At 45.2% G+C, this 71,160-nt stretch overlaps 3 protein-coding genes across 11 annotated transcripts in view; all 3 read left to right on the top strand.

The window, feature by feature from the left end:
* Positions 1-19,717: 19,717 nt before the first annotated feature.
* Positions 19,718-30,839, top strand: LOC119143458 (gap junction beta-6 protein). Of its 4 annotated transcripts, none has more exons than XM_037377750.1 (3): positions 19,718-19,895; positions 20,379-20,453; positions 29,016-30,839. In XM_037377750.1, the coding sequence occupies exon 3, from the start codon at positions 29,038-29,040 to the stop codon at positions 29,827-29,829; it is 792 nt and encodes a 263-aa protein (XP_037233647.1). In that variant the 5' UTR covers positions 19,718-19,895; positions 20,379-20,453; positions 29,016-29,037; the 3' UTR covers positions 29,830-30,839. The 4 variants fall into 4 exon arrangements, with proteins under 4 accessions (XP_037233647.1, XP_037233645.1, XP_037233646.1 ...); XM_037377748.1 differs by having other exon boundaries at positions 19,718-19,899; XM_037377749.1 differs by having other exon boundaries at positions 19,718-19,899; positions 20,376-20,453.
* Positions 30,840-53,716: 22,877 nt separating this feature from the next.
* LOC119143819 (gap junction beta-6 protein-like) lies at positions 53,717-59,660 on the top strand. Its single transcript, XM_037378456.1, has 2 exons — positions 53,717-53,859; positions 56,278-59,660. The coding sequence occupies exon 2, from the start codon at positions 56,300-56,302 to the stop codon at positions 56,975-56,977; it is 678 nt and encodes a 225-aa protein (XP_037234353.1). The 5' UTR covers positions 53,717-53,859; positions 56,278-56,299; the 3' UTR covers positions 56,978-59,660.
* Positions 59,661-69,592: 9,932 nt separating this feature from the next.
* The window catches only part of GJA3 (gap junction protein alpha 3), a 14,341-nt gene continuing 12,773 nt past the window's right edge, over positions 69,593-71,160 (top strand). For 3 of the 6 annotated variants that reach the window (XM_037377551.1, XM_037377548.1, XM_037377550.1), the window contains exon 1: positions 69,989-71,160. This exon is cut by the window's right edge. The gene's annotated coding sequence lies outside the window, so the exon portion shown is untranslated. Of the gene's footprint in view, positions 69,676-69,716; positions 69,870-69,955 lie in introns of those variants that run through there. The other 3 variants (XM_037377549.1, XM_037377547.1, XR_005102681.1) reach the window with 3 other exon arrangements.

Genomic DNA, 71,160 nt, shown 5'->3' with positions numbered 1-71,160 from the left:
TTAGGCTGCTGTTTGAGGTCAAGTGCTAATGGCAGCCAAGGAGTTTTGGAGTTCCTGTGCTTGTCATTTTCATGAGCAAAGATTTAGCATTTTGGGTCTGGGAGAGGTATTCCCGTGGAAGATCTGAATGCTGTTCCTTGGTCAGTGCAGGTAACACAGTATAAAAAGCAGTCATATTTAAATTAGTGACAATACCCTCCATTACCCTGCAAACACTGGTTTTGCCAGCTTGGATTTACAGCCTCTTACCTCCAATGTTTTCATCTAAGGCAAAGGGCAAAATGTTGCCATGCAGCAGCAGGAGTTACTGAAGAACAGGTAGATGCCACGTTCGCAGGAGCTGGCCTCTGCACCACTGACTCCTCCATGGATGATGGCAAATGGAGATGTGGCTCAGCCACCTCTGCTGAACAGACACTGGTACATGGAACCATTCTTTGAGCCTTTCTTTGCTCCCAAAGTGCAAATGGGTGTGTGACAGGCTCATGGGTGTCATTCCGCAGAGCGAGGATGGCTGCAGCAGGCAGCAGGCTGGGTAAGTTAGAACTGTACATTTGAAGAAGCCCTGCAGGTTAAAAGGATTGGTTGTAACACAAATAAAGAGAGCATGCTGGGAGATAAAGGTACACGGTGGGCTACAGCTGAAAAGGTTATAGAGGTGATACGTAAAGAATGTCTTGAATTAATCACTTCCCTTGTGCATGTATTTATGTTTTGCGAATCATTATCCCTTAGCAACCTATGTTGTCCTTTTTATTTTTTATAGATTTAGACTGTTTCCTGGGGTGGTTATCTCAGTCTGGCTCAGCAAATGTAAAACAGTATCTCATTTAACATTGTCTGTAAGTAGATGGAAATAGTTGGCTCCAGATGCGTTATTAATTGCATTTAGAGAATTAACATGGTTTAGATCATAGAAAGTGGGGCATACTTGGTGTTCAACACTTTCTTATAGAGCCGTAATCCATGTTTAGCTTTATGGATTTTATCAAATGCTTGTTCAAGCCAAGTTACGACTCTTGCCAAGAATACTTAATGCCGCATTTCAGGCAATGAAATGTAAACCAGGGAGGGAGCTGGCAGGATTGCTGGGGCCCCGCTCTGCACCGAGGCACTCCTCGCTGCCAGGGAGCCCTGCAGGACCCCTGCCCACAGGCACCCTCGGCACAGGGAAACATCACGGGGAGTTTTGTCTAAGGACTTTTGAAAAATCTCTCTGGAAAGGGATTTTCCAGCCTCTCCCCACGCTCCACACCTTGTTCATCTTGGAAATGTTCCCTAGTAGCCAGTCAAAACACTCTTCGTTGCAGAAGGAAAACTGATTTCTTCATGTCGTTGTCTCCACAGATAATAAAAAATCATCATCTCCTCAAAGAGGTTTTGTGTGTTAGAGAATTGTTTCCATCTTTATTCCTCGTACTCTTTTCTTCAGCTAAACGAGCCAAGTTCCCTGGTTTTTCCTCTTGAATCCCTTGGTCTGTATTTCTCCTAACTCTTGTGCTACTTGAATGCTTCTCACTTTGTCCAGATCTGCAAGCCCTGTATCCAGACCAGGACCCAGCACTCCAGATAATTCATTCAAAGATCTGAGCATACATTAAATCACACCAAATCAATGCTTTGCTTCTGTGTTAGAGGAGTGAAGATAACACTTGTCTTCTCCCAGTCCTTCTCAGACCAATTTGCTGCCATGCCAGGGTGACCCACACTGGGCTCGGTGGTGACCCCAGCCGACCTCCAGCACATGTAGACCTGCCTGCACCTATTGCCCTTGCTCTTGCATGCTGGTATTTTCACCCCTGTCCAGATGAGGAGAGCAGGAATGGGTGGGCAGTGGATGATAGGTGGTTTTGTCCTTCTTCCCCTGAAATCTGCTGCCTGGCACTTGTGGCTGGCATGGAGGGAAGCCTTGGCTGGGCTGTGGGTCACCCTCCGCTCCTGCTCCCTCCCCGAGGTGAGGTGGGAGCTGCGTGTTCCCTGCCAGCTGCAAGCTGCAGCCAAGGGCTTGGCCCCACGCTTGTGGGGAAAAACATCATCCCTTGCTGTGCATATCCACAAACATGGCCCCACTTGGAGCAATGCTGCCTTCACATTTTTCTGGCAGATGAGCCCTGCACTCCTCTGTGTCACCACTGGCAGTGGACACCTTCTGACGCCTCACTGCACAGGCTAACAAACAGCCTCGCCGTGAAGGATTTCATCATTAAAGATGGGTCAGAAAGTCTGAAGAAAAATAGCGATTGTCTCATGACACTGTAATACCCGATGGAGAGCTGAGATAATACAGGTCTGCAGTGTGGGCATTTACTGCAGAAAGCTACAGTTCCTGTCCTGATTAATAGCGAAGACATCTTAAACACACTATGTCATTTTGCTGACAGCTGCATTAATGCCAGAGATACAGAGCCAAAGGTAGAAGTGAACTGAGGAATTAAGCATTTGATAGCTTTTAAGTGTTAAAAACAACATGAGTATGGTCATAGCATTTCACTGGGTGTTCCCTTTAATGCCTGAGCCTCTCAAACCCACAAGCTATCCACGGAGAGATGCTCTCCACTGGTGTCTGTCCATGCTCCAGCTGTGTGTGGGGCAGGATGGACCCTGCTGGGGCTGTGCTGGACACACCAAGCACCACTCTGGTACTGCCAGCTCAGGGGCATCAAACAATCAGCAGCCTCGTGCAGAAATCATGTGAGTTTTTATTGTCAAGAACACTTCTTATTAGTTATTAGTTGGGTATTTTTAGTTAGTTCTTTTTATTAGAGCACCTGGCTGCTTTAAGATCACTTTTTGTTTCTTCTATCCACAATCCACAGGATTATGGATGTACTACGGGAGCTGGTTTTGATTTGACATCTTCTGATTGCTTGTGTTGTTTGAAGAGCTTTTCACATACTCCAGGCGACCCAAGCAGCCCTGGCTTTTCAAAAAGGGCACCTGTCATCAGCCAGCACTTGTAAAATCCTGCAAACCCATGAATAGCATTGCATGGCCGTGCCTTGGGCTTCGCTTGGCATTTGTAAATAATTTTGAGACGGTTCTGTATTAAGGTGCTGTGCAAGAAATGCCAGTTCTCATTCCGCAGTGGTATTTTCTGGTTGTTTCTTTTCTATGCAAAACCTAAGCCCTCCCCATGTATGAAGGGGAGGGGAGACCCCCATGCAGCATCTCTGAGGAAGAGGAGGCTTTCATCTCCCTGCCCTCTGCTCCATCAAGCAGCAGTCCTTCTCTCCTGTTCACTGGAGCTGCAGGGACCTGCCAAGGTGGCACGTAGTGAAGCCACCCTGGCGCTAACTAGGCCAGTCTGGGGCCATTAGTCATCGGCTCATCCCATGCCTCATTGCCTGCGCCCTGAACAGACGTGTTCAGCTGCCTTTATGTAACCCCCACCGAAGAGCAGGCTGGTGCCGGGGGGCGGCCGCTGCACCCACTGCACCCGCTGCCCACCATCGCCCACCACCCCGGTGCCCATCAGAGGCCTTGTGCTTTGAGTGACTTTGAAGGCTGCCAAGAGAAAGCAGAGCTGCCCGTGAGTTGGGTGCAGGAGGACCTGCCGCGGTGGTGCTGGCCCGGAGCTGAAAAGCCCACCGGGCTGGTAGGGCTGGCCCTCTCCTCCCGCTCTCCTGGCTGGGGCTGCACCACTGGGATAGAGGGTCACTGTCAGGTTTTGTGTCAGAGGAGGTTGGGGGTGGGCCTCAGCCCCCTCCTGGCCCACCAGCCTGCAGGCTCATCCCCATCTCAAACCAACAGTCCTGGTGGTTTTTTAACAACCGTGAGGGATTCAGTTTGATCTAATCCCCTGTGCAGCCAGCAAGCAAGTTCTTATCTTGACTTAACCTACAGGTAGAGCAACTCTGGTCACACTGCTGGCATATTTCAGGGGTTTATGTCCACACCCCTGTGGCGTACGCGCTCCAGTATCCCTCAGGTAGTCTTTCATCATCGGTTATGCTTCAGGACTTTGCAATCAGATACAGTTATCTGAGAAACAGAGAGAAATACTTACCAAAATGAAATTTAAAGGGGAAAATGGGGAAGAAAGAAAGGAGGAGAAAAGAACTGAAAATGGAAACTCAACGTTATTTGAAATACGCAGTGATGTTTGTTAGAAAATGAATTGTTTTCACTTTTTTTGCGCATTGGCAGTTCTATATGTGAAGATTTATCTCATGCAATATATTCTTTGCCTTCTGGTTTGCACAGTAATTTGATTTTTAATGTATTTGTTTCTTTCCTGTCCCACATGTTTAGCTCCTGCTAATGCTGAAAGAGGTTGTTGGCAAAGTCCTCAAGAGAACTTGGATTATGATGAGCTGGGGATGTTAGAAGTCCAGTTCTGAATAACATTTCTACATTTTTACTGTTTTTCAGTAAATACCCAGTAATTCTTTCCCAGAGTTTCCTCTTATGGGATGTTGCCTTGGCTATGATCCACAGGGCATGGCTGACATCTGGGTACAGGTCACTGAGCGGAGCTGTTACCACACACCGAGATACCCCTGCGTGCAGATGACCAAACCCAAATACCATCCACCTGCCAAAGCAGCCCATTAGGCCAAGGAACACTCCTTCCTGAGGACCCTTCAGTCCTTGTATGAGAAAACAAGACCTTGGCTACTCCTGTGGCCATAGATTTGGGCAGAGCACCTCAGTGACCTTGTGTTCTTCTACCAAACTCTTTGGGGATGGCTGATGACATCATCTGTCCACCTGATGTCCTAGTGGGAGGCTATGGAGAAGCTGCTAAACCCAACAGCTTATTAGACCATCACCATCTATCACCATCTCTGCGTGTCAGCAGGGGGGTTAGGTGGGATAAACCCCGCTGGGGTTTCCTGCAGCCACACAGCTCAGGGTGGGACACACAGCGACAGAATTTCTAATCGCATTTTTCTCATAACTGAGGAGCGGAGAAAAAGAAAGAGTGATAAAACCTGAGTGGTCTTGTGGAGAAGGTGCCTGAAGACACGGGTTTGTGTGTCACAGACCTGTCTCTTTGTCCTGTGCTGATGGCTGCTTGACATTAGGACACTCAGATTGGCCCCTCCATGGTCTGGAATGGAAATTTCTGCTTCCCTGATGGCAGATTCATCTGGTTAATCACCGTGAGCTTCTCTGAGCTCCAGAAATGGAAAGCTGCATCAAAACTCAAGTGTTGTTACTGTTGGTACTGTCCACAGCCCTGTGGGATTCAAATGGGATTTCTGCCCTCTGCAAAAGTTGTTCATCTGGCTCTTCTGGACACACCCTGACTTGTGACTGCCATCTCAACACTTAATGAAGGGGTTAATGGACATCACCTCCTCCTCCTTGCTCAGTGTGGTTGTAATGGCAGCCTGGACCCTTCAGGGAGGAAAAGCAGGAATGGATCTCCTTTACAACACTAAAATGTGTTCCTGAAATTCATGCAGTTGCCTTGTGAATGTCTGGTGTGGCATGGGTTATAGAAACATTTTTGTGGACATAGAAACTGTGAAAAAGTACCTACTAATTATGTTGCAAAGACCATGCATTGCAAACTTGGGAAAGTATGTTAGGCAGCATGAATTTTGCCCTTAAGCAAGAAGTAATATGTGAATTACTTCTTAAAATTAGTATCCCATGCTTGTTGGGATTTGTTTTTTCATTAAGTTCCTTTGCTACCTCCTCAGCACGTATATGTTTGACATGTATTATTATTCTTTCAATTACTGCACACTTTCTACCAGGCCTGCAGGGATCAGGGTTCTCTGTACTAGGTTTTTTGCTTTGGCAGATTGCAACCTGCAAGACAAAAGCTGTCAATGAGAACTGTGAGCACTCCAGAGCAGTCTGAAAACATGTAGGTACCTGCTCAGTGGCACCACCAGCCCCCAGCCAGCTAGTGCCGAGGTGAAAGTGTTACCCTGACTTTGCAAAGGGGGAAGAGGTCAAATCAAGGTGAGACTTCAGTAGCTCATGTAAAATTTTCCTTCTTAACTCATGTCAGAGGGTCCCCTAAGGAAAAGGCCCGGGGAACACTTGTTCTCTGGGGTTGGGCTGGGAAATGGCGCAGGGAAGCCCAGCAGATGTATTTGGGAATCCCCAAGATTTCCCCAAAGGATTTGGAAGACCTGTACATTCACAATGAGGTCGATGGGTGGGAGGCGATATGTGTCACGACAAAGCCACGGAGGCATGCAAAACACAAGCCGGTCTGATTCCCTCTCCTCCATGAGCTTTACTATATGCTGCTGAGATGGATTTGCAGGCAAAGTGCTTAGCGCAGAGAGGGCCTGAGAGCCCTCAGAGATGGGGAAAATTCTGACAGTTCAGAGTTTGGGCTTTATTTGGATAGTATCCGCTTCAGAAAGGCTGTTTTCAGGATAAATATTTATTAAAAAAACAGAAGAAAAGGAAAACAGAACAGGCTTCTTGAGGGAGTAGCAGAAGTAGAAGGGTAGCTCTTGGACACTGACAGAGGAAGACTCCAGGCAGCAAGCCAGCAAGATGAGAAAATATTTTCTATCCCTTCTCAGCCTGTTACATGGTCCAGAGGTCACACAAGCAACTGCAGTCCTGTCACTGACCTAGCAATTGCCTACGTAAGCCGTGGCTCTGCATCCCAGGAGAATGCGGGGTCTCGCCTCCAGGAGGGACCCTCAAGTGGTTGCAGCAGGCTGGGTCTCGGGCAGCTGAGTAAGGCTGGTCCTGGGAGGGTATGGGCCATGCTGGGAAACATCACAGAAGCACCTGCACAAACCAAAACTCTCTGGATGTCTGTGCCTCACATCTCTCCTTTCTGCTGGCATTCGAGATGCAGATTTCATGCACAGGACTCATCTCTCATAAAGGCAGGGAAAGAGCAGTTACTTACCTCTGCCTTGTTCTCTGCTTTTGTTAGTTACTAAATAATTTTGGTTTACAGGTAGGCAGTGACTTTTATTTTCTTATTGGTGCAGTTATTTTTGGTTGAAGAAAGGGCAGAGTTGTATATGAAGTACCAGGTAAAGGAGTCCCTGATGTTCAAGGCCCTGGTGATGGCAAACATACTGGAAGAGAGAACTCCTCTGCTCACATAAAATACAGGAGGCTTTAACAAAAAAGTCTCAGGTTTCTCTTTTGAAAATTCAGAATCCACTAGAGTCTCTTAAACCAAGAAATATGCATCCATGGGAAGGGAGTGCCAGTAATAACAGGCCTGCACTCACATTCAGAGGTAAAAGAGAAACAAGCAGCAGGTTCCCCTGAGGGAAAGGGTATTCTGGAAGCTAAACAGAAATGTTTATAGTTAAGAGTTATAGTGAGAGCTGAAAGGCTTCCTGGGCACGCTGGCTTCACTCTCATATCCTAGGTGGCACAGGGAAACAGCCCATCAAAGAACTTGCTTTCTGCAGCTGTATCTACTACAGGGAGGTGGAGGAAACACCAGAACAAGGAGGTGGGTAAATGTGGACAGGTCCTGCTCTCCAAAATTCCTGGTGGGGATTGTTTACTTGTTCTTTCTGTGCAGAAGACTTGTTTCTCAAGAGCTGAAGTCTTCGCCTGCCGTAGTTGAAAACAACTACTATTACAGCATTTTCTTTGTTATATTTAAGGCAATTCACACAAAAATGAAGCAGTCTTGAGTTTGATGTGAGTCATCCTTTACATACCAATCAGCCCTTTCGTTCTCATTTCTGAATTTGAATTGTTCTGTTAAACTTGCATTTAAGACCTTTCTGTAATGTGACTTTTGGTTTGACACCAGATATAAATAATTATCCTGCTCTGATAACATCTATGTCCTATAAGTACTGCTCCTGCAAATGTGCCGTGTAACCCACACATGCATCGATCTTAAATTAAAAGACAGCATCCAAATCTGAGTCACTTCTTCTACACGTTATTAAGTGTCCATTTTGGTTAAGCTGGCTGTGGTTGCCAATCCCATCTAATACCTGCCCTTCCCTGTTTTCTAGACTTTCTATCCTCCTGACAGAGGACTGCATAGATGACCAGAGCACAGTCTAACATACCTTTGTGTTTGCATTTCCCTTGGCTTTCATATGGATTTTGTCTTCATATCTTTTGTCAGAGATACTATGGTGTCCCCATTCAGCTGATGGTCTCCCCTCTCACCCATCCCTCCAATCCCAGACAAGACAAGTGGCTGAAAATCTTGCATGGAGAAGCTGAACTCAATAGTCCAAACCAAATGTCCTGGCTCTGCTGGGTGGAGAAAAATCTACAACAAAAACAAATCTGGTTTCATGGCTAAAAGGCAAATCTTTCCTCTCTTGCAGCCATGGGAGAACCTGAATGTGGTGGGAAGAAAACAGTTCTGCTGCATGGGGAGAGGCAAAGAAGAGCACAAGGCACTTTCCAAAGTGCAACCTTACTTCTTCACTCTACACAGCAAGGCAGGAAGACCCTGTGCTGGGAGGACACCTGGGAGGCTGGAGGTTTGGAGACTGCAGCCAGGCCCTGTTATCTCTAACCGCATGGACTGCTGAGTGCCAGAATTGCAGAGATGTTAGCCAGTTCATACTACAAAGGGGATGACTTGCAGGACAATATAAACAGGAGCCCATTCATCGCTGGGCTGAATGTTGGGATAAATGGGAAGACTCCTTCCTTGGGTGGCAAACCGGTTTGCTGGATGACAAAGAAAGATGTTCTCCTGTAACATAAACGTGTCTAGCAAAGACTCAATGGGGATCTTTAAGTGTCATGAGACAACAAGGCTTCCCATAATCTGAGTCAGCTCTGTAATCCCCACACCGTAAATTACCACACAGACGTGCACCCAAAGCAGCAGAAAAAAATTGAGATTGCATCCCTCGGAGGCCATGGGTGCTCCACAGACCTTCCTGCTGCTCCAGAAAATAACATCATCATGCCAAACCAGGAAAAGCAGAGGGTGTGACTGTCCTGCATTGCCCAACCTCTGCCCACTCAGCTGACATCTGCTTGGCCACATGGGTGGAGAAGAGAGGGGAGGGCTGGCTAGGCACTGGGATGGGGCAGCATGTTGGCATGTTAGGCCAGCTGCTAGGAGCAGCTGTAGCCTGGGGTGGTTTCTGATGGTGTGTGCTGTCCCCAGGTGTAATCCTGACTGCAGTGTCTGATGGGAGACACTGACTAAGCAGAGACCATCCTGTTCTACTGAGCAGGTGTTAGATGAGCCGCACTCACGGGCCACTGAAATTCAATATTGTTGGCTGAATGAAAACCCTTAGATAATACTAATGGGCTCAGTGGACAGGCCAGAAAGATGCGAATGGTCACTGGCTGATCTCAGCATCCTCTCTCTGAACAGTAGCCCACATGCTTCAGGGGATGGAGGACACCCCATGGAATTTCTGTAATGACCTCCTACAGTGTGAGCGGTATATTTCTTACCTCTTCAGGCAGGATTTCATAAAGGCCATGAAGTATGAATTGTATCTGACCAAGTTAAAGAGAGACTATGATTTTAACCAGGACGATTCTGACAAGACTGGGTCAACTACCCTGGTCCATCCACCTGGGGATCCTGCATCAGAGGAGAGATTATCTCAGTGGCTTTGATTGATGGGGACTGAGGATCACCACAGAGGGATGAGAGCTGGGAAGAACCCTTCCTCCTTTCTCTTCCTGCAGGGCCTGGCAGCCCAACTTAGTCATTCTTTCCTGAGAGGAAGAGGGAAGGTCTGTGAAGACCTTCAGTAGTCACTCCATCTGCACACCTTAAGTCTTTCTAAAGTTACGCAAGTGTTGGGGCTGGGGACAACAGTGCCTGAGCTGAAAAATACTGCTAGCTTTCTGCTCAGCCTATATCTACGTTGCGGAGTCCAGTTTACTCAGCTTGTGTAAGGAGTGTTTTGTTAAAGCATTTCACTTTTGAAATGCTTCTGTGAGCACGTGCTGGGAATGGGTCCTGTTCAAATCCAGTGGCTGACACAGCAAAATCTTGCACGTGATTGTTGTAAATCACTAATTCAAAGTCACTATCTATTTGGGTAACTCATGGCAACCCGTTACTCGTTTGCCACTGCTTGTTGAGCTGCTTCGATAATCAAAATACTTGTGAGAACAGGGGAAAACTCTTGTTCTTGACCTAAAAGGTGTAAAGAGCAGTTACACATCCCAAGTGAGCAGCAGCAAGGCATGTGGGAGGACAGGGAGAGGACTTGGGAGGGTAAGAGCCATGAGACCTCCTGGAGCCTCAGTCACACCAACCTCATCATGGTCAAAACCAACACTTTCTTGAAAGGCTCTTACCTGCTTTCTCATTTCATTGGTAAGGTGTAAGGGAGGTAAGGGAGGAACAGAACGTGAATTTTATTCTTTTTAATAGCTGCTAAGGCAAAAGCCCTTGCCATGTTTTGGAAGCTCAACACTCCTTAAGATAGCGACAACATAGGAGGCTTGGCCCAGCTGTCCAGGGGGAGCTGGGAAGCTCCTTTTTCATTGCAGAAGTCTGGGAATGAGAAACAACTTAATGGGGAATTTTTCCTTTAAGTCATGAGCAAAAATGTGAATTACTGCTGAGATTTCCGTTCTGCACCAGTAGGAAGCCATTTTTCTACTCTGGCCAAAGATGTTAAGGAATATTTGGCATATGAGGACAGTGGTGACTTTGTGCATTTCTATCGCATGGGCTTGAGACTGATGCCATTTGCTGATGTAGGGTTTGATTCTGCAGACATGTAAGTAGATGAATACCTGTGGGTCCAGATTGTCCCTTTGAATGATTTTGTGGACATACAAAGACACCCAGACCCTTATAGCCCCAGGGTCATGAGGGAAAATGCCCACCTGGAGCTCTGAAGATTGACATTAGTTGTGACACTTCCAATAGGAAGCTGTATAATAACATTAGATATGATCATTTACAAAGTTAAAATGCCAATGTAATTGATGATATTTGAAGCTATTTTCTTATGACTAACTGTACATCTGGAAGCTGCAGTTACCAACTGGTGGGGCAAAGTCAGAGGCCCATAAACACACTCTAACCATAATAATCTTTTTTGTCAATAGAAAGCATGGCCTTTCATGGCTGAAACATCCAGAAATGAAACATAAATGAAAGCAGTCACACTATGTAATTATGCAGTTTCTATACAAAGCCATGGAAGGAAGACAGTGAAGCATTTGAAAGAGCTAAGTTATTTGGGAGCTTTGCATCTAATTCATTGTGGCTCTTCCTTTGCATTTTGTAAGCTCCCGCATACATTGTGTCTCTAAGGATAAATTCTGCAGACCTTTATCAGCTCGCATTTAAGCATTACTTTAACAGAGCCTCTGTCCTGCAGAATATGGTTTATTGTTCTTTGCACAGCTGCATAAAACACCGTAAACATTTAACAGCAAATAATGTTGGAGTAGGGGAAAAAAAAAAAAAGGCAAATCTTCAGAGGAAGACCAGTTTTTTTGTGGTATGCCTGGATGCTGACACAGTGAAGTAGCTGAATTAGAGGGTTGTACATGTTCACTCTGCCTGACTGAGCCAGTAAGGAAATGGACAGTTGGTGTATTTATATAGCTCTGTATTTATGTATTCTTGCCCAGGTTCATGTCTCTTACTGTCTGACAAATAGGAGCAGATGCAAATGGTTAAACTCCTTTGCTCAAACCCTGTTGTTATCTATATCCAGCAGCGTTCACTCAGCTCTTCCAGATGTAGATAGCATATGGCTTCTTGGCTTTTGCTGTTGGGGTGAGGGAGGGGTGTGTGTATGTGTGTAAGGAATGTGAGATCAAGCTAATTTAATTTTCTATGACCTACACAGAACACCCTGGCCTACCCCCTGAAATGTTGCCTCTACAAGGTGCCCCCGGTAGGGCCTTTCTTGCTCCTCAGAAGTTGGCCTTCTTTCAGAAGAGTCTAATAATACTTTCCAGATTAGGGGTATTCAACCACCCCTGCCCAGAGTCAGAGAAGATAATTATCAACATGATTTAACTGGAAAATTTTCAGGTCTTGAACATACTGGGGTGACATTTGCAGATGGTATTGTTGGTATGTACGGGAGGAATGGGTTTTTTTTGTTAATACCTAAGGTAATGCGTGTAGGATTGGGCCTTTTTGGGTTGCTGTATAAGGGTTGACATGTTAGTAGGTGTCCTGTGTTTAGAAATATAATTTGGCATAGACATTACTAAGGAAAGCCAGAAGGATGCTGCAGTAGAAAAGGATGTTGCTGAAAACTGTTGTTGCTGCTGCTGCTTAGCATAAGAGGAGATCCCACAGCTCTGGAGACATGGGGTGAAACCACACACTCACCCAGTGCTCCTGATTCCCATCAGGGCAATTCAGAGAAACATCTTGTCCTTCACCACAGCTCTGTGATTTGAAAAAGGATGAAGAGAGAGGAAGCAAGAAAAGTCTTCAGATTTCCATATGCAGGGGAAAAAAAAACCTCGGCTGTCTCCCAGTGCATAACCAGTACTGCCTTTCACAACTGCATCGTGATGAGATCTCACAATGCACTGTGCAAGGAAGCAACACCCCATGACCCAGTCCATGCACCAGGTTGTGCCTGCACACTGTGGAAGGTGGCACAACCATTCCAGGTGACAGGGTGACCTCTCTGAGCTACATACCACCCACGTGAAAGGGAAGAACCATGTCACCATGCAGCAGACAACAACTCTTCCCTGCATGCAAGTGCATCAAAATGGTTACATCTGATTTTTTTGTTTGTTTCTCAGTTTGAGATAAAACCATTTCCATAAATAATCTTGTGAAACTTTTGGGGTTTTTATCTCTGTCCATGACTTTAATAGAGCACATTGACGTCATGATAATTACATCAATGCAACCAATGAAAACCTCCGATAACCCTGCAGCAAGGTGACTTGCACATTAGCTTCATTAGCAATTTCTGAAGGAAGTGCAGGGTGCTTGGTATCAGTGTTTTCCCCAAAAGAAAGTCTCTGAAGTCTTTGAAGTGCAGTATGGGTCTGGAAAAGGAACCAACTTTAGACTGTCATTAACATTTTAGAGAAGAACAAAATACTTCACACCAAATAAAGGTAAAAGGCCATAAACACTTTCTTTATGTTAACCATATATGCAGCTATTGTTCTTGCCACAGGGGTGCTTTGCAAGCACAAATGGAAAGGAAGGCAGAATGTACATTAAAGGGCAGTCCCCATTTCTCTTTCTTAACATCTACTCTACACTATAAAAAGCCTCAAGCATTCATATTTTGTATATATCAGCTCAGTGAATGGAACTATTATCAGAAAGATGCTTTACCAAATGCAGAAGATGGAAGATGTCAAGAAGAGTCTGACACCCGCTAATTCTAGAGCTAATTTTAATGTTATTTTAATTACAATCACGGAGAATGGAATTAAGAGTCTGTGGCCCAGTCCTGTTCTCGTAACATTTTATGAGAGGTTTGGCACCAGTTTTCATGAGAACAGGGCTGGGTGTCATACCTTCATCTACTAGTAATGCAAGAGGTTTTGCCAGTATCTGTATTATCTGTAAAGTCAGATGGCCTTTGTAAATCAAGCAAGTGAGCTGAAGCCAGCAATAGGAGGACCTGCAAAGATGAATTCAAAGCGAGTGCCTTATGTAGGGAAGAGATAGGATGTTAGAGGAATGGGAATATGACTGTGTTGCATTAACTAGAGTATACGGAAGCTGTGTTTCCTGCTCTGCCTACCGTGCTGGATCTTCCTTCAAGAACCATGCTCAGGTTCAGGAGCCTGTAAGAAAAAGAAACAAACTGAAATTCATTTCTAGCTGAAGGAAAAACAGGTTTTGATGAAAAGGAAACTTGTGTGGCCGATTTAAAAAAAAACCAACAAAACAAACACCAAATACTCAGCTCTCCCAAAGTATCTTCCAAGGTTTTTAGGTATTTGAAATCAGTGAAGTCTTGCATATGAAAACCAGAAGGGTCTGAACAAAAATGACCTATGAATACAATGAAACAAAGAGATCCAGAGGAAGGAGGGGCAACACACCCTGAATGTGTTCCCAGGAATACAGAACCCAGCTGTCAGTTGATCACTGAGTGATGGGGATTACACTGGAGAGACAAGCAATCCTTGCTGCACTTTCTTCCAAGGCACAACAAAAAGACAATGTGGGTGAATACTGAGAGTGAAGGTGGGCCAGAAAGGATGATGTGGCCAATGAGGCCTGGTCAATGCAAAGCCAGGAGGGATGTAGGCTCACACAAGACGTTGTGCACACTGGACTGACAGCACAGGTAGGGCTGACTTCACCTGTATGCACTGAACTGAAGTGGCTGAGGGGAAGCCTGGGCTCATGGTGTTCATTAGCACAGATGCAGACCTACAACTTGACACACCTACTTTGAAAAACAGTAATTCTCTGCTTGCAGAAGATGCCTACTCCTAGCATTGACATCAAATGGACAGTGGAGCAGAACAGCATAGAAAAGAGGACAAGATATAGCTATATCTCATGTTTCTACCGAATGAAGACAGGGAAATACAGAGGGATAAGTGAAAGAGATCTGGGGAGATTAGAGAATGAAGTGAGAGCCAGAAAGTGCAGGGTCACTGAGAAACCTGAACCATCATCAGAACATTTTAGGTGCAAACAAAAGGCTAGAGTATGAGATAAGGTGCAATCAGAGAAGATATCCTTACAGGGGACACAGAAATCTCAAAGGAAGTAAATGGATCCAGGGCAGGGAAAGAAGAAAGCAGAGCCAAGAGTCTAGATGACGCTAGGTAACACACAACAAGGGGAGAGGCTTCTGGATGATACTTTAAAGGAACAGAAAACTGGGTACAGGCAAGTAGTGAAATCAAAGACAAGTGCTGCTGCCTGTGTAGGATTGCTAGACAGAATAGGATAAAAAAATCCCATTATAGGAAGGGTACTCTGGGACACATGGAGCAAGTGAAACGCAAAGCCTTTGGGGGAGCTCAGGAGCAGATTTAGAGGAATCAGCAGGGAGGGTTACTGGGGGACACAGTGGTGAGAACTCCGGGAGGAAAGCTGGAGGCAAGCCCAGGGCTAAAGCCAGGGAAAAGCAGAGGAGAACAGAGAGGGGAGAGGAGGATGAACAAGAGAAGCTCCTTAGGTTGGGGAATAGCTACAAGAACAGTATGAAGAAGCAGGAAGGGAACAGAGGAAACAGCTAGAGGAGATCAGAGACCAGGTCTAAGGAGAAGAGCCGGTTGGTATAGGGGAAGGGGCAGAGGTAGACTGCAGGGGTTAGGAGCCATGAGCCATGCTAGCAGCTGGCAGCAGGAGCTCGCTTATTCAGCAAGTCAGGCAGCAATTAATTAAATCAAGTTAAGCAGTTATCAGTCGGTTAAATCAGGTAACAATGACTCAATTAAGTTGAACTGTGGAACAATGAATTTATTACATCAAACAAGGGAACAACAAACCAATTAAATCAGCTGGAAGCCTCCACGGGTACATCTGGAGCCTGGGCTAGGTGCCACCAGAGCAGGGGACTTGCAGCTGCCTGCTCCAGAAGAAACATCACAACAGCAACTGTGCATCACTGCCTTTCTTGTCCCCCTTTGCCCAGAGCAAAGGACACGGCAGACCATAGCTGGCCTGATTAAATATTTGTAATAAACCAAAGGGGTGGAGAGGTAGAAACTGTCAGCTTCCAAATTAGCAATAGCGTTGCAGAAATTACTGGGCTGCCTAACGATGGAGAAAGCTCTGTCTTTCAAATCAAGCAGATTCTAGAGAGCTGGAGCTGTCAGATTAAGAAATTAACTGAGAGGCTTTGATGGGTGCCTGACAATGGTTTAGTCTACCCTACCTAGCATGCAGGAGAGGTCCACATTCCAATGGTGTCCTGGAAGAGCACGGCTATGTACTAAACCAGCTGCCTATGTCCATTTTGAGGTAAAAAGTGCAAATCATATGGATTGGCATGAGTCAGGCTGGTCATGTACTAGCAGTGCTAGGAACCATTTTCATCCCCTTTGGTTGATTCTCCATATCATTTGGGATTGGGATGTTGGGGTTTTTTTGCTCCCTACTGTTCCTTCTTCTATCTTCACAGGCAGGGAACATCACTGAAATCACCAAGTTACCTTAACAGGAAAGCACCCTGTATGTTTCTTTTGGGATATTTCATGGATACTCTTAAATGAAAATAAAAAAGGGAAGGTCTAATTGATGATGACAACCTGAGGACAAAAAGATAAGGGAGAAAGCCATTTGCCCTATTATTAAAAGGAAGTGCAATCCTAATTGTTCTGCAAGAGCACCTGTAAGGCCCTTGCAGGGGGGGAAAAGTACTGCTTGTCACAGCAGTACAAATGCTTGAGGAGCTGTAATGGTTAATAAATAGCAATATTACACGGGCAATCTTTATGATAGTACACGTTGTCATTTAAGTCATTATATTGAAAAGGAAGTGACTCTTCAGCTGTAATTTCTGGCTTCATGAAATTCTAGGACTTGCCGAGAGTGTGCAAGTCAGGGCCGATACAATCCCTGTAGGAATGAATGCTGGCCAGTAAATGAAAGTGAAAATAAAAGCTGAACACAAGCAGCTTCCTGAGCAGCACAAGGATGGGGCTTGATCTGAGATTTAATATATAGTATCAGTGCCCCGTGTATGTTCCCCTAATAAACGTGCCACAGGAGAGAGTGCACTTTGAGACGCACCTGCACAACAGTTTCACGTGGAGCGACTGGACTTCCTTTTCTTTTTCCCCCTCTGAACTGCTAAATAGTCAGAAGGCAGAAAGAGTGAAGTTAGAGATGTGAATGCTTGGAAAGGAACCAGAAATTTTCAGGAAGAAAACCCTCCTGCTTCCAGTCTTCTCTACAATGTTTGAGTAGCAGTCTGCCATGGGAAAACAGAAAAGAAACTTCCTGGTGGATTTTTTTCTCCTCTTTTATCCCTTCTGATTAATAAGAAGACTGAGAGGTTGGATTTGTTTTGTAAAAATCTTTGGTCTAATGAAATGTGTAAAAATGAGGTTAAAATGTCAGACAAAAGTTCTAGTCATCTCAGACTCTGGTTTGATTAATCAGGATGAAAAACTTGACCTACATCAGTATTTTAAAAAGGGTGCTTGTGATTTAAATGCTTTTCCAGGATAGTCAGCCTTGCCTGTGACCTTATAGATGATGATATGCACCACTAAAGAGACTGGCCTTATCCTAGCGCTGGGCTTCATATCTAAAGCTACGCTTGGTCCTCAATATTATGTTGTGACAACTATATTTATTTTCCAAAAGATGTATTTACAAAGATGTTTATTTTTTATCTGCATTATCATGCAAAGCACCTATTAACAGAATTTCTGACCCCTGTAATTTTAATTTTCCCCTTTGTTTACATGCCAATGATAGATGGTTTCTATGTTTATCTGTCTCCTTTTTCTCCCTTTTTACTTTAAAATTATGTCAACAAACAAAATATACTTGTGCACAGCTGCAGCTATTACAGGAGGAGGAGCTGTCTTTCAAAAATAATCAGTTTACATGCATTTATTTCACAGGTTTATCAAACAGTATTTCTTATATGCTGGCTAAATAATACACAAAACATTCCTCATCTGTAAGGGAATAAGTACAATTTAGCTCTGATTATTAAGCAGTCAGTTACTAAACATATTCTGGTTTTTCCCTGTAATTAAAGAGAAAACCCTGTGATTAAAACTAGGAAACCCTTTCTTCTATTCCTTAAATTTCCAGCACTAACATGTCTCATTCTTTCTATCTAGTGTCCCTTGCATCATTACTTATAATCAAAGAGCATGCTGATGTTACCAAGTCAGAGAAGTAGCACTCAACAGACAAGAGAGGAAAAAATTACCCAGCAGAGGAGATGTGACCCCTTGCTCCCCACCACCCATTCACCTGGTGCTCCCCACTATGGCTCCAGCTGAAGAACGGCTAGTTTGATATTGTCTTCTGAAACAAAGAACATCACTACTTTCTTTGCTGCCAGAACTGGGTGTTTCTGCCTTGGAATAAACACCAGGTATTGGCCTCCATAACACTCTCCTGAAGGTAGTGCAGTGAAGACTTGATGCAAGGCAGCTCAGAGAGGTCCATGCTGTATCCCTGCCCACGATTCATCTCTTTTAGGTAATTTCACAGTGAGATCCATAGGGTCTTGCCTCCACTAGCTTTTCATAATACTTTTCTTACTGCCAAAATGACCTCTTTTTGGCAGCAAACACAGCCTCAAAAAACAGCATGAAACTCAAAATCCTCTGCTGCAGCTAAATATACCCAATGTTTAAAGTATTTTGACATTGAAATGACAGAGATGGGACACATTTTATTTTATCAAGGTCACTGAATCAAGCTGGAAGGTGACTGGAGAGGTAACACACGTGTTCCAGGTGCCTCTTCTAAAGCTTTTCTTACACTAGGAGATGGGCTTCCCTTTTTGCAAAGTATAGACGTGTGGCCAGGTCTGGAGTCACCTCCCTTTCTCATACATGAACCTTAAACATCATCTGAACACACAACTCCTGCAGAAGTCAGCAAATGCAGGAAGACTCAGGCCTCAGGCATTTATTGCTTGTCTAGCTCTGTGTAGCATCATATACCTTGGGCCTGGTCCTACTGTTGCTGCAATGAACTGACTACAGCTGCAGCAAGTGCTGGGTCCCCAGTGGATGGGGCATAACTATCGAATGGTCTGAGTTAGGAGCTGGCCCTGCTTTGTTCGGCAGGTTGAACTACAGGCCTCCTGAAATCCCTTCCAACATGAATTTTCTTCCAGTCCTAATGGGCAAGTTCCATGGATTTGAGTGCAAGGGTAAGAAGGAGTGGCAGAGGAAAGATGAGCACCACAGAGACAAGCTAATGTTTAAGCCACAGCTGATGGCAACTTCTTATCTTTCAAGCGTAACATTGAGTTGCCTATACTAGAGGTTTCTACCTCTTCTTCCTGAGCACAAAGATCAGTTAAGCCATTGACTTTTACAAAATATTTTAATGGGATTATTTTTATTCTAGGAAGTAGAGACTTTAAGGGCAGAAGACCTTAGCTAGAAATCGTTTATCATTTGGGACCTTATATTCTAAACAAGTGCAAACACACACATTTTTCACCCAAAGCCTGAGCAAATGTACTGTTGTTGTTGCAGTTGTGTTGTAAGTTTTCTTTGGAAATCAGGTTAAGAGAATCAGAAAACATTTATTTAGGTTGATGTGCATGTGTGCAAAACAGAGAATGCTGTTTTGGGCAGGGATTTTTGAACCCAAAGTAACTTGTTTCCTCAGCAACTGTATTCCTTGGAAACAGAAAACTTTCCAAAATAGGTCTTTCAGCTGACAAATATTTGCAGGTCCATGAAAGCCTGCGAGTTTGCAGGGCACTGCTGCAGCATTTCAATCAGAAACTACTGGCTCTTCCTTCATTTGGCCAGTAATTCCTTATTGATTACCAGGAGAAAAGGCCTGGGTTTTTTCTGTCCTAAGGCCCTTTTGAATACCTGGATTTGACAAGACGGAAATACAACCTTGTTATCTTAAGCAGATACGCATTTGCTCTGAAAAAAAACCACGCAGGTGCTGTTATCTTGATTTCCCCTCCCCTCACGCTCTCCCCCTACAACCACAAACCAGCCCCTGGGCGGCGACCGCCCCCAGGAGGGACCCAAGCCCTCCTGGCGGCCACTCTTCCAGGCTTAGCTTTTATTTTGGCTGTTTCCCCCTCACGTTCAAAGCCCCGACCTCCACACAGCCCCCTCCCCAGGGCACGGCAGCGGGAATGGGCGTCCGGCCCCGCCCCGGGTTTCCCGCCGCCCCCGCGGGCGGCCTGAGGAGCCGGGCGCGGGCAGAGGCGGGCGAGGGGCGGGTTAAAAGCGGCTGCAGGTGAACGGGGAGGGACCTTAAAGCTGCGGGGCGGCGAGGCTGGGGCTGGCCGCGCCTCAGGCACCGCCGGACCCGCGCTGAGCCCGCCACTCGGGGTGCCTAGTCCCGAGAGCTCCCGGCGGGGCTGATCTCCCCTGCAGCTGCGGGTGCTGCTGAGGCAGGTGAGGGGCGCGGTGGGGGAGGCGAACCGGCAGCTCCTCAGGTGGCGGGAGCGGCCGTTCCCGCGCGTCCTTCATGAGGAGAGGGCCCGCTGGCGGAAGGGGCGGGGGGCGCTGCGCGGCGGGGCAGGCCGAGCCCGCTGTTCCCCGCTGTAGCTGCAGCCACCGCTACACTTGTTGCACTCCATTACGGGGCCGGGGCCCACCGCGGCGGAGCCGGGAACCGTGGCGGCGCTGCCCGCCGCGGGGAGGGAGCGGGGGCCGCCCGCGAAGGCGGGCCGGGGCCGGTGGCGGGGCGCAGCGCCAGCCCCGCGCCATCTGGGAGCTCTCGGCTCTGCTTCCTGAGCTTCAGCGTGAAGGGGGTGCCTGAACACTGCGACTGGTTTTGGTTGGGAATACTCTTGTGTCTTAACTACGCGTTTAACATCTAACAGTTTCTTCTTTTTTTTTCTTTTTTTTTCTAATTCACCTTCTACTAGCAGCTCTTTGTAAGCACGTTATGTGAAGTACCTGACTGGCTAAAACACCAAGCAAAATAAGGGCTTCTGAAACTACAGGTAATTTGTGACACGCCTAGTGATGTTAAGAGAGCTGCATGACGGTAAACAGCTTGCATCAGTAAAACTGACAGGTCCTGTGAGTGTCTGATCACGCACTGGAAACATTCCTCAGAATTACAGGGGGAATAGAAAATGAGAGGTGTGAGTCAGAAATAAATGTATTTCGGAGTATCAGGGCTGGATAAGATCGCACAAGGAATGAGTACTCAAGCCCTTAAATAAAAGCAAGGGATGTGCTGGAGTATGGGCAGGAGTGCTTGCTGAGCTAGCAGCAGTAGCTGGTATCTGACACTTTCTGTGGCATGCTGGGCATGGCTGGTTTTCCCATCATTGAGTTTTTTCTAGATTGGATGTTACTCTTGCAGTCTCTTCTGTTGGGAGGATCTCTCTTTTCCCCCCAGTAGAAGAATTTCTTTTTCTTTTCTTTTGCTCCATTACTTTTTACTGTGTAGCTTGGAAATACCCTTAAGAGAACAAGCAAAGGGTTGAAAGAAGGAAGTGGCCTTTTGTCTTAAGAATGCTCTTCTAACCTAGTTTTTTGTGACTTTGATTAGTGGCTGTGGCCTGTGTGAAATAGTATGAGGGCTTGGGCCCAGATCCTGTTTGGGATTACTGTGATGTACGTGTGTGCACTGAGTCGAGAGCAGAATAAAATATATTTTCATCCTTGATTTTGTTAAAAATCTTTCACTTTTTAAAGAAGTTTTATGTGGTTTCTAGTATCTCTTGTTCTCCACTGTTCAGCCTGGATACCCTGCTTGCCACATACTTAAACTGGAAGAGCCCCAGTGGAAAAGCAGGAGGCAGAAGAATGCGCATGTGTTTGTGTTAGGTTTAGCTTAGAGGAAAAAAGGCAATGGAGGGCCAAGCCTCAGTCTGGAAGAAGGCGGTACCTCCATGTGTTGACTGTGTTGCGATGTAATTTTCTAGGTGGGATTTCTAACAGGTTTGCAGAACCATGAGGTTATACCTCTACTGCATGTTTCTGGGAGACTTCAGTCCCCAGAACTGTCAGTCTCATAGTTGGTAGAAGGTTTATGCATCATAGAGCTTAAAAACGGAACAGTAAAGTCATAAACTGAAATATTTCTCTGGAGGTATTAATTCTGCCCTGACAGGGCTAGTTCTCTCAACTTTCTGAAGCTTGGGCCTGACTGTTTTGCTGTTTGCATCCCAGGTAGATTACTTGGGCAACCTCATTTATTTTGTGCAGAAAGTAATTGTACAGTGAAAAAGATTTAGCAGACTATCTCAGTAGCTGGAAAGTTAGCAGGACTTTGAGATGTGTGTATGAGTTCTTAATAACAGTCATTGCATAAGCTCATTTGGTGCCTGTGAGTAAAGAGGATTCTTTGTGTTGCTCGTGAACAGCTCCAGTGAAATCGGTAGTCCCAGAAACTGCATGAAACAAGAGCATGGGCCAAATCTTTGCTTTTTCTTTTGATGTTTTACCTTGTTCTGTTCCTCACTGCTTTTGTTTTTTAATGATGACTGATGAGTTATCTGAAAGGAGAACTGTGACTCTCGCCTGGCTACACACCAGTTTGTCTAAGGAAAAGCTTGAAGTGATGATATATGAGAAGAGATAATGTGCTGTCAGAACAAGGAATGTGGAAAAATAGAAACGCATCTCCTGTTAGGTGATAAAAGAAAGCTGAAAACTAATTCTATTCCTTATCTCGTACAAATGTTTCTTCCTGTAATAGATACTTTTGTAAAAAAGGAAAAAATTGTTTTTTGTCTTTACTTTTGACTTAAAAAAATTATAACAAAATACACACTAAAGGAAAAGCTGCACTGCAGTATAAAATCTTAGTGTTTATAAATGTATCAACATTTATAAATTAATTAGCATTTCCAAAAAGGTGCAAGTTCTGTGTGTGTTTGAAAGAGATAGTGACTTGCCAGTTCTGTGGGAAATGTTACATTGAAGTGGGAGTGGGCAGATTTGTAGAGGGGATGTAGATGTTTTCCTAGGTCTAGGCGAGGGGAAGTAGGAATTAACAGGTTAAGAAAAAAAAGAAATACATTAAAATTTTATAACAAAGGTTGCTATTTTCATGACTGGGAGCAGGGCATAGTATATATAAAACTATTTAAAATATGGGAAGAAGGCCACTTGCATCAGTGAAAACATAGGGCTCACAAATCTGGCTTTCTTTCAAAGAGAGAAATCTAAAGCACACTTTGAAGGAAAGATTTATAGGGGGGAAAATGGCTGAGAGGGGCCAAATTCTAGTAGGACTTGTGCGGTCTTGTTATGCCCTCAAGTGTGACTGGCACTTCTGATTTCCTGTTCTCCATAAGTGGAGTGAATTTTGTGCAGAGATGTTCTGGTGGATGGCAATCCTCTGGTTACAATTGCAGGCTAGTGAAGTAGCTATGGGTATTTCCAAATATGCCTGGAAAATGACTTAAAACTCATGTAGGGGCATGAATATGGGACAGTCATAAGGGGGGTCATAGTGGGTGGAACTGAACCCTTAATGCTGTTGAATTGAACTAGAACACTTTTTTTTTTAACGTTTAACTAAATATATATTGGGTCTCAATCTGTTGTGTTAAGGGCTGTCTCTGGGTTTCACACCAGGTTTAATTAGAGTAAAGAATGCCCTCTGTTTTCATGAACTTGAGTAGAAGAAAAGTACAATGCTTGCAGTGTTCAGATCTGCAACTGTCAGAGGTTTCCTGTTCCTCATTAGTCTTTGCCTGTTCTTGTGTCAAATCAGATATACTGTAATCTCTCTGTCATAGCTTTTCTGTTATCCAGTTTCCACTCTGATCTGGAGATAGGTGTTCAGAACAAAGTTTAAGAGCTACTAGAGAGAACTGCACATGCTTTTGTGATTGTTAGACTGCTCTTTTGATCTTTATTCAACTTTTTAGGAAAGAAGTTGTTGATATTTCAGAGTGTTCCAGCTGCATGCTTCTTGAAGTTCTTAATATACTGCTGTAAAATGAAAATAGCTGGAAGCTGTCTGTAATAGTGAAATTAAAGGATTTTGGTTGCCAAAGTCTAAGTTCAAAGCTGCATCTTCTTACAGTTTGAACTCTGCATTAAAGATACACCAGTGTAGGGAGCTGTATTCTTTTTCAGGTAGCAGGAATATTCTAGAAAACTGAATTCAAGCTCTGTACTTCTGACTTTGAACTGATACTTGTCTGTCTTGGTCCACTGATAACAAAGTATGAGTCTGTGAAGCCTGTAATTGTAGTGGAGCATTTCAGAACAGCCCTGTGAGATGGTGAGATTTTGTTATCCCCACTTTAATGTCTGGGAAACTGAGGCATGGGGCAGACTGATAAATTAGCTAGGAAGTCTGAGAGAGTTAGCACGTAATTGCTGTAGCCTGTATGCCAGCCTTTCTTGGTGAAATAAAAGGATGCTGTCTTTGGAAGGCATTAACCTGTATTTATTAGAAGCTTCCTTGGTGCAGTCTTGGCAATGCTGCTGTTCTTGTGGTACAGCACTAAAACTAACTCGGCAATGGGAATAATAAAATCTACATGCTAGCAATTAAGCACTTGCTGTTTTGCTTAGCCATAAACTAGACCCCAGGTTGACAGCATGAGGTGTGCCAATAGAAAGCTGCTGAAATCCAGATATGTATTTTTCAAATCTGGATATGAAAGCACATATACAGCTCTAAGACACCTTGATGCTGGTTATCAGCCCTTATATGAGCTAGTGTTCCCAGTGTAACTTTAGATCAAGACCTGAAGGGAGGGCTGTATTGGCAGTGCCTCTTCTTGAATGGGACTTATAGATGTTCCTATAGCATAAGTAAATATTGTTATACTTGTTAATGACTACTTTATTTGCTTGATAATATCCTATAGCAGCAAGCACAATGCTGTGTACGTGAAAGGAACTTCTGTTGTTTTTACCTTCGCTGTATTCTAGTTGTGGTTTGCTGAAGCTGTGGATTTAACCATTGACTAATGATTTCCCAGTGTAACAGTCTCTCACTGAGTGAAAAAAGTGTCTGTTAATGATCTGTACTCGTAAACACAGGAGCTTAATGATAATTGTCCTCAGTGGTGTGAATTGCAGGGATTTGCACTGGGTGTATGCACTGTGCTGTGATTGCAGTTTAATGTAGGCTTATGGGAGCTAGCTTTGAAGTAGAAGGCTGTCTAGCCATGGCAGCGCAGAGCTCAAACAACTGCCTAGAAGCTGGAGAACTACAGAAACGGTTAAGCTGTTGTTCTTCCCTTGCTGCTGCCTAGCCTAGTGAAAAAAACAAAACAACAAACAAAACAAAAGCCCAAACCAAAAAAACTGCTTATGTGCCTCTCTACGTGTGTGTGGTCATATAGAACAATTTTCCTTGTAGCTCACCTTTCAGTGGAGTATGGTGATCTTTTATGATAGTTTATAACTCCTACTGTAACAGCCGTATACTATCGAGATCCTCTGATTGTTTAAATTCAACAAGAAGGTTCAGCTGGTAGCATAAGAGACCTATGCCAATTGCAACTTTTTTTTTAATGTAATGCTTTAAGATAATACACTGCCATGATAAAATGGGTTCTAAATGCTGTTTCTCAGTCTTGTTGACTTCAGTTATCTTCTGTCTTTCCCAGCTTCTTCCTTTATAACCAGTCTCTATCCTCATTCCTACTTTACTTTTTTTCACAAAATATTCACATAAGCTTTGATGTCTTTAACTTATTCTTGTACTGTGCAGTACTTCTGAGATGAGCACAGCAGGTAAGTTACTTCTGTAGGCATTTAGCTGGATTTGCTCACATAGAAATAGAATCTGGACTGGCTCTATGAAAACAAGCGTTACTACCCATTAAAAGGAAGTAGCTTTCCTGCTTTCTTCTCCTTTGGTCAGCAAGACAGTTAATATTCTACTTGCTAGTAAAAAGGTCTTAAGAGTAAGTATTTGGAAGAAAGATAACCTATGATCATGGGTCAACATCCTAGCTTTTGAGTAAGTTAGGAGTAAATGAGCCATCACATGAGTACAGATAGCCCAAACTTGATGTTTAGCTGGAGTTATCTGCACTGACAGCTTAATAGTGTGAAGGACCATACTAAACTTAAATTCTGCTTGGGTCGCTGCATCTGTTTTATTGGAGAGAGGTGGGCGCTTCAGCAGTCCCTGAATTACCTTCGTTAGAGCTCCTAAATTGCATTCATGAGAGCTGTTTAAAGCCAGCTAGTAGGAAACATTGGTGCCAAAGTATTTGGATGGAATTCAGGCTGCCTGAATATGATCCTACAGTCTTAATTGTGCCACCTTTCAGTGAGAAGATTGTGAGACTTTAGTGGTATCTGATCAGTGCCTGTATCACTCTGGAGTATCCCAGAAGTCATATGACTTTCCACCAGCATAAAAATGAGCCTGAGAGGCCACGAGGGTACAGGCAGAAGGGGCAAAGGCTGATGACTACCTTGGCAAGCAGCAGGAAGAATATGGGATGGTGGCAGGAAGAGCTGAAGAGATAGTTGGAGTATTTGGAAAGGTAGGTGGGAATGGGGAAGAGGGCAGGGTTTGGGCAGGTACAGAAGACAAAGGCACTTCTGGAAAGGACAGGAAAAGTTGCTAGGAGGTGCAGGGTGAGAGGCTGCTTCTGCAAAGTGTGGTGGCTTCTACATTGATCCACATACAGACATGCTTTTGCTAGAATTGAAGCACTGTGTTTTGGCTTAGCAAGCACAGTATACTCTCAAAGGAGATGGAGCAAATCAGATTAAGAGTAGTTTCATGATGTATTGTCCTTGGCAATAAAGCTTTGCCAGCCCCTCTTCCCCACCGACTACTTGTTCTTACCTGTGCTTTGCAATTTGCAGCCTGTTTTTTTTAAATGAAGTTGTACTTCTCAGATGCCTTGTGGGTCTGTGCTGTAAAGCAGATTGAATTGGGTTGGTTTTAAAGGAAAAAAAACCCAACCAAACAACAAAATATATTAGTACTGGGAATAACTTGAACAAGCCACCTGGTTTATAATGCACTCCCACAAAGTTGCAGGGAGATGGAGAACTGCAGTGTGACCTCAGGAGCAAACAATGATGGGAAGCATCTTGAGCTATGCCACTGAAGACAAGGTGCCCTTTAACTACACCCTGAGGCATTCATATTTTGAATCCCCTTCTGCACAGGGCGATAAGGAGTGATTGCATGTGGAAACAAATGCTTGTGAAGTTGTGGTAACAGGAAGGCGGCCGTATTGGTATACAGCAGGAGGTGAAGCTAAGAAACGGGGCTTATGAGGAGGGGATACACGGGTTCCACTTCTCAGCCTTTCACACTGTAAGGAGGTGGCTGACAGGCATGAAGAAGGAACAATGACTGAGGGAATGAAATGCAAGGTGTCTGGTGGAATTAAAGGATGTGTGAATGTTTTTTGTAATACCAGTTTACATGGTGCCAAGTCTTCTACAGGATTGATTTTTTCAGATGTGCAGAAGTATTTCTACTCATTCTTAGTTGTAGTGTCACTTTAAGTACTGTAATTGCAATGTGTGTGTAATGGTGTTTTTATTACTGTTCTCTGTTACTAATAAGGTTGTGACTATTCTGTTTAACGTACAGTGATCTCTAAAGCAAATCCTGAAAGAAAGGCTGGTCTGATTGATGAAAAATCAGAAGGGGGGTAGGGGGTGGAAGGGGATGGAAACAAATATTTGGAAATCTGGCTGGTATGTTTTGTAAGTACCTCTGGTATTAAGAGTCTATCTGTTTTCAGACAGATACAGAGGTAATATAGCACACAAAGTCTGCACCCTGAAGGAGGCTCTGGAATGGTTCTCTAATCCAAAAGAAAATCTTGCCCCCTCCTCTCCTTGGCTTTATTTCCTGATGTATAACCCCACATAGTCAACCAGCATGATCTGAGGGAAATGTAGTTTATGGAACCAGTGAAGGTACCTTACACTTTCACTCCAGTAACTCAAAAAAAAAAAAAGACAAAAAACCCCAAAAAAACAAACCCCCAACTTTGCATATAACTAAAACAAGAATTTCAGATAATTAATGTCCTCATTTTCTCTGAATAGTTGTGTACTTCAATGATCTGTATTATTGTGACTTACTGACTATATATATAAACTGCTGTAAACCAGAAAGGTTTTGACATTACTCAGAATCGCAGCGTGACACAGAAGACAACTGCAAAGAAATGTCTTCATTTTCTTCCTTGTGCAATGTGACCTAGCTCAGAGTTATGAAAATCATAAAAGTTCTGTCACATGATGGATATGATGGCCTCTGCGCCGGTGGTTGCTCTTCTACCTAGAAACCTTGAAAATGTGGTTTTACTGCCCTGTGCTGTAAATGCCGAAGAAAGATCATCTCTGAGATGCAAACAACTTGACAAAGTTGAGAAATAAAAACCTTCATGAGGAATTTCAGAACAAAGATCTGTGAGCACTTTTAGAGGGTCCTGGCTGATAGGGATGAGAAATGCTGGCTTCTTGAATTCAGAATAGCTTGCAAACTAACTTTGTGTAAGTCCATCTGAAGCAGAGGGGTGGGGGGAGGTGGGCTGAAATTCCTCTGAATGCCATCTGTAAAAGGCTGTTTGTGGAAGCTGCGCAAACCCAGGCAACTGTGGTGTTCCTGGGGAGGTATGTGGTATATCCATTACAGTCGTAGTACGTTGAAACTCACCTACTGGAAACTGTATGCTTCTCCTGAAGTCTCAGCTGCTGCAGGTATGTCTGAACTATTTAAGTGTTGACTTCAGCACTCTCCCAGCCTCTGAAATGTCTCCCCTATTCTAGGAGTAATGCAGTCTGTGTTACAGGGAAGGGGGGAGGGAAATCATCTGACAGGCATTGACGAGGGAGTCTTTGTCTAATTACTCTAGTGTCTCTGTAGCTGGTGGAGAGAAATGCAATTTTGGGATGAATCTTTAAGCACTGATTTTAAACATCCAACTCGGAGATGGAGAATGACAGAGGCTTCACCTTCATTGCCTCAAGCTATTCTGGAATTTGCTTCAACTGACAATATAGATCCCTACAGCCACATTTTTTAAAATTGTGAATGCAGGTTATCCAGACCTGCTCATGGAAGGTTCTTCAAAGTCTGTCTGTTGCTGGAATGTTCTCATGAAAATGTTATTTACACTCTAAAGCTAAGGATGGGCCAACTTGGCTTAATTTATATAGGAATTCTAGCTGTCCCAACACTTCATTTATTTATTTTTAACATAACACCTACCTTACTTTTGGCTGATGTCATCTAATTTTGTTACTGTTATCAAAATACTAGAAGTTGTAGCTTTTAATTTAAGGCTGTTTTCATCAGTTTCCCCATCTGCTTTTCCTACTTAATGTGGCTAATAGTTTTCAGTTGGCAAATGCACCTAGGAGCCGAGTGAAAGTGATACCATGTGTGTAAATAACAAAATATTACCTCCTGATATGTGATTAGATTATTATTTATGACAGCTTGTAGGTAAGCCCACTGTGTTGCCAAAATGTAACCACAGCCAATGGATGTGTTGCAGTTATGTGATACTGCCTTTATTTTATACCGTGTGCCTGATGGTCTTTGTTTTCTGTTGTGATTAATCTTAGTTTTCTTTGTCTTCTCTTAGGTCAGAGGATTAAAGCAAGACAATGGACTGGGGAGCTCTGCATACCATTTTAGGAGGCGTAAATAAACACTCCACCAGTATTGGGAAGATATGGCTCACAGTCCTGTTCATCTTCCGTATCATGATCCTGGTTGTGGCTGCAGAGAGAGTCTGGGGAGATGAACAGGATGACTTCATCTGCAACACTCTGCAACCTGGTTGCAAGAATGTTTGCTACGATCACTTTTTCCCCATCTCTCATATTAGACTCTGGGCCCTGCAGCTGATCTTTGTTTCCACACCTGCGTTGCTGGTGGCCATGCATGTAGCTTACAGGAGGCATGAGAAGAAAAGGCAGTTCAGAAAGGGAGACCAGAAATGTGAATACAAGGACATTGAAGAAATCAGAAAACAGAGGTTTCGTATTGAGGGCTCCTTGTGGTGGACATACACTAGCAGCATCTTCTTCAGACTGGTCTTTGAAGCGGTCTTCATGTATGCGTTTTATTTCATGTACGATGGGTTCAGAATGCCTCGGTTAATGAAGTGTAATGCTTGGCCCTGCCCCAACACAGTAGACTGCTTTGTTTCTCGACCTACTGAAAAGACGGTGTTTACTATTTTCATGATTGCTGTGTCCAGCATTTGCATTCTTTTAAATGTGGCTGAGTTATGCTACTTACTGACAAAATTTTTCCTCAGAAGGTCTAAAAAAGCTGGAAATTCAAAACATCATCCCAACCATGAGAATAAGGAAGAAACCAAACAAAATGAAATGAACGAGTTAATATCTGATAGCTGTCAGAACACAGTTATAGGATTTTCAAGTAGCTAAGGTGGTGTAAATGCTGGTGTTCGCTCTTTTTGGAGTGAATGTTCTGTTTAAAGGCTGCAAGTGAAATTTGTTATATAAAACAATTTCAGTTGGGTGAGACTGATACATAGTGTCAGGTGTCAAGTATGCACATGTCTGAAAAAATCAGGGCAGCCTAAACATGTGAAAATGGCATGAGGTTTAAATAGGAAATGGTATCTTCCTATGAGTACCCTTACAAACTGACTATGACAAGTGGGAAACCCACTAATACCTTCATGCTGACAACAGCTCCTGAAAACTACATGCAACAGCGATAAAAACAAAATTCTTTCCAAGCTAGATATTCTAGTATTACAAGATGTTTTGTAATAGTGATAGTTTTTACTTGTGAACTGACAATTAAAATATTTTTTCTAAAGTCTAAGATTCCATGTGACTTAAGGTGTTATAGTACACAACTGACTGTATATTGTTTCTTCACCAGGCATATGCAGATGAACCCTGTAATACCGTATCCATAGGGAGGAGATGGCGATAGGCTACTTCTCTACAGCTTTGCAAGCGCTGCTTGAGTCTGGACAGGTGGCTTGGGACACTTGCATACACACTGTGGGCTGTAGGGAAGTTGTGTGAAAGCCTACCATGTGTAGCACGGCTGACTGAGGTAGCTAGGTCCCAAGTGCAAAGTCATGCCTAAAGCCAGCATGACAATATAGGTACAGTCTGAGTAGACATGCTATAAACATCTAGCAGACCTGGTAATCTTATTGCTCTTTTAATTGCATACTGCCACTTCTATAGCAACTTACACAACTTTATGTAAATGTTTATTTCTCTGATGTACTAGCTGTATTTGTTTCTTTATGCTATATCACATCATGGAACTTTTTTGGTTTTGATTTGTTTGCTTTTATTGTGGTAGACTGGTGCTGTTACAAAACTAGGGGCTCTTTGGTTTGAAGGACATGGAGAAGTACCACTGGAAACAGAACAAGTCTTCTGAATAAAAGGCAAATACTTTAACCTTTCTCAGTGAAGTGAGAGTCTATCTGTGAATGCTAGTGAGGTCTTAAGCAAGGCAAATGCTTATGACAAATTGTTTTCAAGCAGGGACTGTATGTCCAATGTGCACATAGCCCGTACACAGCCCTCGTTCCCAGCCAGAGCACCTATGCCCTAGTTCTGTTGTCCATACTCTGATGGAGGTACGCACATAACTCTTGAGGGCACGGGGGTGTGTGTCTGGGGGAGGGGTTGAAAGCCAGGGATCCTGAAAGTCAGAGGCGGGTGTAGTACAAAGCCTTAGTTACAGTGTCTTGTGTGTGTTTCCTATTTTGGATCACTTCTCACCGTGATAAAAATGTCACGGACATGCTGACCTCATCAAACTTGCTCTTTCTTTTTTCACGCTGGTCCAGATGGATTAGCCTCATTGTTTTTTGTATCGTGGAGCTGTTTCAAGGGGTATAACAAAGCGCAGGTAGCCCTAGGAAGAGAGATTACACTCGGCATGGTTTTCTTTCTGCTGTTGTGTCACACTTTTTTTGTAGCAGGTGTGAGCACAGCTTTGTGTGTGTCCGTGCTGTAAGTGGGTTTGGGCTGGTTGGTTGGCTTATGTGTGACCAGCAGAACCCTAACAGGGTACAGGCACCCGCAACAGGAGAGAGAAAATACCCAGAGTCAGCTCTGTCCCTGTGTGAGGGCCTAAGCTGAGCCCTGTCATTTATCTATTCTCTTCCACTGGCAAACTCCTGATTTTTCCTGCCTTCACAGCACATTTTCTTTTTTAATTGCTGTTGTGAAAAGAAATCACTGCTAGTCTTCCGAACGTATCTACCAGCAAGCTCGAGGAAAAAATACACACAAAACTGTATATTAGTGTGCGTGTGGTGTTCTTTCTGCAGACTGAAAATACAAGCAGAAGTGAAAAGAGCTATAAAAGTTTGCCTTTGTAGGCGATGTTTGGGGTGGCCTCGTCACGGCTTCCACTCCAGGCTCCACGTCCCGCTTTGGCAATGGTTTAAATCTTTACTTAATGGAGCTGCTCCCTTAGGGTCAGGAAGGTGGGTGCTCAGGCTCTGCCTCACCAGATCACTTGCCAGTCTGCCCAGGGGCAAACACCGAGGGCTCAGGCCTTGTGCTGTGCAGGTCCCGGGGAGCGGAGACACAGCTGCTTCTGTTCCAGAGCTGTGTTTCACCCAGCAACTCAAGCTATGGACTTTCATCCAGGGCATGCTGCGAATCACATACTGCATAGGGAATACAAATGGAGATCAGTTAATGATTATGCCTGATCATGTCTCACCACTTCTAGTGATCAAATTAAAATAGCCCTACGCTGAATGTCAATAAACCTGGAAAACACCTTAAGGCAGATAGGTTTTCCTCACATGGAGGAGCGATAGTTTTTCTTGGTCTGTGATAGAAGTGTAGACCTGCTAAACCCCAACCGGGGATATGACAGTAGCTCTCTATATGGTATTTTCGTTTCCTTCTTACAAGTTTTCAACAGTGGTTTTTATTCCAGCAGTTGGATTTTTCTGGAAGGGCAGCTCCGTGTCTGTTGTTATTTGAAGCGTGGCTAGGTGGACGAAGCTTAAATGAAGAAATTGGGCTTATGTGGTCCTTTGTGCGTGGCCAAGCTGCAAATGGCTTTGGGTTGGTTGGATGTCTCCTACATGGTAGCAGGACCTGGTGAAGTGCAGCCAAGCAGCACTGTCCTGCTGCGGGGTGTCCTGGCAGCCAGATGGGTCAGGAACAAACGTGCCAGGCCCTGTCCCATCTGCGCCAAGGGCTGCTTGTAAATCAAAGAGCCGGAGCTTATCCAAGGCTTCACTAGTGTAAGTCATTGACTCAGCAGGGAAGACCGGTTGTGACTGAGACGTGTTTGGCTGGGTGGGATGTTTCTCATCACACCATGTGCAACCCTAATTACGGACACTGTCCTTTAGCTGAAACATCCTCTGACTTTTGTTAGTGCCACAGAAAAGGCCCTGGTTTTGAAACTGACGGTTTCAGTGCCCTCTTTAAATAGTTCCTTGTCTCCCGTTGTGCTGGCTGAAGTAGATGGCATCATGAGGAAATGGCAGCTTTCAGTGTCTTGTTTCTCTCAAGTCACCTTCCCACCCTGGACATCCTGTGGCCTGAGCAGGTGAGGCAGCTGTTTGGCTTTTCTTGGAACCAGACCTCCAGCATCTCCTCAGGCTGGCTGGGGCTGGCTGGGGCTGCTCTGAACCACAGAGCACACCCACTCCCAGCCCTTCTCAGTGCCTGCCTTTGCTCCTGCCCCATAGCCATGCCCCGAGGGAGAGGGTCTCCCCCACAGTCTCTGACCCACTGGTGACCGGCAGTTTGCACTACACTGGCACCACCATCACTCGGTGGTAGTTCAGCCAGTTCCTCTGATGGCAGCTGGTTTAATTGTCCCTGCCCATCCCTGCTGCATCTCCCCACCCTGTGATTTCCCCTTTGTTATGCCTGGGGCAGAAATTGCTTAAATTGGCTGCGATGCCAAATGATTAATCAGAGCCTCTGGAAAAGCTCTCCTACAAATTCCCCGTACCCCCTCCCCCCACCCCCCACCCCTCCCCGTCTTGCTTTCCAATCAAACAGGCAGGAGCCCTGACCAGGTACAGGCACAGCAGCAGCTGCCGGACTCTGCTGCCATTACACACAACAGCCCTTGTCTCCAGCCCCACTGCATGCCCTCCTCCAGCCCGCTCTCTTCCCAGCCCAGCCCCACTGCAACTTTGGCTTTGTTTTCCCATTGACCTAAGCCCTTCCCAGCTACCCTGCATTCCAAAGCTAAAAAAATGCAGATGAGACCAGTCACAAGATGGTCTGAACCTGCTCTCTCCTCCTTTTGCAGTTAGGCTGCCTACCCTGCCCCGTGTACTGCAGCCACGAGCTCTTCGCTGCCAGATCAGAGCGAGCTCAGCTCCCTCAGCCCCTCTGCCGAGCAGAGGTTCTGCTGGTGCATGCCCTGCTGTCCCAGTGCCTCACCCACCCTTGCCCTGCAATGGCGTGCTGGAAAGCACCGCAACAGCCCACATGAGGCAGACCTCTGCTCCCAAATGGTGGGTATGTTTTCCTATTACCAGTGTTATCTCTATTTCCCTTACTGAACCGAGACTTTATTACAATGCTCCTGAAATCTTATTTCATAGAATTACAGAACAGTTGGGGTTGGAAGGCACCTTTAAGGTCATCTAGTCCAACCCCCCTGCAATGAGCAAGGATGTCTTCAACTAGATCAGGTTGCTCAGAGCCCCATCCAGCCTGACCTTGAATGTTTCCATGGATGGGGCATCTACCAGCTCTCTGGCAACCTGTTCCCATGGTTCACCACCCTCATTGTAAAAAAAATTCTTCCTTGTATCTAGTGTAAATCTACCCTCTTTTAGTGTAAAACCATTACCCCTTGTCCTATTGCAACAGGCTCTACTAAAAATTTTGTCCCCATCTTTCTTATAAGCTCCCTTTAGGTACTGAAAGGCCACAACAAGGTCTCCCCAGAACCTTCTCCTCTCCAGGCTGAATCGCCACAAGTCCCCCAGTCTTTCTTCACCGGAGAGCTGCTCCAGATCATCTTTGTGGCCCTGCTCTGGAGCCACTCTAACAGGTTAATGTCCTTCTTACGCTGAGGGATCCAGAGCTGAATGCAATACTCCAGGTGGGGTCTCAGCAGAGCGGAGTAGAGGAGCAGAATCCCCTCCCTCGACCTGCTGGCCACACTTCATTTGATGCAGCCCAGGACACGGTTGGCTTTCTGGGCTCCAAGCACACATTGCCTGGTCACGTCCAGCTTTTCATCCACCGGTACCCCCAGGTCCTTCTCTGCAGAGCTGCTCTCAAGCCCTTCGTCCCCAGCCTGTGTTGATACCAGGGGTTGACCCCGCCCAGGTGCAGGACCCTGCACTTGGCCTGGTTGAACTTCATGAGGTTCACATGGGCCCACTTCTTGAGCTTGTGCAGGTCCCTCTAGATGACACCCCATTCCTCAGGTGTCTCAACTGCACCACTCAGCTTGGTGTTGTCTGCAGGCTTGCTGTGGGTGCACTCGATCCCACTGTCTATGTCATTGATGAAGATATTAAACAGTACTGGTCCCAATATGGACCCCTGAGGGACACCACTTGCCACCGATGTCCATCTGGATGTTGAGCTGTTGACCGCTATCCTCTGGATGTGACCATCCAACTGATTCCTCATCCACCGAACAGTCCATCCATCAAATCTGTATCTCTCCAATTTGGAGAGAAGGTTGTTGTGGGGAACCGTGTCCAAGGCCTCACAGAAGCCCAGGCATGACACCTGCAGCTCTTCCCTTGTCCACTGCTGCAGTCACTCCATCGTAGAAGGTCATGAAGTTGGTCAGGCAGGGCTTGCCCTTGGTGAAACCATGCTGGCTGTCTTGAATCACCTCCCTGTCCTCCATGTGCCTCAGCATAGCTTCTAGGGGGATCTGATCCATGATCTTCCCACGCACAGAGGTGAGGCTGACAGGTCAGTAGTTCCTGGGGCACTCCTTTCTACCCCTTTTAAAAATGGGTGCAACATCTGTTCTTCAGAAAGTAGCACACACTGCCTTGCTGGCACTTCCCATTACCACTGCGGTGATCATGGCGCAGCAAGATGAGGAGGTGCCCAGCGGCCAGCCTGGGAGAAGAGTGTGTTGTGTATATCTGAGTAATGACCACTCACAGCTCAACTTCTAGCTCATAGACTGTGTTTGCTGATTTGCAGCAAAAGGAGTAGATGGGGTCCTGGCTTAAGAGTGATCATGCTGTTTCTTGTCTTCGTTACCCCATGCTCACTGAACTGCTCTTGACAAGGCAGGAGGGCAGAGGGGCAGGCATCTGAGAGTTCTCTATGCACATTTTGGATTGTTTGGTTTGTGATCATCACAGACGAATTTCTACTGTGCTCTCAGAACATGGCTTCTGAAGCCAGAGGGACTGTTGGATCTGAGGTTCTACACCATACCAGCCACTGCTTTCCCCTCATGTGGGCAGAGACCATCTTCACCTCAGCAGACTCCCTTGTAAGGACTTTGCACAACTGACCACAGCGAGAGTACTACCCCTGCGGCAGCCTCCCCCCTGTCAGAGGCAGTGTGCCTCTCCCTGCACAGCCCTGTACTGTCAGGCTTGTATTTGTCAGGTTAGGCATGTGAAGGTGAATGCCCTGCTTTTCAGCTTCCACAGAAGCCCAAAATTGGCTAGCTTCACCAAAAAAGATGGGGGTGGGATGCAAATAACACTTCTGCAGTTTCCCACCTACTTGGCCCTGCACCCTTGGTGCTAGTTGTGGTGTATGACTGTTTCTTCAGCGTGCACGGACAGCTGGGTGCCTCAGGTGGGTTCCTCTGCACAGAACCACCCAATGCTTCATCTGACACACACAGAGCAATGGGCAGGTGGGTCCATGGGAGGAGAGGACAGGGAGAGGTTCTTGCAGAGCCCTGACTCAGCCATCAAGTCCTGGCAAGGGCCCTAGTCAGCACCCTGCTTCATCCCTGCCAAGAAGCACATGGACAGGAATGCCACTCCCTGTGTCTTGTCACCACCTGGCTACCACCCGCCTGCGCTGCTGGGTCACCCATGGGTGCCAGGATTTCTACTTCAGCCTCCCCCCACCCGTCAATGCTGTGAAAAACACGTTGGCACTTTCCACAGGCTTGCAGATACTTCAGGGCTGGATCCAAAGCTCCTCACTGTCACTCAGCAAATCCCTGTTGATTCCAGCAGGCTTGGGCCAGGCCCATAGTAAGGGTGTAACTCCTTAAAAGCACTGCTATACCACCCAGACACTTCCTGCACAGCCCTTTCGCAACAACAGGTCCCATTTCACACAGCAGCTATTACCTCCTCGCAGCAGATCTGCAAAACACATAAATAATTCCCCGTTCGGGCCATGCCCACCCACCACGGGCAGCAGCGCTGCCCCAGCGCCGTGCAGACCGAGGCGCCCATGCTGACAGGCGGTCACGCTCTCACAATCATTTGAGCTTTTTCCAGTGATTTGCTGGTGGCCACAGAAAAGGATTTTTTACTTAGAGAAGGAGGGGGAGAGCTCACTAAAATGATTTGGCTCTTAAGAAACCTAAGGGCCTTTTTTCTCCGCCGGCCTGGGCCTTGGGTAACTGTTCACCTGTGTGTGGAGCCTGGGGTGGCAAGGTCAGTAAAGCAGGAAGGTTTTACACCCTGATGGCTCCCAACCCACCAGGGCTCCCAATCTGTGGGAATTAGGCTATTTTTACTTCTTTTGGACCAGGAGCAGAGCTGGTTATGCTCTTAACTCTCCAGAGCGGCATGATGCAGCCTTTCCACATTATTAAAACTATAGTGGAATTCTGGACAATCTAATCTCTCCTGATATTACAACCTCCTTGTTATCTTTTATGTGATGCACTTCTCAGGGCAGGGACCCATCACAGTGATGTTTTGGGGACATCTGGGAAATTTAGGCAATTATTAAATAACAGTGACAACAACAATGACAACATCATACATAGCATGACAATTATCTCCAGAAAGAATGGGACTGTCTCATTTGTTGCTGCTTATGATATACGAAAAGCCTGGAAAGAAAAGCAATTGATGAACCCTGTGGCCCAGGTAAAATTCCCTGTGTGTCCCTGGAGCTGAAGTTCATGACAGTGAAACCCAGATCAACTCTTGCAGCTTTTAGCTGGACCTGGGTGACTCAGGAGGGAGAACTTAATCCTGTTATTAGGGCTGATGCCTTGAGTCTAATCAAAACATCTCCCAGGTAGGCACACAGTATGAGTTCAGTTGGGGATAATAAAAACCAGTTTAAAAGCATCCAACAGAGCTTTAATAGGCTACCTTAAAAAATTACACACTCATGGTTACAGTTTCTAGTTCCTTATCCAGTCAAAATTTAACTAATTCACCAGTCCCTGCAAAGTTTCCCAGTGCAGATAAGCCGTGAACAGCAAGCAGGAGCGCTCATGTCTTGCACACTGCAGGTGCCCACATGAGGCTGAACCTGGCTCTGACCCTGCGGTTCCTCAGTCAAGGGGAGGAATAATAATAATAGCTTGCATTAACACAGAATAAATGCAGCAAAAATTAGAGTTCCCAGAAAATGCTTTAATCTCTGGGCTGAAGATTCAGTTTTATTTTGGCATCCCTGAAAATTATTTATGTTTAAAGGGATGACATCCTGAAGATCATCTCTAAGCATGTGGAGGAAAAGAAGGTTATCAGGAACAGTCAATGTGGACTCATCAAGGGGAAATCATGCCTGACCAACCTGATGGCCTTCTGTGATGGAATGACTGGCTGGGTAGACAAGCGGAGGGCAGTGGATGTTCTCTATCTTGACCTCAGCAAGGCTTTTGACACTGCCTCCCATAATATCCTCATAGGTGAGCTCAGGAAGCATGGGCTACATGAGTGGACAGTGAGGTGGATTGAGAACTGGCCAAATGGCAGAGCTCAGAGAGTTGTGAACAACAGCACAGAGTCTCGCTGGAGGCCTGTAGCCAGCGGTGTTCCCCAGGGGTCAGTGCTAGGTCCAGTCCTGTTCAACTTATTCATCAATGACTTGGATGAAGGGACAGAGTTTGCCCTCAGCAAGGTGCTGATGATGCAGAACTGGGAGGAGTGGCTGATGCACCAGAAGGTTCTGCTGCCATTCAGCGAGACCTGGACAGGCTGGAGAGCTGGGTGGGGAGGAACCTCATGGAGTTCAACAAAGGCAAGTGTAGGGTCCTGCACCTCGGGGGGAACAATCCCATGTACCAGTACAGGCTGGGGCTGACCTGCTGGAGGGCAGCTCTGTGGAGAGGACCATGGGAGCAAGTTGCCCATGAGCCAGCAGTGTGCCCTTGTGGCCAAGAAGGCCAGTGGGATCCTGGGGGGCATCAGGAGGAGCGTGGCCAGCAGGTGGAGGGAGGTGATCCTCCCCTCTGCTCTGCCCTGGTAAGGCCCCGTCTGGAGTGCTGTGCCCAGTTCTGGGCTCCCCAGTTGAAGAGAGACAGGGAACTACTGGAGAGGGCCCAGCGGAGGGCTACAAAGATGAGGGGACTGGAGCATCTCCCTTATGGGGAAAGGCTGAGAGAGCTGGGCCTGGTTAGCCTGGGGAAGAGAATACCGGGAGGGGACTTTATCAATGTCTACAAATATCCTCAGGGTGGGTGTCAGGAGGACGGGACCAGGCTCTTTTTGGTGGTGCCCAGCAACAGGACAAGGGACAATGGGCACAAACAGCAACATGGGAAGTTCCATCTAAATATGAGGAAGAGCTGCTTTACCTTGAGGGTGACAGAGTGCTGGAAGAGGCTGGCCAGAGAGGCTGTGGAGTGTCCTTCTCTGGAGATATTCAAAACCCACTTGGACACCATCCTGTGCAACCTGCATAGGTGACCCTGCTTTAGCTGGGGGTTGGACTAGATGATCTCCAGAGGTCCCTTCCAACCCTGACCATTCTGTGATTCTATGATTTTTTCACCAGAAGAGGCTGATAGAAGACAAAATCATCAGATGATAAGAGAGAATTAGTTGAGATCAGAGAAGAATTAAGGCACTTTGGGGAAAGATCATTTTAGCAGTCATGCTATGGTACGTGGAAAATATAATGCACTTCAAGAAAAAATCTGAACACTTTATCCAACTCCCTGGTTTCCAGTAGCCCAAACTGCTTTAGGAGTGAGAGCTCGCTGGGCTGGCACTTTGGTCAGCTCTGCTTTATGCCCAAAGGTGATAAGAGAAAGAAGATGAAGATGTTCAGATGTATAAAGAAGGAAATTAATAATTAAATCTGTAATTATGTCACCCAATTGTGCTGGAAGATGGAGAGCAGGTTCAGCTGTTCATGAGGGGTCAGAGGCATGAAGGGTTTGCTCTCAAAGGCATTCGTGCTTTCTGGCACAGATCTGGAAGATGTGCCCACACCCAACAGAGGTGAGGGGTGACAGTCAGAGACACCTTCCTGTTTCTCGGTCACTGTAAGGAAAAAAGGGACATCAATAAGAGTAACTTTTTTAGTTATCACAGATATATGAAACCGATAACCTGGAACCATGCTGACTGTATGATATTTCACAGGAATTAGGGATGAAAGGGGAATACTGCATAACTCAGGTTTCCCTCCTCAGAGCCAAGGGGGATAACCTTGATCTCAAGATTATTTTTGTGTTTATCCACTGTTCATTGTGAAACATAAAGTCATGCTGAGGACTGATGGAGAGCCTGATCTGCTGAACTGCAGCCCACATTTTCTCCCTTTAGCATTTCCCCTCTTCTTCCCTACACAGAGGTGGGGTTGATGTGGGGAGGTGCCCTTTCTCTACCTGCCCCAGCCCCTCCAGAGACACTGAAAAAAGGAGCTGTGAGTCAACTTGTAGGTCACAGTGGAAAGCAGCTGGTGAATTTAAGTACCTGGAGGGCTGGGTGGCAGCTGAGTGGGGGTTTTCTTTATTGCAGCTCTGAACGTAGGTGTCTGACATTTATTTAAATCCCATTAAATACATAAATAGTCTCTTGGAACTCGTCCCAAAACCTGTCTAACCCCTTTATCACCGTGTAGGAACACCTTGATTAGCAATCAAAAGTTTTGGCAGTCAGACATTGTACCAGCTAGTCATGAACCCAAGGGAGCTCTTCAGACCTGCCACTGCTTCTGGAGACTGACCCAAAGGATGATACAGCTGCACATCCCCAGACCAAATGGTCTTGTGACATCACCTGGTTCACACATGATTCACTAGCTTAATTTACTCCTCAGCAACCTAACCCTCACTTTTGGGTTTTTTAACAGTTCTGGTATTATACAGCCTCCATCAGCAAAGAGCTGGGAGGCATTATCCAATTGACCACTGACAAATTAAACACTGAAGAATAACCACCTATTAAACATGATTAAAAAACCAGCAGCAAATGCATTCTTCCCTAATGGATCTGTTAGGGAGAAATGTTACTCTTTTCCACACACACAAACCAAACAAAAAAAGTAAATGTCAGAAATGAGAGGTCACACAGCCCAATCTGCAAATCTGAAGCAGAATCAAATTCACCTGAGTCATACCTGAGGTGTATTTGTCTGACATGGAATACTGGAAAGATAAGGGCTATCTGGTTTTGCTTGGGCTTTTTCTATAGCAGAAAGGCTGTTTGGATTAACTACATTAATTTTATATTTATCTTGATAAATTCCTGGAAAATGCCTGCGGTAGATATGCTTCAGTGAGTCTAAAGCTTGTATACATTATTTTGGCTTGATTTGCTAAGCCATCAGTGCTGCTAAACCAATTTGAACATTGGATAAACTCTCAGCACTAGCCAGGCCCAGCAACACTGTCAGCAAAAGCCTGGCTACATGTTATTTTCAGGATCAACTATCGCTTTTGGAGCGAAGCTTTTAAATTCTCAACTCCTGAAAACAAACCATGTGAAGAAGGTCACTTCTCCACTTGTGTGGACACACCTAACGTGATTCCTCAAGACACATTTCAGTGAGGCATCTCTGAGAGCTTTCCCCCTCAGGCCCTGGCACAGCTGCAAGGTGTCCTCGGGGGACCCTGTCCCTTCTGCAACACAACCCCCAAACCCATGGTCACGAAGAAGAAGCCACCAATAGACACTCTGGGTATGTCTGTCTCCCAACGGGGAGGAGACCCATACCTGTATTTCCTTTAGACTGCAGGGTTCAATCCCACATCTCTCCTTCAGTCCCACATCTCCATCAATCTCACATCTCTCCTTCCTGAGGCTGGCAGCTGGGTATGGAGGCGGGGAGGGAAGTGGGGACACTCTTCACTCCTGTGGGACACTGTGCAGAAGGACAGAGTATACAAGGCAGGTCCTGACTCACCTGGTGGTTAAGATTTCAGCTACAAATGTATAAGTCTACTTCTGAGTCATATTTGCAGCCTCTTATTCAGTGTTTAATGTAAAATGCATAAACAATCCTGGGAGCAGACACTCCAGAGCCTCCTTCCCTTTCCCATATGAGTCCTTTAGTCCTTAGGGAAAATTATCCCACAAATTATCTCGTTCCCTCCCCATATAATTTTGTACTGCTGATTTTTTTCCCCTCTGTGCAGCTGATTAAATTTTGTGGGAGAGGTGGAGTCCAACATCAGCCTGGGCTAACCTACAGCCTGGTGGTTATGGCATTGTGTGGGCTGTAGAAGATAGAGGTTTGAGTCCTCTCAGGTCAAGCAAAGCAAAAATCTGCAAATCTTGGGTGAGTTTGGGAAAACCTATGGATGTTTCTACATTAGCATTTTAACCAGAGACAGGAGCATGTTGCTGAAGTGAATTCCCTGATTACCTCCACTCCGGTGTTTTGATTCACACTAAGGAATCAGTCTGAGCCCCTTTTGGATTGAAAAATCTGGAAAACCCTCTCCTGGGGCACAGTCCCTATTCCCCAGCTGCCCTGGCAGATGGTCCACGGGCACTGGCCCAGTGCAAACCCTTTAGGCATGTACGTGGTGTGACTGCTGGATCCTTGCATCAGCTGCTTGCTCTTGCTGGGCTGCAGTGGTTGCCACCGTCTGTAGCCATTGCCTATGTCTGTAAATGTCATACTGCAACGTTGTGTGCTGTAATATAGTGTAATGTACTATAATGTAATGCAATGTATGCATAGCCAAAAGTTACTCTATAAATAAGGCAAGTGTGAAAAAAAAGAGGGTCCTTGATGCAGGAGGGTTCTGCATGTTACATGAAATCATCAGCACCAGCAGCTGCTCTTAGAAGAAAGCAAGCTGCTCAGCTTTTGGTAGGAAAAGCTGTGGGAGTGTCTTCCATGCCAAAGCAGCGGCTTCTGGGCTCCACATCCAAAGGGATGGTCTAACCTCAGGAGAGAAAGGTGAGAGTACACCACCCCACCACCCCCACACCACCCCTGCATCGGTACACAGCTCACAAGCCCTCCCTAGCTGTCCTGGCGTGCCGTATAGAAATGTAATGCTTACCAGAAAGTGCTGGTGGCCAGTAGCTTCTAGGGCTTATTGGAGACTGTTTAGGCAACTTCCCCCGTATCTTCCTTCTCTCTCTGGAATTTCAGGTTGTTTTATTGGAGCGCAAGTTGTTTTATTCCTGAAGCCAGGCTGTGGCCACAACTCTGTCATAGCACATATCAAATGAGCAAAAGGAAAAGGTAATTTAGTTTGTTTTAGTGATCCTGTTGTGATTTTCATATCAGCAGGCAGTGCCATTACACTAGTGGGTAGTGCTAGAAGTGTACTGAGTGTCATAGAAAAAAAAAAGAGGCAAATCCAATTAAGTGGGCCAACTGGAGCTGTGCATAGCTAAAAGGGCATGAAGAATCCTGGTTTTTATGCCAGCATTTTGTGTCTCTGAAGTTATAGACATGGATGTGTATTCTGCTGATTTACAGGCAAAATACCTGTTCCCAGCATGTACAATAGGCTACATGACAGTGCAACATGTCTTGACACAAGGAAGAATGACCTCATCTGAGATTGCAGGTTGCAGTTTGGAAATTAAGTGTTTCCACAGCAATTGCAATCCTTGGTGGGAACTGGAAACTCTGCACATTCTGATCTTGCCTATAATTTCCTTGTAGCTTCACTTACATGCCATCAATCAGAATAATTTCCAGTAGATTCTATCTCTTTTGAAATGATAGAAACTACTGCAACTGATTTATGAGCACCCTTGTCTGACACTCTACCCCAACAGTAAAATACCTAGCAGTAACACATCTTGTGTGGTTTAGGCCTGATTTAGTTTACATTTTTTTCCCACAAGCTAGACATGTGTAGAGTTGCTGTAAGGTTATTTTAATCTTATTTTTGTGTTGACCAAACAACACTCCCTGTACAACTCAGGCCACCAGCCAGCCTGTATCGTGCAAACACCAGCAGGGCCACTGTGCTCCCCACACCAGTCCTAAATGATGAGCCCCACTGTGAATGTCTGCTGGCAGTGTCTGGTCTCATTTTGGTTTTGAACCCCACAGCCTGTGGGTCACCAAGACCTGAAATTTGTCTCTCTTCCCCTCCTCTTGTATTTGCTCTAAAAGCCCAGCATACTTGGGAAACAGCTTTTTCCTGCTTTTTATTTTTGCAGAAAACCAGGCACAGCTACGTGCCTAGACAGTCCAACACCCAGTTTCCCTCTGCTGCCTTGACCAGGAAAGACATCTCAGTCCTTCATGGTGTCATACTGGTAAGGGGCTGCACACAGAGGTTGGGAGAAGAGAGAAATCAAGGTGTATGCAGCAGAGGGATTGCGAGCCAGGGCTACTACTGGGATTAGACAGAGCAGCATGGGACAAAAGTGAGTCTGCCAAGGGGGTTGGGAGTTACTCTGGGGGTCTCATGGAGGGCATCCTAGCACAGCTATGATCTCCCTCTTGGCAGCTGTGGACAGCCTGTGTGACACACCAGAGCGTATGTGACCATGCTGGAGAGCAGAGACATGGCGGGGTGCAGGACAGAGCTACGGGCAGGTGTGCCTGTGGGCTGAGCCAGGAGGTGGGGCTGGTAAAGAAGCCCCAGCTAACACAACACCGCATGCACTCAGTGTGGGGGGTTTGGGCATCTCCCCTTGAGGTTGCCCCAAATCCCTCCAATCTCCCTTTCAAAATGTTGCCCTTTTATGTAGTCAGATAACAAAGGAATATATATATATATTTTTCCCATAGTCAATTCATTCTGTCACCCACCGTTTACTCATAAAAACCTCAGTTTATACAGGAACCACTTAGCGTCAGGCACATTCTCGTGCTGAGAAAGAATCTCAAATAAAAGGGAGCAGCAAACTGTCAGAAATGTATATCTTAATAAAATAAATTATCTACTGACCCATTAAAACATGCCAGCAAGTCACCAAGTACCTGCTTAGCTGTAGCCCTTGACTTTTGGCAGTAGATAATGAGAGTACACAGGTAATGCAAACACTGCAAAAGACAGCAATTTTCTTGGATGTCCACCTTTCCCTGCCTGAAGCAAATCCTTCCATGGTGTGCTTGAATAAAGGGAATAACAGAGGCAGAAACATTTCTGATCCAAGGGGGTTCATTTTTTCTTCTCTTGGGGTGCTGGTTGAGAGCAATATTTCTTGTCTCTGCCTGGAGTTTTTGTAATCCTGGATGCATACATTGCTTAGGAACAATCTCAGTTGCATTTGTGAGGAGATGCTGTGTGAAAGATGTTCTTTGTCATTTCTTGGCATGATGGCTCTGTTTCTTCTATGTCTACAAGATCCCTTTCCCACAGGTCTCTGCAATGGGATCTGCTGGGACTTCTGCGATTAGCAGCATGATGACAAGCAAGGTGGAGAGACGCTGGTATCTGGAACATCACTTTCCCTGGGGCTCCACCACCCTTTGGAGCCAGAAATCAAGGATCCCTTCCTTATATTAATTTAGCAGTAATTACTGTTCCACTCCTGAATGTTCTTGTCCCTTTGGCTTGGTTCAAGTCCAGATGATTCAGTCTAAGTGTAGACTCGATAATGTCCTGAGTTCCTTTCCCTGGTTCTTCACAGTTCAAAGATACTCCAGCTGCACAGAGAAATCCTGGAGAGATCTTTCAGGGAGCAACCTGGCAGTTTGCAGCTTATCTTTTACTTTCAAAGCAGCCAATACAACTGTCTCCCCAAAGAGCTTGGAAGTCACTGTCTGGGTCAGGCTCAGGGAAAAGCCTTTCTTGGGAGTATTCTGCCCACCAGGGACTTCTTGGTCCTCAACAAAAAGAAACACAGAAGTAAGACAAGTTCTCATTTTTTCCAGTCTGTGGCAGCTGCTAACAAAAAGACTGTGGAGAGTGACAGGGCTGAAAAGACACTGTCCTTCAGGCAAGGAAGAGGCGCTATTGGGAAAGTCAGGACTGGGAAGCATAAAAGTAAATTTCATAAGGATGTCAGAGAGAGCCTAAAATAACAGACAGACAATTCAGACTACTGGGGGAAGAGTTCCAGGGATTTCTTCACCAGCAGCCTTTGTATCCCAAGGATACTGCCATGTTCAAAGTGTTCTCCACCTCTTATTGCACAAAGCCAGGGAAGAGCCAACATCCTTATCCCTTTCCAACCTATTCTATGAAACTTTGTTGAATACAAAACAACCACCACATCTTCCTTCCTGTGGCTGCTCACAGTAATTTATACTATCATAAATTACTGGCTCTTTTTATGAAAAGTTCAGTCCCTAGCTGTTATCTCCAATTGTGGACCAAATTTATCAGTCAGGGTCGTAAATCATAAGCATTGATAATTATCTAGTTATAAATATTAAAAATCCATCTATTTATACTGAATTCATCACCTGTAGAAATGCAGCAAAGGAACATAGCAAACCCAGAAAAATCTGGGCATGAAAACGGTCATACTTACTGGCCCATGAACGTTTTCGTCAACTGCAGATGAATTCTTTCAGTAAAAAGTTTTTTTTTTTTTGTTTGGTTTGGTTTTACTTATGTTAGCAAAGTATCTAATATGTCCTCCATTTTTACTCATGTGTTTATTTATCAGGTTTTACATATCGAATACACCATCTGAGACGTGTGCTATTAACCTGGGGTTTGCATATGCTGTAGAACTCAGAAAAGTCCCTCCAAGCAGCAACACAGTGCTGTAGTCCAGCCCCACCTCCCCCAAACCACAGTAAAGCAGGATCTGCCTTCCTCTGACAAAAAGGAAGTAGCCCTCAGCTCAACTGCATGTTTGTGTACTTTGCTATTTGGTTTTGTGTCTGGTTGTTTCAGGTCAGCAGAATCATTCCACCAAGCTGACTTCACTCCCCACTGTGCTGGTAACATTTCCCTCTTAGCTCTGAAGTAGCATATAGATCTTCACTGGTATCTTTACAAGTTTGTGGAACATCAGTTAGCAGATGGTACCTGAATCCTCCCTTAATGTTGTTTGGTGTCCAGCACAGACATTGACGAACTATAGCTGTCACTCAAAAAGCACTACTCCCAAAGAGGAGGTGTGGATCTGGGCAAATGCTACTACCTCACCTATTTTGTGTTCTTTGAAGTGTACATGGCTTGTAGTTTCCCAGTGCAACCTCCTACTTTATGTGGCAGGCTATCCGTTTACCTTCCCTGTACATGTATAATCTGGGCATATACCCTTCTTTATTATATACTATTGCCCTTGGCCAAACAGGTCTTCCTGAAGCGTACTTGAGCTTCCTCTATTATTTCCTGTACAGCCTCACAGTCTTGCATAAGTTCTGTTGACTTTCCAGCTCCAAATTGTTGCCCATTGACTAACGGCAGTCAAGCTCGAGCACGCAGCTGCCTGCTTAGTTTTCTGCCATGACAGGAGCTCACCTGATGTTGTCTCTGCACAGGGGCACTAGTGCCAGCTTTGCATGCAGCTTTGTGTGCTTTAGCACCCAAGAGCTCTTCAGGTGCTGGAGACTTTTCCCAACCAGCATCACTATCTCACCCTGTCATGCTGTTTTTTAATCTGGTCCACTGAGTCTAGATCGCTGCCAAAAGTCAGCAGATCTTGAGCATTCTCTAAATTATGTGTATGACCCCCTTGCAGAGTGCTAAGCAGCAATGGAGCCCGTGGTCTGGAATAGCCACAAATAAAGAACTGCTTGGCTTTGACATGTGAAGGAGCCATCTGATGGGATGAGTGACAGGTGCTGTTTGACAAGTAGTTGAATTGCCATGAAAAAAAGCCTGAAAATGGGGAACGCAAAAAAGCTAGGGAATGAGAAAAGAAACAGCAGGCATTTGAGAATTTGATTTGTCCTTATTTCCTGGAACACTACCTAGATGCATCCCATACGCCTTCACGAGCAGTTCCCAGGGGCACTGCCCCAGGGAGTAGCACTGGACATGGGGACACCACCCAAAGGGCCCTGGGATTGCAGCTGACTGAGAGGGGCACACAGACACATGATCTCCAGGACACAGCTGTAATCCAGCACAGATCTGTTGGTGGATCATGTTGGTGTAGGCTTGACTGTAGCTTCTGCCCGGAAAGCTCTTTGTAATAGCCACTGGTTTTTGGTTTGTTTGGAGGTTTTTTTAGGTTTGTTTTTATTTTTTATAGCATGAGATTTTAACTGCATCCTCTTGGTTCTTCATGACTCTTCCTTCCCAAACTCAGTTCAACTCCTTTGTCTCTGATTAGCTTAGCAACAGGAAATGTTTCCCATTACATATTTGCATTCAAGATATGTCTTAGTTAATATGATGCATACATAGGTGCAACAAGGTCGTTACTGAATCATCCTATTCTTGTTTTTAATCTGATTCAGGACTTGCACTTTAGACCTCAGCAAACTCTGCTGGATTAGTCATGTAGTCAGCAATTTGAATATTTACAGAAGGAACAAGAGAATGCACTTTATTCAGATTGAATTAAAACAATGCAGAACATGTGAATCCAGCCTACTTTCCATGGAGGAATCATACACAGTTCTCATACATCATTCTCAGATGCTGCCTGCTCTCCCCTCCATTCTCCTTGAGCTGCTGCCACTGAGTTCAGCAACTCACGGCAGAAATGTTAAGTCCAGAACTCCCCTCCCATGGCTTCCACTTCCCTCTTGGGGGTGTATAGGATCAGTCAGTCCTTCTTGCACTGTTAGCATCCAGCCTCTCCTCAGGCTTCACTAGCATTACTCTTTATACTTGGCAGGCTTTATGGCTGCTCCATCAATACTTCCTTTAGCAATTTCTCACCCCAGGCTCCAGCATTTGCCACCAATTTCTCTCATTGTCTTCTTCCCATTCTTACCTGTGAATAAGTAAACTGATGTGGATTACTTCTATGCTCTGTGTGCTTCAAGAGATGCAGAAGAAAAAAACCTCATCCAGTAAGTGTCAAGGATTAAAGTGTGCTTGAAAAAGCTGAGAAAATTTTGTCTGAACTCTAATAGTGGGACAAGATGACAAAAGGTAGAGATCAGCCAAAAGTAAGGTCTGCCCCTAGCTCTGGCCTGCACCCAACACCTCTCTCCTTTGAGGAGAGATGATTTCTGAGGGAAAGTGGAAGGCACCTTCCCAGAAGCAAAGAAAACCATGACCCTCCTCTGTCTGTCAGTGCCTGGCCCTATTGTACATCTTCATGATACAGCTGTTGGTGAAATGGGACAGTCTCTGCGAAAATGTATCATGCCACCTTTCTCACACGAGACTCCACTACCCTTTCCCATTATTTTTTGGGGGGCAACAGATAGGAAATATGGTTCCTACCCACCAACTCTGTTTTACCTGTGAAGGGGTTTCAGCCTTTGTGCACAAGCAGGGCCAGGGGCTGCAGAGCTCAGGGCAGGGGAGGCCCCGTGAGCTGCAAGGCTGGCCAGGGTCAGAGAGCTGGGACAGGCAGGCGGCCCCTGTAAGGGAACAGGCGGCAGCCCTGGGAAGGTGCCTCTGGAGCTGCGGGACTTGGACAAAGGACCTGAGAAGTTGAGGGAACCACACTAATCTGTTCAGATTAGGGAGAAAAGGCAAACAGCCACTAACAAAATAAATTCTGGTTGCCACAGTGTGGTGAAATAAGAAAGCAAGCAGCTACCGACACTTTAAAGTGTCACATTGTTGGTTTTGTTGATTTGTTGGTTTTTTTTTTACAGCTGGATGAAATGATGAAACCTGTTTAACCTCTTTGCTATTCTGTACAGCCAAAATTTCACCAACAGAAAAGACAGGGCCCTTGTGGTTTTCTGAAGTAACGTTGGAGTATAATTCTGAGGAACACTCCGGCAGAAGACAACTCTAACTTGTGAAAGTAAACTAGGTGCTGTGTCCCTCTCCAGAAGCTTTCTGAATTGTTTGAACTCATCAGTGGACATAAAAAAAAAATAAATTATGTCTTCTGCACTGGCTTCTTTTTAGAGGTTCTTAAGCTTTGTCTGACAGAGAAACTTTTGGAGACCATAAGGATTATGGGATCGATGCCTGTGGCCAGAGAAGTGACAGTGATCTGCAGCAACATTGACATAAACCAGGATCTTTGCAGCCCTTACATTAAGTTGGGTTTAAAAAGCACATTGAGTGCTGTTTTCACACTCATACCAGCCTCACATTCTGTGATCTTCCTCCTACAGCACTTAACCACAGTAGTAACATTTTATTATTGAAAAAGCTGAAAGATGATGAAGATGCAAAGTATTTATGTCAAATAATAAAAGTTTGTTCTTTGTAAAGTAAAATGTTCCTTGAAAATGACACAAGCCCATTTCTTCCATGCAGGGAGGAAGGACGCAGAGTGTACTGAACATGGTGGCACGGTAAGCTTTAGTAATTCATTGTTGTACAGTAGACATGAAAGCTATGGCTTTATGGATTTGAGCTCCTATGACCATCTATTTGCATTAGCCAGACCTTGCCAAAAACGATTCTGGCACTGTTCTATAAAACACAAAAGTTTATTTTTTTAAAGACTGGGAGGGCAATTAAAGTGAACATGAAAATAATGGCTTATTTCATACACTTATTTCGGACGCTAATATGCATATAAAGATATCAAAGGAGGCAAAATGGTTCGCTCAGAGGCTAAACAAGTATGGTATTTTTGGTCTTAGCATGAATAAAATGAGTATCTGAAAAGCGAACGCAGTGACAAACTGGTTACACATGCTGACTTGAACTGGGAAGGTGCTTTTATTGCTGATGTTAGTGCAAAAATGTTGGGTGTAACACATGTTTAGCTCAGCCTTAAAGAAATGAGAACTGTTTTCCGAAGTACAATCTGAGTCTACAGCTGCATTTCCAGTTGATTAACAGCAATTGTGCATGACAAGTAGCAAGTAAGCTGTGAGGTGTTTATAGAGAGCCTCATTTTAAGCAAAAATGATGAATAAAGAGGTCGCTAATGAATTAACAAAAATCAAAATGCTTGTGAATAGCACATTATAAAAGCAATGCTTCATGGTAGTCAAAACTAAATCTGACCATGAGGAACAGCAGAAGATCTTACCCAGTGTGAGTAACTGGATAATAAAATGGCAAGTCAATCTCAGGGTCTGCTGTTGCAAATCAACACACAGTGAGAAAATTAGTCCAAAGTACACCTATTCAAGTATATGGGCATATATGTACCCCAAGAGGTTCTGTTCTAGTTTGTAGAAATGCTTAGGAAAGAATCTTGGAGTGACTATAAAAAAGTCAACTCATTGCTTTGAAGTGTCTGAAAAATGAAAACAAGTAAATAGAAATTACTGGAAAATGATGGGGAATGCAACAGAAAGCGTTGCTCTATGCATATATAAACTGTGCAGGTATTTGGACTGCTCCTGTTAAAAAGGCACAAAAAGTTGTGATAAGGGTAGTAAAGATATAAAACAGCTCCTGCATGGCAGAGATCCAGCATATTAGGCCTTTCAGCACAGAATAAAAAGGATGGAGAGAGGATGTGACAGATGTTCATTAACGTGTTCATGGAGGAGATGAACAGGGAAAGACAATTAGTGATTACTCCCAGTGGTGAGGACTCAGGAATGTCCTGTGAAATCATATAAGAGCAGGTTTTCAGTAAATGAAGATTTTTTTCACCACACATAATTAAGCTATTGAATTAGTTACTCTAGGATCTTGTGGATTTTGAGCTATACATGGGATATTAAATATTTACATAATCCAGATAACAGGTGACATCAAAGCATGGTTAGAGAAAGCAGAGTGAAACAAGGGCTATTAAAAGTATAGATCCAGACAGAGTCTCTGGAGGTACCTGGGGGCTATTGAATGACAAGATGCAAACACAGTCTTTGGGAATCCGTAAGACATTACTGGAAGATGATGCCAAGATTTCTGCTATCTTGAAATAAGCTAAAACCTGTTTCTGTGTTGAGAAAGTTACAGCAGTATTTTTTTCCTATTTTTATGAAGGTTTTATTTTGACATTACTTTACAATCCGCAAGAATCAGTGTTTTGTATATACATACATATTTTGTAACATTCATCACCTTTGGTGCTAGCAGAATAACCCTTCTTTACAGCTGAACCTTTAAAGATGCCAGAGTTGTTAATTCTTGGCTCTTGCGCCTCATGCCAACTAGCTACGTGTTAAGCAAAGCATAAGCAATAAGCCTGCACCCCTGGATTTTTCTGCTGTCAGAATTCCTTGCCAGGATTCCCCTCTCTTTCCCAAAGAAAGCATTACATACTTCCTCACACATATAAGCGAGCAAACAAAAATGAAGGAAAATGAAGGTAGCACTCAGCTTTACCATAGATTTTGTCTGATTGTACATGAAAACAGCTGTGGCAGTACTGAGCAACATGAACTGTGAGTTTCTTTCAAGCATTTACATTTACCACTGTCAAACTTGGGTATTATTTTATAAAATATAGTTCATTCTTCCAGACATTTCTTCTTAGATTACTTGAAGACCCTACATATCTGAATTAATTTTCTAAACCCCTGAGAGCAAAATCAAATTCACTTTGCCATTTTGCAGATACACATGCAAGTTCTAGTTTCTTGTAATTGCTGTCTATACAAATTACTAGATCAAGCTTCAATTTTATTTAAATCCCTACTGATGAAAGCTTTTCTACTTCCAGACATGCCTCATAAAACCAAGTTCAGTACTAAGTGCAACATATACAACAGATCTTTACTTCAATATACAGAAACATACTCATCATTGTCAGCAGTACTTTATATACCTTGGATAAGTTTTTATTATCCCATGTCACATGCATAGCATTTCACAACCTAGCTTTCCTACACACTGTCTTTAACATAGCATTCTTTTCTGGTAGGATATTTGATCACAGTGTTTTAAAAAGCAAAGACTCTTTACTGTGTTATAATCAAGCGTCGTTTAATAGAAGCCATGTTTGGTTGGATGCTTTGGGTGAAGTGCAGACTGTGAGGCAGACCTGAGCCTGACAGGAGTCCTGGGTAAACTTCACAACCAAAGCCCAAGGTAGGGGCTGCAGTACTGAGCCAACGAATTCATGCCTGGCTGGCCACGGCCTCCATCCTCAGAAGCTTTTCTTAAAGATTTGGTTTAAAGGATACTGTAACTAGAAGAGGCTCTTTTTGTTTTTTTATTGTTAACAAGAGCTCAAGGTCCAGAAAAATGACATCTAGTGACATTTCACATGGCAAGTAACTCTTCTTTGATTCACTCTTCATACTTCCTGCTAGATTATTTTCTCTCACAAAAACAAATTTAGCCTCCTGCCTTTACGCAGCAGCAGTGAAAGCACGCTTGTGCACGCTAGTGAGGATACAGGAAGGATTGCTTACAACTGTTAAGAAAGCCCACAAAATATCAAAGGGAAAACTGTCTAAAGTCTTAACTTCCACCCTGCCCTTAGCTGCCTGCTGCCGTTGTTACCCCTACATCTGGCTACCAAGATCATGCAATTTGTTAGCATCAAATTAGCAGTTAGTTTATCTGTTCCTTGTCTTCCAAACTGAAGCCATCTAAGAATGCCTCTGAGGTTCCCTTCTCCAGCCCTGCCTCACCCTACCGAAAGCCTCTGGGAGCTGCGTTTTATCCGACTGTTGCCCGTACTGGCCCACGAGTATTTCCTCGGGGTGCCACGTCACTGGGGCAGTTTTGGAGGGTCCCACAGGACTGGATTCCCCTCCAGGACATATTTCCTGAAAAACACTTGGGAATCAATCCCGGCGCAGGGCCGCACTTGCGGGATGCCGAGCCCACTCTGCCCGATGCTCGACCCGCGGCAGGGCTCTGGGCGAGGACGTCCCGGACGCACCCGCGGGTGGTCCCCGCCGGCACCGGGGGCTCTTGGGGCCCCAGCAGCTGCCGCCCCGCGCCGGCCTGGCCGGCGGCCCCCATGGCGAGGCGGCCCCCGGTGCCGGCGGCTCCGCCTCAGCCCCTCGGTGCTACCCCGCGGCGGGGACGGGCGCGCCACACCCGGCCCGGCCCCGGGCGCCTGTCCCGCCGCCCCCGCGGGCGGCCTGAGGAGCCGGGCGCGGGCAGAGGCGGGCGAGGGGCGGGTTAAAAGCGGCTGCAGGTGAACGGGGAGGGACCTTAAAGCTGCGGGGCGGCGAGGCTGGGGCTGGCCGCGCCTCAGGCACCGCCGGACCCGGGAGCGGAGCAGCGCGGCGCGCCCGTCGCATCCCGGGTGTCCTGCCGAGCCGTGCCAGGTGAGGCTGTGGAGCGGCTCCCGTGTGCTGGAGCGGAGGGCTAGGCATCCAGCTGTGCGCCCCCGGAGCGGGCCGGGGTCCGTGTGGCGGGCCCGAGTGGGGCTCGGGTCGGGGGCATCCCCGGCGGGGCTGGGAGCTGGGGCGGCCGCGGGCAGCGGAGAGGGGCGATGTGAGGCTGGGGCGGTCGCGTCCCGTCCCCGTCCGCCGGCGCGGACCTGCCGGCGAGGCAGCCCTGCACGGCTCGGGGCTGAGCGCCGCCTGCCCCGGGCCCCCAGCGCCGGCCCGACCCGCAGTCCCGCCGCCTTGGTCAGTCCCGGGGCGCTCCCGCAGCGCGGCCGCTGCCGGTAGGAGCCGTCGGGCCTCAACGTAAAAACCGGCGTTTGTAAACGGGTGTCCTCTGGCAGGAGCCGACCGCGATCGGCCGCGGCGCTTCCCGCCGCAGAAGCCTGGCTGCGCGCCCCCCGCCGCCCCTGCCGCAGCGGAGCTCTGCGGGAGTGATAGGCTGGGGGGCGCCTCAAGGCGTACAGCTGGGAACCACCAAGTGGGGTTTTTGAGTGGTTTCCAAAAAAAAAAAAAAAAAGATGTCTTTGTTGGCAGGGCAAATGTCCCGATAGATTCACTCGGTGCCCACAGCTAATTTCAGCGTTTCTGTAGTGGCAGATGAGAAGAGAGATACGTGGTTTTCTCCCCCCATGCTTGCAGCACTGGTTCAGAACTTCAGTGCGAGGCTGTATTTGGAGGCCAGGTTGTTCACCCCGCTGGGATATACACTTCAAATACTTTCATTCGGTCCTGATCAGCCCCTTGGGAAGACTTCATTGAGTTTATTTTAATGACTGTGCAAGAGACATGAGGAAGTTCTTAACAGAAAGATGCAGGTATCTGATCATAGCTTAGAGTCAGTGTAGAAAGTTGCATAAAATGCTGCCAGTTTTAGCAGAGACAAAACATGAGAAGCCTATGGAATTCCTGCCACCTTCTCAAAGCTTTTTTCTTTTTTTGTCCCAATTTCACCTTTCCTCATCACAGTAAATCTGACCCCTCCCTCTTGCCTCAAGGCTTGTCTGTAAAAGCTAGGCCCTTGTACCAAGGGTATGTGTTGGGGCACGTTAGTCCTTTAGTTGTGTTGTAACTACACTGGGTAAAGAAGGATTTTTTGGGGTGTTTTTTTGTTGTTTGGGGTTTCTTTTTCCCCCTCTGTTATGTGAGGATGAGAGATTTTGAAAAGTTTGATCAGTGTGGCATTGCAAGGTACTGTGTTCTCCCCACAGCACCCAGCCTGTGCTGTGCCAAGAGGTGACAGAGCTCTTATCCATGGCCAGTGTGGCTCTCCCACAGAGCAAAGTTGAGCCCTAGCCTTGAAAGATGTGGACCAGCTATGCAAGTTCCCAGCTCTGTTTTCAAAGTGTTTTTTCCAGTTCAGTGATGGTTTCCAAATGGCTGCGATCAGTGAAAGCTGAGCCCTGAGACTGAATTCTGACTTCAGCAAAACTTACGTTTAACTTTCAAAGGGACACAGAGTGTGGATTTTAGTTTTCAAGAGTAGGAGGAAAGATGAAATGAAACTTCTCTGAAGTTTCACCTCTTGTTTATTCTGCTGGGGTGTGATAACATCTAGCAAATCAACATAAACTTTTTAGCTGAGGGCTTTTTTTCTCTCGGCTCTGTGGCTCTGCTTGCCTCCTTTTTGGATAAGATAGCAATGAATGTGGAAGGGCAGGCTCTGCGGTATCTTCCTTTGCCTGTTGGCTTGTGCTGTATATGCACACGGCCCTGACAGAGCCAGCTTGAGGCTTCTCAGCAGTGTTGGCAAAGTCAGTTGCTGTACCTCTCAGATTTGAAGGGCCATGTCTGAGCTACAGCAGAAAACCTTGGAGGTCTGCTGGAGGTGTCTGGGTGGGGTGAGGGCTTCTGCTGAAGAAGGTCAAGTAGTACTTACCTCAGAGGCAAAGAAAGCACCAGCCCAGCCTTCTAGAGCTGTGGCACTGGCAAAGAAATCCAGTGAAAACTACTAGAGAAGTCTGTCTAGATATGGCCTTAACTCATGCAGTGATAGTAATTTCTATTACTTTGTGAAATACACTGAGAGGCAAAACACTGACAACAGTCTACCACAGAAATGGAAATATCTTAAGAAAGGCAAGGAGGGCATGGAGGATGCATGGAAGAAATGTATTTGAAGATGTAACGTTTCCTGCCTAAAGCATCAAGGTATGCTCGTCCCATCATAAATAAATGGAAAGAAAGAGTTTAATAAGCTGTTTGAATCTATAAACATATGGGTGACATTAATGAAAGTGACTTGCATTTGTCTATGACTCAGGTAAGTGCTAGGAAGTCCTTTCATTTTTAGAAGGTCTAGAGCTGATTTTTCACCCTTTGAAAAGTGACCATTTGGTGTATTATGTCATCCTTCAGGTAAAAGGACACAGAAAAGAAGATGGACTGGGGAGCTCTGCAGGCCATTTTAGGAGGCGTAAATAAACACTCCACCAGTATTGGGAAGATATGGCTCACAGTCCTGTTCATCTTCCGTATCATGATCCTGGTTGTGGCTGCAGAGAGAGTCTGGGGAGATGAACAACAAGATTTTGTCTGCAACACGCTTCAGCCTGGGTGCAGAAATGTTTGCTACGATCACTTTTTCCCCATCTCTCACATCAGACTCTGGGCCCTGCAGCTGATCTTTGTTTCTACACCTGCACTGCTGGTGGCCATGCATGTAGCTTACAGGAGGCATGAGAAGAAAAGGAGATTCAGAAATGGTGAGAAAATCGATATTGAAGAGCTGAAAACTGAAAAGTTTCATATCCGGGGTCCCCTGTGGTGGACATACACTGGCAGCATCTTCTTCAGGATTGTCTTTGAAGCGGTCTTCATGTATGTGTTCTATTACATGTATGATGGGTACCAGATGCCTCGCCTGGTGAAGTGTGACGCATGGCCTTGCCCCAACACAGTGGATTGTTTTGTGTCTCGGCCCACTGAGAAAACCACATTTACTATCTTCATGCTTGCTGTGTCTGCAATCTGCATGATGTTGAATCTGGCTGAGTTGTGTTACCTAGTGATAAAAATTTGCATGAAAGAATCCAGGAAAACAACAGTTTTAAAATAATTCTCCATTTTCAAGATTTCTTAGCTCCCTGTTTCCGTCAAACTTTCTTAGGTGTCAGAAAACAATCAGCAATATTTTCACAGTCAAGGAAAAGGATAAAAGTGAATGTTCATTCATGTTTTAAAAATTGTAGCTTCCCTGGGAAGCTGCCACTGAGGCAGGTTTTAAAGGTCGTGAGCTAATTCAGTATTTCTGCATCCACAAATAGAGAGAGCAGCCTTCTGACAGCAACTTTTCCCAAGTATGCCTACTGCTGGGATCCTGTTGTTGGCACAAAGTAACTTTTCAAAAATTGTGAGTGGAAGGGCCCAGAGAAAGCTCTAGTGCCCAAAGGAGAGACAGGAATCACACACTGTCAGCTTCAGAGGCAAGCCAATAACAACAGGTTTGGGTCAAAAATGGGATTAAGGTTTTTCAGGGGGAACTTGCACCTTGTGAAAAGGAATAAGACAAGGAGTTGATTGTGTTTATAGCAGATGTCCTATTCTCTCTCTTTAGTATTCTGAAGAGCAAGGCAAGAGCCTAGGAACACAGGTACTCTATGGCAATACATGCTGTCAGCTCTGCTGGGCACCACCAAAGGTTTTCATCTTTTTAATTCCTCACGTACACTGAGGAGCATCTGCTACAGGGTTGGGGGTGACCAGTCTCAACTGCCTGTGAATGTCTTTAGGTCAGTGCTGCCTCCCTCCACTCACAGGGGCTGCAGCAGTGGGAGGAATTAAGTTTGTTTTTTCATTCTCTTGGTCAGGTGAAAAAGGGATTGTCACCTTTGAGAAGGTAAGAGCAGTGCAACTGTCTTCCTCCTTCTCTTCTCCCCCAACACTTTGTGAAGAATCTCAGTACAGTAGATTTTATTCAACAAAAAGTTTTTTTACCACCTGACTGTGCCTCCTTCAGCTGCATGCCTTTAAAAGTGTTGGGTTTTTTTCAGCAGAAGGCAAGAAAAATTGCCTTGTTTCATTCTGTTATCCAAAAGAAATGCTTCAACTTACAGCATGATATGTTGCATCTACCAGTGCTCCTTCCATGAGACCCTTTTTCCTATCCAGCCTGCACAGCTTTTCTTCATAAAACCTTCTACCTCTCTGAGGTACCTTTCAAGTGAGTTCATCAAACCACTCCTGATCTCTTGAACATTCCACATTGTGAGACTGAATCACCCTTCCTCTTCTTACAGTAGGTCTAACAGGAATTACAGTTTGCAGAGCTAAAATAGCAAAGGGACCCAATCCGACATGAGGAGGAACTTGGCATTTTCCTTACAATTCACATTGCTGAGCTGTGAATTGTGTGTTACTAACTTCAAGAACTACGTGAGTCAGTCTGGTCTTGTTTCTCCAAAGCAGTCTCAAAACTTGTCTTATGGCAGACACACCAGCACATACAGCAACACAGTTTATCTCCCAAGTGCCTGCTCATTGAACCCACTTCTAGAAAGCTGTCTATTTCTCCTCCTTAGCTTTAATAACTAGCCTTTCCCCAAAATGAATGAGCGCTATCTCGGCTTTTCTATTTGTATGTCTCTCTTACCATGTATTTAAGTTTATCACTGTTGGAGTAAACAAAGCTGCATGAATTAAGACCTGTGACCCCTCATTGTGCACTGGAAGTGGAGCATAAGCAGGCTCCCATGGCTTGTGAGCTACACCCGCTGTTACAACTTGACTGCAGGTAGAAATCTGTCATCTAAGAGGGAAGAAAGAAAACCATAACACCACCATCCTCAGAAGCATGAACAAAAAGATGGGAAGTCATTAATAATGAGCTGAACTGGAAACTTGGACTATGAAAACATCCTTAATTCAACTCTAAAGAGCAAAGCTTGGCACGTATCAGGTTTGTACTTGGTAAAGTTCCTGCATTGTTCTGTGTACAAGTATGAAGAGAACAAACTATCTACACTCCCAGTGCTCTAGTATTACATTTCTTTTGTAACAACAGGATTTTTTTTTTTCTGAAATCATAATTAAAGCACTCTTTGTGCTGTTTTCTGTATTACTTGTACATGCTGTGTATTACCTAACGTGTCTAATGAAAATCTGTTTACCATAATGGAAAATGTATGCACCGATACTATATTTAATAGCCAAGGGCTACTGTAAGGATTTTAGCCTTCTGCTGCAGGTTGGTTTTTCAACTGGTTACATTGCCTGTTATCCTGCAGATTTTGTGAGCTGATAGTGGAAGGTCACATATGTGACCCCACTAGAAGTCAAATGTGCTGCCCAAGTCAGCCTTGTACAAGTAGAAATGCAGCTGAAAGAGGCTGGTGATAAACCAGCTCCATAGGGGAGAGAGTTTGTTTTCCTAGCCTGCCTTTGAGTTTAACTCAAGGAACCTGGAATGAGACACACCAAAACTGCTAACATTAACACTATGAGGTTATCTTCGACTAGCAGTTTGGCAACCAGATTATCACACAGACAAGACAGAAATAAGGGAAGTGTCTGGAAGTGGCCAAGAGAGGACTTTGATCCAGAACAGCAGCATCAGACAATAGTAGCTCTTCTTCTGAGATTTATTTTCTTTGTATATTAAATTTGACTAAGTAGTTGCTTTGTAGGGAAAAAATGTTTGGATACTTCATAGGAATTGCACCTGTTTCTACACCTGCTACATTGCATGGTTGACCTTCTACAAATGGATTTCATACAGATTAAAATATGATGCTGTGTTGGAATTGTGTCTGTTCCTTTCTGAAATACACTAGAAGTGTCTACACTTTTGGCACTTGGTTCCTAGGCTTTTCTCAGAATGAAGATTGCAAGAGTGTTGAAAAATGAAGCATCATACCTGGAAGTTATGACTGCAAAAGAGGCTGATTCCTTACTGTGTCCAGTGTAGCCAGGATATAAAGTGTCAAATCATGTGATATCAGAACTGGGAAGTGTAGAATTGGGGCTGGCTAGAATTATACCTTGGCTGAAATCACTCAGAGAAATCACCACTGACTTCATCAAGCTAAACTTTTTAGAATCGTAGAATGGTTTGGATTAGAAGGGACCTTAAAGATCATCTAGTTCCAAATCCTCTGCCATGGGCAGGGGCACCTCCCACCAGACCAGGCTGCTCACAGCCCCATCCAGCCTGGCCTTGAGCACTGCCAGGGATGGGGCAGCCACAGCTGCTCTGGGCAACCTGTTTCCATGCCTCACCATCCTTATAGTAAAGAATTTCTTCCTCATACCTAATCTAAATCTGCCCTCTTTCAGTTTAAAGCCATTCCCCCTTCTCCTATCACTACATGGCCTTGTAAAAAGTCCCTCTTCAGCTTTCCTGTAGGCCCTGTTAGGTGCTGGAAGGCTGATTTAAGGTCTCAGCCTTCTCCAGGCTGAACCACCCCAACTCTCTCAGCCTGTCTTCATAGGAGAGGTGCTCCAGCCCCCTGATCATTGTGGCCCTCATCCAAAAAAACCCACACTACAAACACGTTTGTCAGGAAGGTGGGGTGGGGGTGAGGGATGGACTTTTGGCGGGGAAAGAAGCAGCAGACTTCACTATTAACTCATAGACTCAGCTAGAGAAAAATACTCTTAACTCCTATGTGAGAAAGACTAGTTTAAAAGAAAATCAGAATAATGAATGTGTATTTATGACTTCTGGATATAGAAGTACCTTTATTAAAGGTTTCCTTAGACAAAAATAAAAAAATCCTTTGGATGTTTTACAGTTATCATGAGCCAACATACTGTGTTATTTGCTATCTGACAGCAAGAATATAAAAGGCAAATTATACGCTCTGTACAGGGAAGAGCACTCTTGCACCATGGAGATTTAATTTAAAATAGCAACACTGTTAAAAATTGCTTTATTTTATAGAAAGTATACTGCAACAAATAAGCAACAGCTAAGAGCACTTCACTACAAACTGAACTTGGTGAAAATTAATCTCTTTTTTTCCCCTAATCATAATTCCTTCCCCCAAAATTAGGCTAATGTGTTTTGCAATGCAACAAAATCACATGCAAAGAATTGCACTGTATTTTGTCGTGACCTGTTCTAATATTCAGGACAGCCACTGCCCTGAGAATTAATTACAGGTTTCTTTAGATTTTCACCATATTATTATCTATACTGTCATTTGAACCTGTTTGTAGACAGTGGCAAGAGTAATGGTAACTATCTGAGGCTTAATGAGCTAAGACTAATGGTAATGATCTTCAAGATAGTTCAGGAGGTACACTTTTTTGCCACTTGACCAACGCAGCTTGTCACTGTAATTTTCTTTTACAGAATATATTTCTCTTCTGGAAAGCTGGCCCAGCTCTGACCTGGTTTATAAGCCTTCCAAGCCACCAAAAAAAAGTCTTTATGATCTAGGTTCGGAAATGCATTAAGCTTTAATCAGCAGGCCTGGCTGAAGAAACAAGTCACATATCTGACTTTCCACCTTTAAGAACATAGCTTGCCCCTGCTATAGTTGGTCCCCCAGTACTACCATAGAATACAGCCTCCGAATTAGCCACGTAATTGCACATACCTTCTTCCTTTTTCTGCCCATTAAATCACTGCCACTAGCTCGATGATTGTTTCACATCTCTCTGCCTGCTCTGTGCTCCATTCATTGTATTTGAATAAGCCATTTACTAAAACATCCTCTCCAAGAATACCACCAGGTACCCAGATGCCTACACAAACCTTTCTGGTAAAAGAGTGATGTGGTATCAATATGACATAGAGTTTAGGGAAATACATTTTGAGTGAACTGAGAGAGAACTTACACAGTTGAGCTATGAGTCACTGCAGGTTGTAGATGAATATTTTGAACAGCAGAGTATATTCTGTGTGCTGCTAAGAACGAGCATTTCACTCACAGCCTGGCACAGTGTCCAGGATAATACCGTAGTGTGTGAACGCAGTCACACTGACCTGAAGCAGGTGGCATTTTTCAGCAGACAAGCTGTGCGGGGCAGGCTTACTTGATTAGGCAAGGTGTATCTTTTCCGTTGGCAATTATGGTAATACAGGCTTCTCAGCTAGGAAAGACAATAGCAGTCTTAAAGCTGCCAGGGTCATGAAATTTGGTTTTAAAGTGTTTTGCAGATCATCTTCTACTGAGGGTCAGTCTTTAAGATGGCACATAAAAATTCCTCCCATACCTCTAAGAGATCCACACATTAGCAGGAATGCTACATCTTCTTTAGACGGTGTGACTGGAAGACTTGCTATCCATTTGGTATCCAACTATCAATATTTCTTTTGTCACAAGACTGCTTTCACTTGATTTGAAAGTATTATAGCAGTCCTAGTACATAGACTCAACCCTGAATCTCATTGTTGCTGAGTTTCCCCAACTGAAAGGTAAAGGTGACAACTATGTCATGTTCACAGGAGCACAACAGTTTAATTGAGCACTCTTTGTTAAGATCATTGCAACAGGTGCCAGAAAAAAGTATTTTATAATTATTCTGTGGTAAAGATTTCAAACCTATTGTATGTTGCATCATCAGTGTAATGTCTAGTTATGACTAGTCATGTCCCTGCCTAGGTGTTGCATCCTTTCCAAGGACCGTTTAATATAGTTTAAATAGCTTCCACAGTGTCTCCAGCACAAATAAACAAGAACAATCTATACGCTTACCCACACACATGTGCACAGACACAGAGAAACAAACTGACTAAATCATTATCTCACTGTTATCTGATAGAACACTGAGACATCTCAACAAGGATGTGTCAGGAATGATTTCTGCCTATGCCATGATAAAAGCTTTTGTGTATAGCAGTAAAATAGTTATTAATGACTCATTGTCAAAGTGCAAGCATCCACCAAATGGGATAAACAGTATGCAGCTGGGAGGAGCTGCAGGTACATAAGAAGATAGGCTTAGAATCCAGTAAGATCTTTATCACCAGGAGAAATGTTTTAACAAAAGCAGTTTTAGAAGTTATGAAGGACTAAATGCTACTATTGCAGAACACTAAGTACTTGCAGAAATGTAGCACAGAGACCTCTTCTGAACCAAATAACAGTTCTGTAGAGAAGAGCTGAAATCTGAGTAGATCATCAGTGGAACATGAGTCAGTAACATTGTTGACTTGGGAAAATATCATACTGGTATGCATTAAAGGTTTGTCAAATCATGTTTGAAATAATATTTACACTCTTGTTAGGACCTGAAAGTCATTATCTAGACTCTACTTTGGGGCATCATCTGCCCAAAAATCCCATCAGCTGGAGAAATCCAGGAGTCAGGAAAAATATATCACCAAATGTCTAAAACCCAGAACCTGTGAGGAAAGCTTGAAAGAAATTAGTTGGCCTGGAAAAGTCAGAGGAAAGATCCAACAGCACTCTTCAAATATGTAAAGGGTTGCGGCAAAGAGGATTAGGATCTTGCTCTTTACATCCACTGGCAACAGGACAAGAAGTAATGGGCTTACACTGCAACGAGATGTAGGCTGGTCACTGCAAAACCTCTCTGTGAAGAGGGCTAAGCATTGAGTTGGATGACAGACTTTCCATCACTGAAGTTTGTTAAATGGTGACTCAGTTCAACATCTGCTGAGAATGATCTAGGTATAGGACTGCTCTAGGACAGAGGGAACTTCTAAAATCTGTGAAGAACGAGACCCCAACTGAAAGAGTCAGTTGTACAGATTCCTTTTGCTGAGCCAGATCTCAGCTGATGAATCAACATCTCTTTCATATAAACTCAAGTCTACTTGTCAGTGCAGGGTCTATTCAGCATGTCTGTCAGCATGGTTCCTTTGTGCTTTCAGCAATTGTAATAATACATTCTCACACTATAATAATTCTACCTGACAAAGCATATGAGGTGGCATTGCAAGTAAATAAAATTGTAATTAATATAAATGAAGTTGATGATGGAGTTTGGGTTTTTCTTCTTCAGCAGACTGGGTAAAAAGCTCCTTCTGCCTCAGTTTTGTGTCTCTCAAAATAGGCATTCTTCCCAACAGGAGGAAGACCAAAACCCAGATCAATTTTCAGTTTTGCTGCCCAGTTGACTATATATGCAAACAATGGTGGAGTTCACTGAAGCCTGGTCTGTGTCCAGAAGTTTCACAGCAATAGCATGCCATTTTGTGTTACTGGTTTCTTTCAAAGGCAGGCCATCATGTTGTGAAGCAGTTCGAATTTTGTAGAGAAATTTCCCTATACGTGAGCTTGTTCTTCCGTTTCCAAGCAAGATAGCTATTGCTGTTGCTTTCTGTGGAAGGCAGCTAGTATCTGAGGTCTTTCCAAATTCATCGTGTGTGTCAGCAAATACACCAATTCCTGGTAAAACATACCATGTTTGCTCTTACTCTGAATACAATGAAAAAAACCATCCTTGTTTAGGAGCTTTGGTTGTGGTTTGGCACTATGAATTGTTTACTGGTAGTACTAGTTTAGGGCATTAAACTGACATCATCCCTTTCTGCTCATTCTTACCCTGCCTGTGTCTCTCCCTCGCCCCATTCAACGCGGTGCCTCCACTCCAGGAGCTTTATCATGCCAGCACAGTTGTTTGCACAGCTGTGCTCAGCACCGGATTGGGTGACTGGTTTAGCTGATGAAGAAACAAATGTTTTGCTTTGCTGGATTGTTTTTTAGCTGGATCAATTCCTTGATCTGTCTTACAGGAAGGCCGCACAAACTTTTATGCTGACGTGACTGTGGGGCAGTAGGCCATGGTGTTGGGCAAGAAGAGCTGCAGGGAGTGAACAGAAGGTGCCAGGGGAATGGCAACTTGCTACGTTTATTTGCTGTTACACACACTGCAATTTCAAACTACAGCCTCTGGCTGTATTTTTATAAGTGACTGGTACTAGAAAGACAGAAGTCCTGCTGCCTTTTCCTTCTTTTGCTGCTGTACCCTTCACTGCTTCTACTCCTTTCTGTGGCCCTGCTTCTCACCTACTGGCCATCTTCTCCCTTGCTCGGACGCAATCTCCCCTCAACCTTCGTATAAGTTGATTTAACTCACTAACTCAGCAGAGAACTATTTGAACTCTGCATTTTGATATGTTTTAAGCTTGGCTTACTGCCAGGCATGAATTTATTTCAAGTATCAATATTTTTATTCCTTCATATTTCTGCCATTGTTGTGGGGAAAAAAGCATCACACCATGATAGAATGATAAAAGGCATCATTTCTCTTAGGATTTCACATGTCCTGTCTCTCTTTTTTGATTCTTCTTCCTAAGAGATGCCTGGCTTGTACAGTTATAGTTCTTCCTCTGCTACGTGTCATATGGAGCTTTTGCTTCCATGAAGATGACCTGAAAGAATCTCACTGCTACATATGCCAGAACAGTCTGGTTTTGTTTGTTCTATTAAGAGACTTCCCACACTTTCCAAAGGTCTTTTGAGAGGAAGCCTGCTTTGGTGGGTAAAACACCCGCCTAGGGTCTCAGTGCCATTCTCAGAACTCTGTAACCTAGGGTGAGTCATTAAGTCTTCCCATGCCTCTATTCCTACAAACTAGAAGTAACAAGAACTCTTCCTACAAACTAGAAATAAGAATAATTCTTCCGGTCACTTGTTCTTATTTGTTAATATGCTGTGTTCTCTGATGTGCTTCTCAGCAGTGTCTAACAGAACAGAACACTAATCCCTAATTGGTACAATAATAATAATAATAATAATTACTATATGAGATTAAACTACTACTTCAGTCTTTTTATTACCATTTTATTTGTTAGTTAATTAGTTCTAAAGTCTTTCAATTTATCCATATAGCAAACAACTAGAGAAAAGATTTTAATCCTCCTTGCTTTGAACTATGCTTCCTGAGGTAGCAGTACCCTTTCTCATCATGTAAATATCTTTAGTGCCATCTTCTGTAGTGCAGCGGCATGTCAAGCACAAATTTTTTTATTGGCATACAATGCAGTGCCACAACACGCTGAACTGAAGGCATTTGTAGCTCTTTTTTCAGGCTGACTGCATGGACAGAACTGCTATCAGCACTGCCAAGCCATGTATCACTTTAGTGTGGCTTGTTTACAACTAACAACACATGCCACAGTTTAGGGGTCCTTCCACTAAACTGTTTGGATGCAGAGTTATGGTAAGAGAGATGCTCTTCTGCACTTTAAAATAGATGCTTAAATTAGAAATAGTGGGGTAATTGGTTTAATACTGATCTGAAAAAGGTCCATTTTTCTTGAGCAGCAGCTCAGGTTCAGACTAATACCAAGATACATCTCCTTAACTTATGAGATCTTTTTATCATTTCATGAAGTTTGGTGTCTATTTTTGATCTTCTTTCTTTGTACCTTGCCATGCAAACCTGATTCTTCTGATCCTAAAAATACCTGCCTGACTGTTCTGTCTACACACTTCTTGAATTTACTTTGTTTCTGCACTGGCCAAATCATATACTGCTAAAGGTGTGTTTACGCATGGAATGGGAGCTGTCACCTGTGGAGGCTTGGATGGAAGAAAAAAAAGTAATACTAAAGAAGAAAATCAAAAGAAGGCTGAAAATAATGTAAATATAAATTTTAATGTAAAATTTTAAATGTCACCTGAAGCTTTATGTTGCTATCTATTGTTAATGGAGGGAATCCTTTAAACACAGTAAGGACCTAGGGATTTGGAGCACACTAAAGTGGCATCTGGCCACTGGCAGTGCTGTGCACCTTTAAAGATGAGTGACAGTAAGCAAGCTAGCAGGGATGGCTCTTTCATGGGAATCCCTCTGCCAGAAAGTCCATATGAAGAGACACTTTTTAACACCATTGCTTAAATCTGAGCATATTTTCCTTCTGAATAAATTCCTCAGGGAGACAAGTCCTACATTTTCTGTTTCCCCTCTTATTTGGCTTCAGATCCCCTTGTTCTAGCATGCAACTAACAAATAGCCCTTCATACCTCCTACCTCCTTCCTCAACATGCTTTCATGCTTGAACTTGTACTGGTACATAATCGGTTCTTTATTTTTAAAGCTGCTCCCTTCAAGTTTCCCCCAGGGATTTTGCTTCCTTGCCTGTCTCATTTTCTACAATTGTCCCAGAGGGTCCTGTCAACAGCCCAGAGCTTTTCTTGTAAGAACCCAGAAGGGAATTCTTGGAAAACTGATGGGTATAGTCTCCTGGTCGGCAGGCACTGCCTCGGATTATCCCTCTTCGAAATGTCTTGAATTCTGTCCTAAAAACCTTCTGTGGCAGTACTGAAAGGCTGCTCTAGAGCCTCAGTGCTCTCCTGAGTAAGTTATTTTTTTCTTACAAAAAGGGGTCAAGGGCAGTTTGTACAAGTTGTGGGAAATACCTTCCAGAGACTGAAAAAGCCATCATGGAAACATCCAGTGCTTCATGCTATTAAACCTTTTGGACAGATGGCTGAAAGTGAGAGGTCTCTGTCTACCTCTCCCAAAAATCAAACCTCCTTCCCTTCAGCTGACCTGATGAGTCAAGGGGCTTCACCATATGAAAGAACTTATAATGTCAGGAGTTACTGGGTCTGCTGGGATTCCCTCCTGTACCTTAACACCCCCCCTCATGCCCCACTGCTTCAGGATCCACACTGCGATATTACTACACTTAATCATGGCAGCACCATGTTTCAGATGTACCACCCATCTCCAAATAAAGTAATTTGTCCTTGTGCTACCACTAGTGCTTAGGTCAACAAAGATCTTCCTTCCTACTGTTTTCAGCTGAAAGATTTATAGGGAGCAACCAAAGGTTGCAAGGATACAAGAGCATGGGGATGGTATGTTTCAGTCTGTCACGTGTCCTCTGGTACACACAGCTCCTGAAAGTGTCTCAAAATTTTTCTTGGATGGTATTTTTACTAAATAGAGCAACAGAGAGCCTTGGAAATGAACTGGTGTCTGTCTGACTGACTAGAGTAGCTATCAACAGAAACTCGTACATTATTGCTGAATAATCATCAAGTCATCATGGTAGTTCAAGTCATTCTAAGGTTTTCCTTTTTCAGGGTAACACTGAAGAACACACAAGAACCTACCCAAAACATAGGTGACTAATATTTTCGAGTACTGATGCTGAATATATCAAGAACCACCTTTAAATCATCATTTTGAAAATAGTTGCAACTGATCGTGTTTTTCAAATGGTCTGTGCACAACAGCTTAACAGACAATCTTGACAGAGGAGAGTGTGGGGAAAAACACTTTTCAAAAAAATTATCTAGAATGCCTTCTTTCCCTAACATAGGCTCTGTCCCAGGTATAGGCTCCCAAATTTCAAAGACCCAGGCTTGTCATCTACAAAATTTCGCAAGTTTCTTGAAATACTGCAAGGAGCTGGTGCTATGCTGCCTTCATTCTGAAAACCAGCGGATCTGTCTTCGACCAAGGGCAGTAGCTGCTGCCTGTGAGGCACCCCGGTCCTGTGTGGGGGGCACCAGCCCTGTGGTGTAGAAGAATGGCTGCAGAAGCATGGCCTTAGAATCTCTGAAGATCTGCACAATCCAGGCCTGGTATTAGAATAGGTCTGTAATCAGAATTGTACTGAAGTTGCTGTGCTGAAGTTAACAAGAAAGGTAGCCTTGAGCTATTCTTGAATCCTGAGACCAAGTAATTATGTTGTGCCAACAGGCCGTGGCTGTAACAAGCTACAGCTGCTGGCAAAGCAGGTGCAGGGCCAAGAAAGATAGGGACCGGTATGGGAATATAGGGAGTAACAAACTACAAGGCTGAAGCACAGCAACACAGTTAGCTACATGGGTAGAATGCTTATTTTAGTCATGGTAATTAGGGGTGTGAGAACCGCGCGTGTTTAGAGACTACTAACCAATTATATTTCTGCTTTACGAATATGCATGTGTATCGGTTCTATATAAGTAGTGTTAGAAACTAATAAAGTTGAGCAAGATGCATAACTCATATTGAGCGACTTCTTGACTCCGGCGAACCCTTCTTCCAACACTGTGGGGTTCTGCACACAGGCCCTCAGGAAAAAAAACAACCAACCAACTTCTTTCGGCGAAGAACTTTTAGTTGCTTGGGGTTTTTATACATCTTTTTTCTTTAAGATCTGTCTAACAGCTGATGGATCCAGGTGGGATGCTCCCCTTTCAGACCCAGCGGGACTGAGGAAGCCGTAGTGAACTCCGCCGAAGCCAGGCGGCTCTGGCGAGCCGTGCGGAGAAGCCCGCCAACGGCAGGCGCGCGAGAGGGGCGCCGCGGCGGCCACTTGGGGGCGCCGCTCGGCCGCGTGAGAGAGCGCGTGTGAGCGGGCGGGCCGCCTCCGCGCCGGGCGCGCGTTGTTCTCGCGGCAGCGCCGTGCCGGGCGCGAGGCCCAGCGCCGCCGCCCGCAGCCGTGCCCCCGCCACACGGCGCCTCCGCGGGCCGCCGCGGCCGCCGGTTCCCGAGGGGGAGCGGGAGGCTCCCGCCGCGCCGCCTGCGGGAAGCCCCGGCGGGGAGGGGTTTCTTACGCTTTTATCCTCTCGGAGGAAGAAACCGTGTGTTTCTCAGGAAATCCCACCCAGGCCCGCGAGAGAGGAGGGACTGCCTGCGCAGTGGCCACGTTTTAAAAGCCGCGCAGAGCCGGGCAGGCGGGCCGGCCGCTCCTGTCGGAGCTTCCCGAGCGAGGAGACGCAGCTACCGGCCCGCAGCCTCGTGCGGCCGGAGGCGCTGCTGTGGGAGGCGGGCAGGGGGAGGGGAGAGAGGGAGGGACGGGTGCCCGATGCCTGCAGGGGAGGCCGCAGCGGTGCCGTGCCACGGGCGGGCTGTGGGCGGCCGGCCGCCCGCGGGGCGCGTTGCCAGCAGAGGCAGCAGGTAGGGCGCTGGGCACCGGCCTCCCGGCGCGTCCCGCCCCGCCCCCGCACCCCCCTCCGCCGCTTTTTTCCATAGCCCGAGCAAAGTTTGGGGGCTCCCCCCCCCCAACTACATAAGCTATGCGCCAACTCTGTCTGGACTCTTCTGAACGAGTTAAGCTTTTGCTGCTTAAAATAGCCTTGCTCCCGCCAAGCGTAAGTAGAGCGAGCCCGGGCTGCGCCGCCCGGCAGACGGCTGCAGGGCGCGGGGGCGCAGCCCGGGGAGGGGACGCCGCCGGGGGACGTGGCCGCGGGCAGCCCTAGAGCCGCACCGGGGGCGGGAGGCTGCCTGGGGCCTCTGCCCGCTGGCCGTGCCCCTCGGCCCTGGGCTGGGCGCCAGGGAGGGGCAGGGCGAGGCCGAGCTCTGCTTGTGCCCTGCTGAGGAGGAACAGTAGAAAGGGCCTTAACTGCTTTAAATGCCTCCCTGAGGGACCCCGGTGTGTGTCCGCTGTTCCTGCAACACCGAAGGAACCATCTGCAGGCAGGATGTGCTTGCGGGTGGGACTCATAAAGTGAGCCTGGTGTGGCAGGGGAAAGTGTCCAAACCTCACAAAACACCTCAGAAAATGCAGCGGAGGGGGAAGCGCCAAATATCATGTCTATCTGCGATTGTTGTGGCCGTTGCCCACGAAGTGTGCATGTGTGATGGCATATAACTTCTTCCTTAAGGGTTGCCACTAACGTTTGAACACTGATGTGCGTTTCAAGCCAATTTTACTTGGAGTGAAAAAGCTTGGAGTAAAGTGAAATCCTAAATATAAAGCAGAGGCAGAATGGCTTGTAAGTGGTGCCACACAGAATGATGGAGTTCACTAGTGTAACCCAAGGTGGTTCTGGGGTTTATTGAGCTGAGCTCTGAGTTACTGGGCCCTTATGCTTTGTCCTGATGGTGGGGAAAATGTGGGGGTGGCCTCCTTGCTTTGACTAGGCTTGTACCTCACTCTGGTCACATCTTTGGTCTGAGTGTTACCAAAAACATCCCAGTTACTCACTTAGGACTCACAAGGATGCAAAGTATTTAAATATTCTTTGGAAGATATTTACGGCTTGATTAAGCAAAAGTTTGCCAATGTTATAAGCAAGAAAAGTTGTTTCATTTGGGTTTTTTCCCTGTCAGCAAAAAATATCAGAAAAGTATTGTGTTTGTTGCTGACTCACTGAAGAAATCACATAAGCCTAAAATGTTACTAGGAGTCCTGAAAGTATGTTAGGTCTTTAAGGACACTGGCGTAGATATAAGGAAGGAATTGAACTGAGTAGCCAGAGCTACTAGTTTCTTTTTAAGGGGAAATTTGAAGGGAGAAGTGAAAATCCTACTGGAACATTTTAGAACTAAACTAGAAAACGATTTAAATGGTTTCCATAAGACAAAAATGTACTTTAAGAAGTTTGAACAGGGTGTATAGCACCATCTCCCTTGCAATTGCTGTAACTTGCCTGAAGTCCC

This window comes from Falco rusticolus, chromosome 2, assembly GCF_015220075.1.
Source record: "Falco rusticolus isolate bFalRus1 chromosome 2, bFalRus1.pri, whole genome shotgun sequence".
Lineage (NCBI taxonomy): Eukaryota > Metazoa > Chordata > Aves > Falconiformes > Falconidae > Falco > Falco rusticolus.
This window is presented reverse-complemented; position numbering and strand designations above follow the sequence as displayed.

Excerpts from the sequence above, each read along its gene's own strand:
- LOC119143458 (XM_037377750.1), top strand. The coding sequence starts at position 29,038 with ATGGACTGGGGAGCTCTGCATACCATTTTAGGAGGCGTAAATAAACAC.
- LOC119143819 (XM_037378456.1), top strand. The coding sequence starts at position 56,300 with ATGGACTGGGGAGCTCTGCAGGCCATTTTAGGAGGCGTAAATAAACAC.